The sequence below is a fragment of the Zingiber officinale genome, chromosome 7A, assembly GCF_018446385.1.
Source record: "Zingiber officinale cultivar Zhangliang chromosome 7A, Zo_v1.1, whole genome shotgun sequence".
In the NCBI taxonomy this organism is placed as follows: domain Eukaryota; kingdom Viridiplantae; phylum Streptophyta; class Magnoliopsida; order Zingiberales; family Zingiberaceae; genus Zingiber; species Zingiber officinale.
Genome location: NC_055998.1, coordinates 79,562,925 through 79,635,013, shown reverse-complemented (window position 1 = coordinate 79,635,013; position 72,089 = coordinate 79,562,925). Strand labels below are relative to the sequence as shown.

Sequence of the window (72,089 nt, the reverse complement as noted above, 5' to 3'; positions counted from 1 at the left end):
CCCAACTTATCAGTTCTATTGATTTATCGAACTAAATCGCACCCTTTAATAAGTCAAAGAAATAAATACTAGATATATGTACTTGTTATTATATCAGGATTAAGAGCATACACTTCCATAATAACAAAGGTTTTGTTCTTTTATGCAGTCAGTATAAAAAGAACTTACCTTTAAATGGTCCTGCTCAATATGCTCAGAGTGTACTAGTGTAATTTTATAGTTAAGATAAATTGATATTAAATTACACTACGAATATTCCAATGGTTTGTTCCTTTCCATCTTAGTCGTGAGCTACTATTTATAATTTATAAGGAATTGATAACATGATCTTCTGTGTGTGGCACCACACACCATGTTATCTACAATATAACTTAATTGAACAACTACACTTAGCATATAAATGTAGACATTTGACCAATGTGATTCTTATTTCTAAATAAATATTTACAAAAAGCTAGGCTTTTAGTATACACTCTAATAGAAGAGAATCAAACTAACGTCATTCGAGGGGAGATAGGTGATCCGGTGATAAGGACGGGGGACCCTCGTTGGCGGAAGGTCAACGACACGTGGAGGTCAAAGGTCAAGAGATTCAACCCTGAGACCCGACCGACCGGACTGAGAGGGTCGACCGGCCAGAAATCCCCCGAGCCGAATATAAGACAACCCAACTAGGGGTCGGGTTTCCGATGCTCAAGGTAAAAAGGTTTCAGGGCCGAACAGGCTGCTTGTTCTGCCGGGGCACAAGACAACAAAGACAGGCAGGAGCAGTCTCATCCGAGCATACGACCGAGGCAGAAGTGATATGCTCGCCGAGCAGCCGAACCGCTCGGCCCTAGAACAGACAAGAAGCGCAAGAGGACAAAGAAGACAGGGGATAACATCATCCTCGAGACACCTGCCGCCGACAAACAGTAGGGTTGGCGGCCGAGTCGTACACAGGATCATACGGTGGAAGCTTCCACCGTCACATCCGGGATATGCTCGGACGATTGCGGAATGGCGCCAGAGGTACTTTTCTGACAGGGGCTCGTTAAGGTATGTTTGGGGAAACGTGCACGCATAGAGAAGCGTGCCCACGCCTCCCTGGGGTCCTATATAAGGACCCCTAGACGTCGACGAAGGTATGCGCGATCCCTTACTGTAGCCATAGTTACGCTGCCTCTCTCATTCCTCGTTGCCTGACTTGAGCGTCGGAGGGCCGTCGCCGGGAAATCCCTCCCGGCTAGGCTTCTTTGCAGGTTCGCCGGAGATCTACACCAACAGAATCAAACTGGAACCCTCCGGCCAGAAGACCGTCGAGCAGCGACGTTAAATCTTAGAGTCGAACCAGCGACTATAAACCCTCCGACTGGAAGACCATCGAGCAGCGACGATAAATCTTAAAGTCTAACTGGCGACTATAAACCCTCCGGGCGGAAGACCGTCGAGCAGCGACGTTAAATCTTAGAGTCAAACCGACGACTATAAACCCTCCGGTCAGAAGACCGTCGAACACCGACGTTAAATCTTAGAGTCGAACCGGCGACTATAAACCCTCTGGCCGGAAGACCGTCGAGCAGCGACGTTAAATCTTAGAGTCGAACCGGCGACTATAAACCCTCCGGCCGGAAGACCGTCGAGCAGCGACGTTAAATCTTAGAGTCGAACCAGCGACTATAAACCCTCCGACTGGAAGACCATCGAGCAGCGACGATAAATCTTAAAGTCTAACTGGCGACTATAAACCCTCCGGGCGGAAGACCGTCGAGCAGCGACGTTAAATCTTAGAGTCAAACCGACGACTATAAACCCTCCGCTCAGAAGACCGTCGAACACCGACGTTAAATCTTAGAGTCGAACCGGCGACTATAAACCCTCCGGCCGGAAGACCGTCGAGCAGCGACGTTAAATCTTAGAGTCGAATCGGCGACTATAAACCCTCCGGCCGGAAGACCGTCGAGCAGCGACGTTAAATCTTAGAGTCGAACCGGCGACTATAAACCCTCCGGCCGGAAGACCGTCGAGCAGCGATGTTAAATCTTAGAGTCGAACCGGCGACTATAAACCCTCCGGTCGGAAGACCGTCGAGCAGCGACGTTAAATCTTAGGGTCAAACCGGCGACTATAAACCCTCCGGTCGGAAGACCGTCGAGCAGCGACGTTAAATCTTAGGGTCAAACCGGCGACTATAAACCCTCCGGCCGAAAGACCGTCGAGCAACAACGTTAAATCTTAGAGTCGAACCGGCGACTATAAACCCTCCGGCCGGAAGACCGTCGAGCAGCGACGTTAAATCTTAGAGTCGAACTGGCGACTATAAACCCTCCGGTCTTCTGGAAGACCGTCGAGCAGCGACGTTAAATCTTAGAGTCGAATCGGCGACTATAAACCCTCCAGCTGGAAGACCGTCGAGCAGCGATGTTACATCTTAGAGTCGAACCGGCAACTATAAACCCTCCGGCCTGAAGACCGTCAAGCAGCGACGTTAAATCTTAGAGTCGAACCGGCGACTATAAACCCTCCGGCCTGAAGACCATCGAGCAGCGACGTTAAATCTCAGAGTCGAACCGGCGACTATAAACCCTCCAGCCTGAAGACCGTCGAGCAGCGACGTTAAATCTTAGAGTCGAACCAGCGACTATAAACCCTCCGGCCTGAAAACCGTCGAGCAGCGACATTAAATCTTAGAGTCGAACCAGCGACTATAAACCCTCCGGCCTGAAGACCGTCGAGCAGCGACATTAAATCTTAGAGTCGAACCGGCGACTATAAACCCTCCGGCCGGAAGACCGTCGAGTAGCGACGTTAAATCTTAAAGTCGAACCGGCGACTATAAACCCTCTGGTCCGAAGATCGTCGAGCGGCGACGTTAAATTCTAGAGTCGGATCGGTGACTATAAACCCCCCGAACGGGACAGCGCCGCGCAAATATACTGAGGCCCAGCATCTAGGGCCGATGATCAACAAGCCTTGATTCTAAGGACAAGGGGAAAGCAATGGCGTACGTTTACCCGCGCCGATCAATGAACAACATTATGGAAATTCCATACGGAGGGAAAGTCGATGGACCGAGCGGCGCAGTTGTAAAGAACACGAACAAAGAACTAACAGAGGTCCCGTACGAGATAAAGGTCGTCTGACCAAGCGAGGAAGTTAAGAAATTACGTAGCGGAAGAAGGGTTGAGCGACTGGTCGATGTAGTTACAAAGAACACTCGAAACAAAAGGATAATAGAGCAAAAGTGGGCATTCCAAAATTACATTTAAAATCTCACCGACAAAGAGCAAAGTTACAGAGGCCATTCATTAAAGCGGGGCCGTTTAAGCCTGCCGGGAGAAGTACGGAAAAAAGCATGTCTTCATTACAGGTAAGGCTGTAGCAGCCGATCGGGAGAATTACAGGAAACACTTCACTCAAGAACGTCAAAAATGGGCTCGGAAATGTGCTCCAGCAGCCCGACCAGATCCTTGGGAGGGATAGAGGATAGTAGACGCCTCCGGAAGCAGGCTCTTAGCTTTCAAATACGTAGTGGTGGCTTGGATGGCTTCTTCAAAGGCAAGGACCAGCCGATCGCTGAACTTGTTACCAAAGTCATCCGACCGGAAGTAGTGGTGCCTCATCGTCGCGAAGCGCCCTGGTTCGCCGTCTTGATATTCTTTAAAAGCGGCTCAGGCGGCTTCTAAGGCATCTTGGAGATCTTTAATGTCTCCTCGAAGTTTAGCTTCAGTAGTCGATCGACCCTCTTGCTCAGCAGAAAGCAGATCGGCTAACTCCTGGACGCGCTGCTCCAGCGCTCAGGCCTACTGATTCTTGGCCTCTAAGTCAGAGATGGTTGTATTCTTCCTATTGGTAGCTAGCTTCATCTCCCGATCGTGCGACTTGACTTGGGCCTCAAGGTCGGCTACCCTGGTCTCTAAACCAGAGGACTTGTGCCGTTCGTCCTGCAGTAGTTTCTCCGACTTGCTCAGTTCGGCTCGGAGTGTGGCATATGATGGGCCTTGAGCTGGCGCCCCTCCAGAAATTTGAAGCTTTTTCAATTCTTCTTCCAGGGCAGCTAGGCAATTGCTGACCGCAATGTTCTCCACCTAGTACTGTTCAGACGGAATGATGTCAAGAATCAAGATTAAGCATAAAATAGGTTAAAGAGCATACCCTGGTTGCTTGTTGCATATGACTGTCGCCAAGCTGTCCGGGGGTCATCAGGGCAACGCGAGCCCTCACATCTTCCCATACTTTGGTGAGTGGTCCTCGGATGGTGATCTGATGCTCCGGAGTAGTTGGCTGATCAGCGACCAAAATAAACTCTTCAGTGGGAAGATGGAGGACGGCCTTGATCGTTCGGCGTCTGCTCGGATCGAATTGAGAAGAGGTGGATTGACCAGATAACTCGCCGAGCGGAGCAGAAACTATTCCTGATCGCCTAAGCCAGAGACGAACCCAGGGCAGGGAACTAACGGGTCTCGCTTCGAGGGAGGCCGATGGTTGGTCGAGCTGGGAAGGAGTGCGATCTGAAGAGATGGCCTCGGTTGAAGCAGGAACTGGGTTGACCGGTTCAGTGGGGGCGTCAACTGGCGCGGTCACTGGTTCCACAATTGTGATATCCGTTTGGGGTCTCTTGCGTGTTATCAAGGGGGAGTCGCCGGCCGATTGGCCCACGTCTTCGGAGGTAGGCTGACCAGCTGACGATATGGCATCACCGATCGCTCCGGTCGCAGGGATCCGACCGGTGGACTCGCGGGCCTCAGTTGGAGCTTCTTCGCTCTCGCCCTCACGCGAGCCGACCGGCACGATCCCCAGATTAGCCATCTCCTTAGCCGCTGCTACTTCTATTTCGGCAGCCTTCAATTTCATCCGCTCAGTGGCCTTGGCGCGCCACATGATTTCACCTGGATAAAAGAAGAATAAATCAGTTAGACCAAAAGGAGTGGGGACAAAGAAAGCACTTACCCATGCTGCTCAGAAGCTTCGTTTGGATCGGGCTCAATCCGAATATGTATAGCACCCCCTCGTTAAGTAGTAACTTATTGATGCTGAACCTCTGGCCGGCTAATAGATTGGCTGCATGAAGATAATCCGGCTGGCTCTTGTATTTACGAGGTTTGGCGGGCTCGGCATAGTGGTCTGCCATTGGGTGCGAAAGGATGACAGTTCGGGAAAGCGAAGGTAAAAATAACTTTCCTTCCAGTGCTTGTTTGAGGTCGGCATCTTATCGAAAAAGACAAGATCGATCCGCGATTGGAAGAGAAAAGTACCCCACTCGAACTGTTTGGGATAGTAGAAGTAATGGAAAATTCTGGGGACTAAGGGAATGCCGTGCAGCTTGAAAAGGATTGCTACGCATCACAGCAACCTAAAAGAGTTGGGGACAAGTTGGCCGAGCGGGATGCGGAAATAATTACAAACCTCACGGATAAAAGGATGTAGAGGGAAGCGCAGACCGACCACAAATTGGTCGCGAAAGAAGCAAACAGTGCCGGTCGGCGGATTGTGGGGCCGATCGGAAGATGTGGCCAAAGCTAGTCTATGGTCAGGAGGAAGTTCGAATTCGTTAAGGAAGCGCCTCGCGTCATTCTCGTCAAACCGGCTTACCATGGTCATATACCATAGGCCAGGAGAGGGATCAGAGGGCTGCGAGGTGCTAGCCATCGCCGGAACAGTACCAAGGAAGAAAGGACCGAGGAAAGAAGAATGAAAGGGTTGACGGAGGAGACCGAAACTATATTGAACGGATGCAAAGACCACCAAAAGGGAGAAAACGGAAGAAAGTAGAGATAAGAGAAGGCTTACTGGGAGCAAAGCATGAAGGAGGAGGTCGAAAGTTCATCGGAGCACCGAGACAAGCGAGTGTCGGGAAGCTAGACATGAGAGGAAGCACAAAAGGCACGAAGGCAGGAACGATGGAAGGGAAATCTGCGTCAGCGCTTCATAAACCCAAGACTCGGTCCACCACAACCGTCCGATCCAGGTCATCGAAACAAACGTTAGCATCGGACCATCAGATTTGAACCGACGCCTGTCCAATCGAAGCTGACGCCCTTGCCGTACGATGACGGCGGACTTGCCAAGTGGCGGTCAGCGATTGGGCGACATTTAATGAGCGCCATTACTGGCGCGTGGGCAACTTAACGAGGATTGACACGAGCTCCGAGGAGACCTGACGACTCCAACCGCCCCCAGAATAGTAGCGCAACAAGTAGCGAATGGAAATTAAAACTACAAGGCATAGCCATCAACTCGCCGGTCGGCCTAGCGGAGGTACACTTTCAAGAGTGGCCTAGTGGAGGTACACTTTCAGGAGTGGCAGAGTGGAGGTACACTTTCAGGAGTGGCAGAGCGGTGTTACTCCAACTGACCGGAAGTCCAGTCAGTCGGACTTAGCGCCTCCTTCGACTAGACTTGAAGGGGAGGCATGTGATCCGTTGATAAGGACGGGGGACCCTCATTAGCGGAAGGTCAACGACACGTGGGGGTCAAATGTCAAGAGATTCAACCCTGAGACCCGACCGACCGGACTGAGAGGGCCGACCGGCCACCTGACCGACTGGGATGAGATGGTCGACCGGCCGGGAATCCCCCGAGCAGAATAAAAGACAACCCGACTAGGGGTCGGGTTTCCGATGCTCAAAGTAAAAAAGGTTTCAGGGCCGAGCGGGCTGTCCGTTCAGCCGGGGCACAAGGCAACAAAGACAGGCAGGAGCAGTCTCATCCGAGCATACGACCGAGGCAGAAGTGATATGCTCGCCGAGCGGCCGAACCGCTCGGCCCTAGAACAGACAAGAAGCGCAAGAGGACAAATAAGACAGGGGATAATATCATCCTCGAGACACTTGCCGCCGACAAACAGCAGGGTTGGCGGCCGGGCCGTACACAGGATTATACGGTGGAAGCTTCCACCGTCACATCCGGGATATGCTCGGACGATTGCGGAATGACACCAGAGGTACTTTTCTGATAGGGGCTCGTTAAGGTATGTTTGGGGAAGCGTACACGCATAGAGAAGCGTGCCCGCGCCTCCCCGGGGTCTTATATAAGGACCCCCAGACGTCGACGAAGGTATGCGCGATCCCTTACTGTAGCCACAGTTACACTGCCTCTCTCATTCCTCGTTGCCTGACTTGAGCGTCGGAGGGCCGTCGCCGGGAAACCCCTCCCGGCTCGGCTTCTTTGCAGGTTCGCCGGAGATCTACACCAACAGTTGGAGACAGCGGAGCATGCCACGTCCCCAGCGTCCGTCGACTCAGCGCTCGGACAGGATCAATTGGAATGATCGCCGTTGGGCCGACCGACGGAGATTCTTACCGAGTAAGGGAGTTGCATGCACGACGACTCGAGATCCACGCTGTTGGCTGCAGTAAGGAGAAAGCTGAGGGACCCAAGATTAGCTTCAAGCCTAAGGATTTGGAGGGAGTGGAGGTCCCCCACGACGATGCATTAATCATCCAAGCGGTAATTGCCAATTATACAGTCCATCGCACTTTTATTGATACAGAGAGCTCGGTAAATATCATATATAGGAAGACATTTGATCAATTACAAATTGACCGGAGTGAACTGCTGCCCATGTCAACTCCTCTCTATGGCTTCACGGGCAATGAAGTGTTGTCGATCGGCCATATCAAGTTGGCCATCTCACTCGGAGAAGAACCCTTGAAGCGGACAAGGACCACAAATTTCATAGTGGTAGATGCGCCCTCGACCTACAACGTTATTTTGGGCCGATTGGCACTCAATGAGTTCTGAGCGGTGGTGTCGACCTATTGCCAGAAGATCAAATTCTCGGTGGACGGTAAAGTAGGAGAAGTCAAAGGAGATCAGTTGGTCGCTTGACGTTGTTACGTCGAGATGGTCAGAACGAAAGCACGAGCCGCTCTGAAGACACCTCGCTTGGAGGTGAACACCATCATTGAAAAACCCCCACGTTGGTCTACAAAGAAAAAAAAGAAGTTCGTATCCACGCTGATCACTTGAAAGCAACTACCTTCATCGCTGTCGATCTAGAGAGTGAGAAAAAGATGGAGTTGGTAGCCTACCTCAGATAGAATCACGATATGTTCGCTTGGTTGACACATGAGTTTTCTGGTATTTTGCCAAGTGTGGCTCAGCACGAACTACACGTCCGACCAAACGCTCGGCCAATAAAACAAAAGAAAAGGGGCTTCAGGACATAACAAAATTTGGTTATTAGAGCAGAGATAGAGAAATTGCTAGAGGTCGGCCATATACGGGAGGTACAATTTTCAAGATGGCTTGCTAACATCGTACTGGTTCCCATGCCAAACAACAAATGGAGGGTCTGCACAGACTTCCGTGACTTGAATAAAGCGTGCCTGAAGGATTTCTATTCACTACACCGGATAGACCAGATGGTGGACTCTACGGCAAGCTGCAAGTTAATCTGCATGCTCAATGCATATCAAGGTTATCACCAAGTGTCGCTCGCCCAATAAGAACAAGAGAAGGTCAGCTTTATCACGACTGACGGGACATTCTGCTACAATGTCATGTTGTTCGAACTAAAGAACGCCGGCACCACCTACTAGAGCCTCATGAACAAGGTGTTCCGGCGGCAGATCGACCGAAACATAGAGGTATATGTCAACAACATATTAATAAAATCTCCAAGAGTTGTTGATCTTTACATAGACATTAAGGAGACCTGCCAAACTCTGAGGGCTTATGAAATAAAGTTGAACTTGAACAAGTGCCTGTTCGGTTCCAAGTGCGGTGGATTCCTGGGATACATAGTCACCGAGTGGGGGATTGAGGCGAATTCGAGCAAGGTTAAGGCTCTGCAAGATATGACACCGCCACACAACTTGAAGGAAGCCCAACAGCTGACCGAGCGTATTACTACTCTGTCTAGATTCATATCGAAATCATCCGACCGGAGCCTACCATTCTTCAAAGTGTTGTGTCGGGCAATAAAATTCCAATGGGATGCGGAGTGCGACCGGACATTTGAAGAGCTCAAAGTTATCTCAACTCCTTGTCTATATTAGCTAAGCCGAGCGTAGGAGAGCCGCTCTGGATCTATCTGTCATCCATCGAAAATGCGGTCAGCTCAGCATTAGTTAAGAAGAATGGGCAAGAACAACAGTCCATGTATTTTTTAAGTCATATATTGAAAGTCACTGAATCCTGCTATACTGGTCTGGAAAAATTAGCTTACACTTTGGTACTAGCCGCTCGGAGACTCCGCCCGTACTTCCTCTCCCATCCAATTGTCGTGATGACCAATAGTACCTTGGGAAGAGCCCTCCTCAACCCAGAAGCATCTGGTCAGCTAATCAAGTGGACAACTGAACTAAGTGAGTTTGACATCCAATATCAACCCAAAGGGCGATAAAAGCTCAAGCCTTGGCTGATTTCATCACAGAGATCCAGAACGACGAGCTAGAAGCAACTTGGAGAATATATGTTGATGGCTTTTCCACTTGACAAGACAGCGGGATTAGCATCCTACTCATTTCCCCAAGGGAAGACCAAATGCAACTTTCTGTTCGGTTGGATTATCGCACCATCAAGAATGAGGCTGAATATGAAGCCTTGATAGCTGGCCTGCAAGCAGAACGGCACGTTAGAGCCACAAAGGTCCTCATTCACTCGGACACCCAGTTGGCCACTGAGCAACTGTCAGAGTGTTCGAGATTAGCAACCCCCGACTCAAGTTATATGCAGAAGCCTTCGAAAAACTAAAGAATAATTTTTAAGAAGTCATTGTATGGAAGATCCCTCGATCAGACAATCAAGCAGCAGACAAACTGGCTAAGTTAGCTAGTTTATTATCACCGGTTGTGATCAGCTAGCCGATTGAACAGGTTTCTTTGGTGGCGTACATTGACCAGATGGAGGGAGTTGTCTTTTTGAACGACTGGAGAACACCATTAATCGAATTTCTCCAATTAGGTAGTACCCTGGCTGACCAGGAAGCGACACGTCTATTAAAGAAGAGGGATGGATGGTTCACCATTGTCGGAAATCAACTGTATAAAAGATCCTTCTCTAGGCTCTTGCTCAAGTGTGTTGGACCAGAGGACGCAGCGTACATCTTACAAGAAGTACACCAAGGCTCCTGTGGAAGCCATCCAGATGACCATTCAATAGCTTGACTCCTGGCCGGATACTTCTGGCCAACTATCCAAGAGGATGTCGTTCAAATGTCAGCCACATGCCTGTCCTACCAAAAGTATCACAATATTTCACACTGATCGACCAAAGAGATGAAGTCATCCACTATATCTTGCCTGTTTGACCAATGGGGTATGGATATCGTGGGACCATTTCCCATGGCGACAGGTCAGCGAAGGTTCCTGCTCATTGTTGTGGACTACTTTTCAAAATGGGTGGGAGTTGAGCCCCTGGCAAAGATAAGTGAGCAGATGGTCATTAAGTTGATATGGCAGAACATCCTCTGTCGGTTCGGCATCCCCCGCCGACTCGTCTCGGATAACAGGAGGCAGTTCACAGGTCAGAAGCTCAAGGAGTGGTGTGAAGGCTATGACATCAAGCAGGCCTTCACCTAAGTCACCTACCCCAGAGCAATGGCTAGGTGGAGGTCACAAACTGGGAGATCCTCAGAGGCTTACGAACTCGACTCGACCACGTAGGAGGTAGCTGGGTCGACGAGCTCTCAAGTGTCTTGTGGGTGCTTCGCATGAATCCAAAGGAGGCGACCGGTGTAACACCATTCCAGTTGGTGTACGGAGGAGAAGCGGTGGTTCCTGTAGAGGTTGGAGTAGAATCCGACCAGGTGCAACTCTACGATGAAGGAAATGGCGAGCAAAGGTTAATGGAACTCGACTTGGTGGATGAAGTGCGGGATAAAGTGGTCATTTGGCTAATGGCTTACTAACAACGGATGAGGTAGAATTACAACAGGAGGATGATCTTGAGATCCTTCCAGGTCGGTGATCTGATGTGGAAGAAAATCAAGCCGGTTGACGACGTCACCAAACTCGAGGCACCATGGGTGGGACTTTACAAGGTCGTAAAGAAACTCTGCTCGGGGGCCTATTACTTGGAAGATGAAAACGAGAAATGACTAGAGCGGTCGTGGAGTGCAAATCATCTCTAATCCTACAAACTCGGGTGAGAGGAGCGTGAGCAAATATAAATGTATGTGTATATGCCTTCTGGATGCAGGGCCGATATGAATAAAAACTAAGCTTTCTAGACTCTTGGGTTGACCAGGCCAAGTTAAATGTCGAGCGGCGACCTTAAACCCCTGTCATTATTAACGGTCGAACGACGACCTTAAACCCCTATCGTCATCAACGATTGAGTGGCGACCTTAAACCCCTGTCTTTGTCAGCAATCGAGCAGCGTCCTTAAACCCCTGTCTTCGTCAGCGGTCGAGCAGCGACCTTAAACCTCTGTCTTCGTCAGCGGTCGAGCGACGACCTTAAACCCCTATCTATGCTATACCGATCAAGCAACAACCTTGAAAACAAAATGGATCGATTGGCTAAGTAGATAAGTTGTTGCCGATCGGAAAAATCACGAGACCACATGAGTTTACGTAAAGTTTGAAAAACGAGTCAAAAAATTAAAATACTAGAAGAAAATAAAGGTTAGCTGGATGGACAGACATTCATTGAAACTTCAAAAAATTTACAGGGGTGGAACTCTTAACGGGCTCACTCCAAATAATCTAAGGCATCATCAGACAGCGACTCAGTCAGCTTGTCCCGACTGATGACCTTACTTGTCAGAGTGGCGAGGAGGTAACCACCTTCCTTGAGTTGGTTGAGCATTCCGTCGATCACAAGGTCGAATAGACGAAGAGCCCGATCGACGACTTTGTCATTAAAAGAATCCGAGCGGATGTATGCTTACTTCATAAGATCAAACCTACTCGACTCAGCTCCCTGATAAGTCTTTAAGGCAACTCGGGAGGCCTCCAACTCTTCCTTCAACTTGGTCAACTCTTCATCTTTGGCATCGAGCTAGGCCTTCGCTGTAGTCTACTCGGTCGATTGTCCATCTCGCTCGACCTTCAGTGTAGCTTCAGGTTCCTTCGAGTTCTGGGCCAACACCCGAAACTCTTTGTTTTTTATCTCCAGATCTTCAATAGTCCAGAGTTTCCTAGTGTTGGTCGAAAGAATTTTTGCTTCAAAGGTGTTGGCTTGTTTATTAAGCCGAGCTAATTGGGTGGCTTGCTCGACATTTTTTCCCTTCTCTGCTTCCAGTTGCTCGGCGCTCTTTGTAAAATACCGGAAAAATAGGGAATATTAATAAGGGATTTTTCCGGAATTTTTGGAAATTTTCCGGGTATTTTTCGGAGCTCGTACGGACGAGTTAACGGGGACAAAAACGGGGCCCGGAAAAGCCTGTTTAGGTTACCCCGTTTTAGCGAGGAAATGTTTATATTTACATTTCCTTTTCTTTATTTTCTTTATTTTCTTTTATTTTCTTTTTCTTCCCTCAACGCCGAAACCACCCGACTTCTTCCCCTGCCCTAACCGGCGCCGCACGAGAGGAAACCTAGACGCCGATCCCTTCTCTTCGTTCTCATCTCCTCTCGGCACCTTCTCTACCCGACGCTGCCGCCGGCCGAGTTCCTTCTTTCCGCACGAAGTAGTGCAGCGATAGCCGCTTCTCCACCGCCGCACATCCATTTCCTTCTCTTCTCTACTGAGCCGAACCTCACTTCTCCGCCCAGCCGTGCCCTAGAGCGAACGCCGGCCACTGTGCGGTGGATCTGAGCCACACCGCCGACGCCTCTTCCTTTGCAGAGTGTCGTCGCCACACCGGACAGAGCCGACGCCACTGCCGGTCACCCCGTGCCCTAGCTCCGGCCAATCCTTCTTTGTGGAGGATCAACAAACACAGCTACGAGATAGGTAAGGAAATTTAGGTATTGTTGGTTTGAGGCTCAGATTTTACAGAGTTATGGGTGCTGCCTAATTGATAGTATAGGGTATTTAATTGTTGTTGTGGATTTTATTTTGATCCTGGTAGTGTGGAGGATTTTTCAGCAGCAAGCAACCTTTCACTGCAGTCATTTGGATTGTGAACTGAGGTAAGGTTTAGGGTTTTACTTTGATTATGTTGTTGATGATTGATTGATAGGATTAGGTAGTTTGGAATTGATCTAATGGTGGATTGGGGATTAGGTAACTAACCCTAATTTATCGTTAGACTTTATTTAGATAAGTTGATGATTATTAATTAGGGTTTTGCCCTAAATGGTTTTAAGGATTTATTTAGCAATTCATTCGAATTTTAGCTAAATAAAAATGTATTTATTGGATACAGGATTTTGACGCGAGACGAGTATCTCGATGTCGGATTTGGACATTCCTATTGGAGGCGGGTACTTTTGACTTATGTCATTTGATATGCTTAGTAATTAAATTAACATGTTGCATTAATTGTGTTTCTTATCTGTTTCGGTTAATCACTACCCAAATCTTACATGCTTGATTGATTGATTGGTTTTGCATCTCGGGTATATTTTACCTGTCTATACATGCTTATAGAGGTAGTGATATGCAATGCTTGACCATGTTCAGGACCTAGGTTTTATACCTTCTGTATACCTTTGGATTGTTTTGGATTCGTTGACCTTTGATGCATTTTTATATATATGTGGATTAGGTCAGGATATTCTTGTGGTTAGTGCCATGCACCATTTGCATGATTGCAGGCTGTGCGATAGTCCGCTCCATTATTGTTGAGCACATCGCCAGTTACATGGATCTGCACACACCACCACTCATGGGTTAGTGGTCGATTCAGGCTGAGTGTGTTGCAGCAGGGACTCTGTTAGGCACCGTTGGTCCGCTCATGGGTAGTGTGACACAACGTGTTATCCGGCAGGGATTCCTCCCCGTCATCGTGTACCGGGAGATGAGAGCATTGCGCTCCCCCATTTATGATTTGGGGTAGGAGGATAGGTGTACTCCGACAGCATCCCGTCCACTCGGTCACTCATCAGGAGTAGTGACGACAGAGTGCACGGTTGTCACAGCCCTACCCACTCGGCCTCACTTTTGTATGAGATGATCGACTGGCGTCAGGGGTGACCAGGACGCATCATTGGCATCATATGCATGATGCATTTATTGCTTGTGTTTGTGTTTGCTGCATTTATATGCTGCATATTGTTTGGATACCTATGTTTGACATGCATACAGGAATTCCTTATCCCTCGGACTGTTTGACCTTATACTCAGGACCTGGTTAGTACAGTATTCTCCTGTTTATTTCAGATGCATTCTTATCTTTCTTATCAGGAGACTGTATGCATGATTAGTGCTAGGTGTTGTTTCTTTACTTTGCATATCAACTGTACCTGCTGAGTGTTGGACTCACCCCGCCTCCATTGTTGTTATTTTCAGGTTGATGCTGTCAGGAGGGAGTTCCAGTCGCTAGTCCCCACTGCTGGTTTTTGAGCTGTTGTTTCATTTTATCTTTTCGCTATCAGACTTTGTTTTAGTTTTGTTTTGGACTTACGTATGGATATTGTATGGAATCTTTCCGTTGGATGGACTTTTAGTATGATTTGGATTTACTCTACTACATGCCTGCCTGGACGGCAGAAGAGGTAAGAAAAATCGGATTTGGGCTTTACGAGTGTAGTTGAGTAGGGTTGATTTCGAGTCAGAGTATTACTATGTTGTTTATTTTATTAACTGGTTGTCAGAGGCTGAATACATATATAAACTGCGTGGTGATTGATTTTTATTCTTGTTATTATTCCGACCTTTGTGGTGAGGTATTTGTGAGATGTAGAAAGTTTCGATTGTCCATCGTGGGGAGATGTCAAATTTTCTCGGACAGGACTCCTCAGGGCGTGACAATTTAGTGGTATCGAGCACGTTTTGATCTTTGTTTGGATTTTGGATTTTGGATTTATCCGATACCAATTTATTTGGTATCGAGCGGTTATAATACACCTTTTGGTGTTCGGAGATTTATCGGATACATTGTTGGTATTCGGATATTTGGGTTAGCCGGTTTGTGAGTCAAACTGGGCATTATCGTATTTTATATGGTTATATTTGGATTCGTTTGGTTATTTGGATTTCCGCGATATGTACGTTCGAATTTTGAGGTCAAATTGGGACCTGGACAGCGACATCTTCAGATGACAAATAGGTATGTTGTTATTTTATGTTGGTTATATTGGTATTGATTTCTGTAATTTAATTTAATAGATATGAGACGATCTACTCGTATTGCTGCGAGACGTGGTGCTGGACGACCACGTGCGAGGACCACGGGATCTCTGGATATGCCAGAGATGCCCACTGTTAGTGAGCCTGTTAGTCAGGGACAGACTCAGGATGCAGCGGGAGCATCGGGCTCTCAAATCCCGATAGCTCCTGTAGAGATACCTATTTTGGCCACACCGACGGTATCCACGCCTACCCTATTTACAGTACCATCAGGAGTACCATTGGTGTACCCGACATCTGCTCCAGCGCAGCCTACTGCGTATTCAGTGCTACCACCACTTGGACCTACAGTGTACCCGACACCAGTGACACCTGTACCCCCAGTGCCTACAGTAGCAGCAGCTGCTCCACATCCGGTACCTTTTCCTACCGTACCTCCAGCTGCCACCACTTTTATTCCCCAGTCAATACCACCGACGGCTTATGCTCCGGTATATACAGCAGCACCGGGAGTTCCTCCTCCGGTTTATTCCGCGGTACCACCTGTAGTATCAGCTCCAGTGTTTCCGCCAGTTCCTGCAGCCGTCCCGACACAGCTCACTGATATGGTCGCTGCACAAGGCCGAGTCGATGAAGACTCGTTTCACTCTTTTTCGCGGAGATCTCGATCCGAGTATGGCTCTGTCATGGATAGAGACTATGGAGCAGACTTTCTTCTATATGGCTTGCTCCGAGTGGGAGAAAGCAGAGCTGGCTGCTTACCATTTACGGGATGAAGCTAATGCCTGGTGGGTTACTCAGCGTTCTATTATTGGTGAGCGCAACGTCACATGGACCAGGTTCAGAGAGGCTTTTGAGAGCCGTTTCTTTCCACTGTCCTATCAGATGGCTCGCCGACAGGATTTTATGAGTCTGAGGCAGAATAATCGCTCAGTGACCGAGTATAATACTGAATTCCTCCGGTTGGCTCAGTTTTGTCCAGAGTTAGTTGCGGAGGACAGAACTCGCATGATGCAGTTTATACAGGGATTGGATGGTTATCTGCATGTACAGCTTGCCGGATTAGGGATTACATCTTACTCTGATGCATTGAATCGAGCTTTGATGATAGAGTTAGCTCGACAGACAGCATATCCGGACAGGAAAAGAAAGCATACGGGTCAGACATCTGGGCAGGTCCAGCAGACTCAGGCGACAGGACAGCCTCAGAGTAGTCGCAGACAGTCAGGTCAGAGTTCTTCTGGGGCGTCTCGTAGGCCTCAGAAATCAGGGCGGTCTTCTTCAGGACGTTCCCGGTTTTCTCAGCAGAACCGGCAACCACCTTCCGGTGATACACATTGTTTCAGATGTGGATCCAGAGATCACCTCACCCCAGCTTGCTCTCTGGGACAGTCAGTTTGCTTTTATTGCAAACTGCCGGGGCACCAGAGCCGAGATTGTCAGCTGAAGGCTCAGCACACGGCTTCCGGAGGGTCAGGTCAGAGGGGACAGTCTAGTCAGTCAGGGGCATATCGAGGAGGGCAGAAAGCCCAATCTTCACAGCGTCAGCAGGGAGCAGCTCCCTCCGCAGCAGCATTTGGCATGCTTGGACAGGAGTACTCCAGTGCTTCTGTAGCACCCCAGAGTTTTGCTCCAGGACCTTATTATCCGACTCAGGGGCAGTATCAGACTCAGTCCCAGCCAGCTGCACAGTATCAGTCACCATCCTCTCAGTCTTATCTGGCACATAGTCCAGCAGCGCCTCAGTGGCAGGCTTCTGCCCAGCCGCAGCAGCCGCTGGCAGCATTACCACCTCCTCCTCCGCCAGAGACTGGTCGTGTTCATGCTATTACCAGAGAGGATGCTCAGCGGGCCGACGGATCCGTTTTCCGCGGTACGATTTCCATTTATGCATTTACTGCTGATATTTTGATTGATACTGGTAGTTCGCACTCTTTTATATCCCGTACCTTTATGCGGGAGATTGGTAGATTACCTACTGTTAGGTTGCGGCGATTGACTGTCTCCCTACCGTCTGGTGATACTTTAGACGTCACCCAGGAGATCAGAGGTTGCCCGTTAGACTTTGGCAACATGATACTTACGGTAGATCTTCTAGTATTGGAGATGGTCGAGTTTGATATCATTCTTGGTATGGATTGGCTATCAGTATATCATGCTACCGTTGATTGCCAGACGAGGGTGGTCACCTTTCGGCCTCCGAACCAACCCTCGTGGAGTTTCACTGGCATTAGAGACGATGACATCTCGATTATTTCGGCAGTTCAGGCGCAGAAGCTGCTGTCTCACGGCTGTTATGGTTTTCTGTTGTTGTTGATCAGTACTGAGGACAGTAGTAGTTCACAGCTCTCCAACGTTCCTGTTGTCCGGGAATACCCAGATGTATTTCCAGAGGAGCTGCCAGGTTTGCCTCCTAGAAGGCCAGTGGAGTTCGCTATTGAGCTGATTCCGGGAACCTCACCGACATCGAAAGCTCCGTATTGTATGGCACCAAAAGAGTTGAACGAGCTGAAGGTTCAACTCCAGGAGCTTTTAGACAGGGGATTCATTCGCCCTAGTATTTCACCATGGGGTTCTCCAGTTCTATTTGTCAAGAAGAAAGACGGCACTATGAGGTTATGTATTGACTACAGGCAGCTGAATTCAGTGACCGTCAGAAATAAATATCCATTACCACGGATTGAGGATTTGTTTGATCAGCTCAGAGGTACTTCAGTGTATTCTAAGATTGATCTGCGATCCGGATATCATCGATTGAGTCGAGATTACGATATCCGAAGATGACTTTCCGTACGGATCGGTCATTATGAGTTTTGGTAATGCCATTTGGGCTTACCAATGCTCCCGCGTGTTTATGGACTTGATAAACCGCATCTTTCGGAGTATCCGGATCAGTTTGTTATCGCTTTCATTGATGACATATTGGTCTACTCTCGTTCCGAGGAGGAGCATGCAACATCTTCGCATAGTCTTGGAGATTCTTCGACGACATCAGCTAAGTTCAAGTGTGCATTCTGGTTATCCTCGCTTGGTTTTCGGGACACGTGGTTTCTAGAGGTATTTCATTGATCCTCGGAAGATCGAGGTCACCGGTTGGGAGCACCAAGTCGATTCAGAGATCCAGGATTGGCCGGATATTACCGACGTTTTGTCGAGGGCTTCTCGCATAATGCTATGCCACTGACACGTCTTACACGGAAAGGCGTGAAGTTCATATGGTCCGAGGATTGCGAGACCAGCTTTCAGGAGCTGAAGCGGAGATTAGTGTCAGCTCCAGTTTTGGTTTTACCTTCTGGAGAGGATGGATTTGTACTTTACACCGATGCTTGGGCGCTGTTCTGATGCAGCACGGCAGAGTAGTCTCTTATGCTTCTCGTCAGCTGAAGGAGCATGAGAAGAACTACCCAGTTCATGACTTGGAGTTAGCTGCCATCATCTTTGCTTTGAAGCTTTGGCGTCATCATTTATACGGTGTCACATTTGAGATTCTCACTGATCATAAGAGTCTCAAATATATTTTTACTCAGAAGGAGCTTAATCTCCGATAGAGGAGATGGATGGAGTTCCTGAAGGACTACGATTGTACCATTAGCTATCACCCGGGGAAAGCTAATGTGGTTGCAGATGCACTCAGCAGGAAGTCCAGAGGGACTTTAGCTTGCCACCGGATTTCAGTCACGGACTTGATTCAGAGTTTCTCGGAGTTAGATCTTGAGGAGCAGGGACCGACAGAGCAGGGTATTATTGTTACCATGGTTGCTCAGTCGTCGATCAGGACGAGGATCCGAGAGGCACAGGCTGGTGATCAGCATTTGCAGTTCATCTTCTAGGCAGCAGACCGAGTTCACACGAGACGAGGAGGGTGTTATATACTTTCGAGGCAGATTATGCGTACCTCAGTCTCATCCGGTCTTACAGGAGCTATTACAGGAGGCACACCGTTCTCGGTTTGCGATCCATCCAGGCGGAACCCGTATGTATCGAGACTTGAGGCGTTCCTACTGGTGGAACGGCATGAAGAAAGACATCGCGGATTTCGTAGCTAGATGTCTTGTCTGTCAGCAGGTGAAGGCTGAACACCAGAGACCTGCAGGATTACTTCAGCGGATTCCTATTCCTGAGTGGAAGTGGGATCACATTACCATGGACTTTGTGGTAGGGTTGCCGAGGACACGACGAGGCCATGACGCGATTTGGGTAATCGTTGATCGATTAACCAAATCAGCGCACTTCTTAGCGATTCGGAGGACTGATCCCCTGGATCGATTAGCAGATTTGTATTGTCGAGAGATTATCAGGCTACATGGTGTTCCGTTGAGTATCATTTCGGATAGAGATCCACGGTTTACGTCTCGTTTCTGGCAGAGTCTGCAGCAGGCCTTGGGTACACAGCTCCGTTTCAGTACAGCCTTCCATCCACAGACAGATGGACAGTCAGAGCGGACTATTCAGACTTTAGAGGACCTGCTGAGGTCATGTGTTATGGATTTCGGAGGCAGTTGGGAGGACCATCTGCCGTTAGTAGAGTTTGCCTACAACAGCTTCCATTCGGCTATCCAGATGGCACCGTTTGAGGCGTTGTATGGTAGACCTTGTCGGACACCCATCCTTTGGGATGAGGTTGGAGAGGCTCAGTTGTTGGGACCTCATAGAGTTCAGCAGGATGCAGAGTTGGTCCGTACTATCAGACGGAGGATGTCAGAGGCGCAGGATCGCCAGAAGAGTTATGCTGATCGGAGACGCAGACCACTAGAGTTCTCTGTTGGCGACCATGTATTTCTACGAGTTTCACCCACGAAAGGGGTGAAGAGATTTGGCCTCAGAGGTAAGCTAGCTCCGCGGTACATTGGTCCCTTCGAGATCTTGGAGAGGATCGGAGCAGTAGCTTACCGACTGGCACTACCACCGTCCCTGTCAGGCGTGCACGATGTATTTCATGTATCCATGCTGAGGAGATATGTACCCGATCCGACGCATGTGCTGGCAGATATCCCAGTTCCAGTTCAGCCTGACATTACCTATGAGGAGGTTCCGGTACGGATTCTCGACCGGAAGGAGCGTCAGTTGCGGAACAAGACCATCCGGCTGGTTAAAGTCGGATGGCAGCATCATTCGGACGAGGAGGCTACTTGGGAGCTCGAGGACACTATCCGAGCTCGATATCCCCATCTTTTCACTTGAGGTATGTGATTTATTTACCGTTCAGCATTTATACTCAATATCTGTTGTTAGTACTTGCTGATGGTAGATAACGAAATTTGGGGACCAAATTTTTATAAGTGGGGGAGAATGTAAAATACCGGAAAAATAGGGAATATTAATAAGGGATTTTTCCGGAATTTTTGGAAATTTTCCGGGTATTTTTTGGAGCTCGTACGGACGAGTTAACGGGGACAAAAACGGGGCCCGGAAAAGCCTGTTTAGGTTACCCCGTTTTAGCGAGGAAATGTTTATATTTACATTTCCTTTTCTTTATTTTCTTTATTTTCTTTTATTTTCTTTTTCTTCCCTCAACGCCGAAACCACCCGACTTCTTCCCCCTGCCCTAACCGGCGCCGCACGAGAGGAAACCTAGACGCCGATCCCTTCTCTTCGTTCTCATCTCCTCTCGGCACCTTCTCTACCCGACGCTGCCGCCGGCCGAGTTCCTTCTTTCCGCACGAAGTAGTGCAGCGATAGCCGCTTCTCCACCGCCGCACATCCATTTCCTTCTCTTCTCTACTGAGCCGAACCTCACTTCTCCGCCCAGCCGTGCCCTAGAGCGAACGCCGGCCACTGTGCGGTGGATCTGAGCCACACCGCCGACGCCTCTTCCTTTGCAGAGTGTCGTCGCCGCACCGGACAGAGCCGACGCCACTGCCGGTCACCCCGTGCCCTAGCTCCGGCCAATCCTTCTTTGTGGAGGATCAACAAACACAGCTACGAGATAGGTAAGGAAATTTAGGTATTGTTGGTTTGAGGCTCAGATTTTACAGAGTTATGGGTGCTGCCTAATTGATAGTATAGGGTATTTAATTGTTGTTGTGGATTTTATTTTGATCCTGGTAGTGTGGAGGATTTTTCAGCAGCAAGCAACCTTTCACTGCAGTCATTTGGATTGTGAACTGAGGTAAGGTTTAGGGTTTTACTTTGATTATGTTGTTGATGATTGATTGATAGGATTAGGTAGTTTGGAATTGATCTAATGGTGGATTGGGGATTAGGTAACTAACCCTAATTTATCGTTAGACTTTATTTAGATAAGTTGATGATTATTAATTAGGGTTTTTCCCTAAATGGTTTTAAGGATTTATTTAGCAATTCATTCGAATTTTAGCTAAATAAAAATGTATTTATTGGATACAGGATTTTGACGCGAGACGAGTATCTCGACGTCGGATTTGGACATTCCTATTGGAGGCGGGTACTTTTGACTTATGTCATTTGATATGCTTAGTAATTAAATTAACATGTTGCATTAATTGTGTTTCTTAACTGTTTCGGTTAATCACTACCCAAATCTTACATGCTTGATTGATTGATTGGTTTTACATCTCGGGTATATTTTACCTGTTTATACATGCTTATAGGGGTAGTGATATTCCATGCTTGACCATGTTCAGGACCTAGGTTTTATACCTCCTGTATACCTTTGGATTGTTTTGGATTCGTTGACCTTTGATGCATTTTTATATATATGTGGATTAGGTCAGGATATTCTTGTGGTTAGTGCCATGCACCATTTGCATGATTGCATGCTGTGCGATAGTCCGCTCCATTATTGTTGAGCACATCGCCAGTTACATGGATCTGCACACACCACCACTCATGGGTTAGTGGTCGATTCAGGCTGAGTGTGTTGCAGCAGGGACTCTGTTAGGCACCGTTGGTCCGCTCATGGGTAGTGTGACACAACGTGTTATCCGGCAGGGATTCCTCCCCGTCTTTGAGTACTGGGAGATGAGAGCATTGCGCTCCCCCATTTATGATTTGGGGTAGGAGGATAGGTGTACTCCGACAACATCCCGTCCACTCGGTCACTCATCAGGAGTAGTGACGACCGAGTGCACGGTTGTCACAGCCCTACCCACTCGGCCTCACTTTTGTATGAGATGATCGACTGGCGTCAGGGGTGACCAGGACGCATCATTGGCATCATATGCATGATGCATTTATTGCTTGTGTTTGTGTTTGCTGCATTTATGTGCTGCATATTGTTTGGATACCTATGTTTGACATGCATACAGGATTTCCTTATCCCTCGGACTGTTTGACCTTATACTCAGGACCTGGTTAGTACAGTATTCTCCTGTTTATTTCAGATGCATTCTTATCTTTCTTATCAGGAGACTGTACGCATGATTAGTGCTAGGTGTTGTTTCTTTACTTTGCATATCAACTGTACCTGCTGAGTGTTGGACTCACCCCGCCTCCATTGTTGTTATTTTCAGGTTGATGCTGTCAGGAGGGAGTTCCAGTCGCTAGTCCCCACTGCTGGTTTTTGAGCTGTTGTTTCATTTTATCTTTTCGCTATCAGACTTTGTTTTAGTTTTGTTTTGGACTTACGTATGGATATTGTATGGAATCTTTCCGTTGGATGGACTTTTAGTATGATTTGGATTTACTCTACTACATGCCTGCCTGGACGGCAGAAGAGGTAAGAAAAATCGGATTTGGGCTTTACGAGTGTAGTTGAGTAGGGTTGATTTCGAGTCAGAGTATTACTATGTTGTTTATTTTATTAACTGCGTGGTTGTGACAGCCAGAGGCTGAATACATATATAAACTGCGTGGTGATTGATTTTTATTTACTGTTATTATTCCAGCTGCCTGTGGCTGAGGTATTTGTGAGATGTAGAAAAGTTTCAGATTGTCCACCGTACAGGGGAGATGCTGCCGAAATTTTCTCGGACAGGGACTCCTCTGGGGCGTGACACTCTTAGCCAGATCGGATCTTAGTTGAGCCATCTCAACACTCATCTGCTCTAGTTGTGCATGGGAAGCAGATGATTGGTCACTCGGCGCACGCAACTGCTTGACTTCTTACTCCAAAAATGTCAGCCTTTAACACATGGTCAGGCTCTCCACCTAATACTACGAGGAACCATGAAATTATAAGCGTCGATCAGAGATACATTATGAACATACAAAACACTTACCCCAGTGGACATCTGGGTATGGCTGTCTGCGAGCGCCCTCGGAGGCATGACCGCCGCACGGGCTCGTGCGCCCGCCTATATTTGTGCGAGCGACTCTTGGATGATTATCTAGTGCTCGGGGGGCTCGGGATTCAACGTCGTCCGACTCATTCCATTTCTCAGTTGAAAGATGGATAACCGTCATTATGTGGCATCGGTCGCTCGACATTGATTGGGCCGAAGTGGCTCTACCAAATGGTCGAGATGTTGACACCGGCCGAATACCAGACTTTTGAATCTTCGGCGGCGACGACATAAAAGCAACTGGTGGCACACAAATAGTTCCCCGAGGCTGACTCGACAAGGATGGTGTCCGATCCGATGACGTAGGGGGAACGGTCGCCGTGGCGGGGGATGGCGTCGAGGTTTCAACCCGTTCGGCGGAAGGAAGGTGCGGGCTAGTCCTGGTGGGGGTCCGCACCACGGAAGAAGCAGATCGTAATGTTGCCTCATCCCAGCGCCTCTTGCGACTTATCAGTGGTTCCCCGGAAGAGGCCGAGTCAGACATCCTCTCAACCAGAATCACCGGTAGCCGTGCGGAGGTAGGATTCGATGCACCAACCGTTCCACCGATAGGCGTCCGGCTGGCTATCCTTACGCTCACTAAGGCTGGCACTCCCTCGCTCTCCCCAAGCGGGTCTTCTTGTGAGCTGATCGACTGTACACCTCGGCTCTCCAACTCGGCACGACCTCCACATTGATCTCAACGTCCGCGAGCTTGGCTTTGCCGGCCAGATGTGCACGCAACATGACTTGGCCTACAAAAGAAAAGGAAAAAAATCAATTAGATTCAAAAGTTATAACCAAGAAGGAGTGTATTTAGGTTGGATGGAAGCTTCGTGCGGATCGGGCTCAAGCCGAACACGTAGAGAACCCCCTCGTGTATCAATTTGTGAATATGGTACTTTTGCCCAGCTAATTGTGAGGTTGCATGGAGGTAGTCCGATTGACTCTTGTATTTCCTAAGCTTTGGAGGATTCGACACCTCTAATTACCATCCGGTCGAGAAATCGGGACGATCGGGGAATTTGACAAAAAAGTAGTAGTCCCTCTAATGTTTATTGGAAGACGACATTTTATCAAAAAAAGACCAAGCCCACTCGGGCTTGGAATAACAAGATCCCCAGCTCGGACAATTTGGGATGATAAAAATAATGGAAGAGCCGAGGAGTAAGGGGGATGTCGTGCAGGTGGAATAGAACGACGACCCCGCACAGCAGCCGAAAGGAGTTTGACACTAGTTGGTGGAGAGAAATACGAAAATATCTATAACAGTAGAAATAAAAGGGTGGATCGGAAACCGCAGCCGGCGGTAAATTGGTCCCTGAAAAATGTTATGAAATCGGATGGCGGTTTGGCTAGACGGTTAAAGATAGAGGGAAGACCAATTTGATAGTTAGGTGGAATTTCATATGTGGCCCTCAAACTCTCTGCATCGCCTGCGTCAAACCTATAATCAATGGAAGTGTATCAGAGTCCAGGGACGACGATGGGAGGTTGAGATGAGTTTGCCATCGAAAGAACAAAGGAACAAGATCGAAGATGAATGATAAAAGAACAATAGACCGAATCGATCGAAGACCTTACAAGGAAGATCACACAAAATCGATCAAAGAAGCGGGAGATTACCAGAGTACAAGGAGATCACCGACGAAGAAGCAGAATGCCACAGCGGCGAAGCTCGAAGACGAAGGTACGAAGTGGAGAAGATGACGACACACATGAGGCTTATAAACCTCACGGCCGGTCGCTCTCAACCGTCCGATCCAAGGTTTCGAAAACCTAGACGAAGATCTGACCGTGAAATTCAAAAGGGCCCTAGTCATGTCAGCAGAGGATATCCACCTAACTTGTCAAGTGTGCGACGGAAGAAAGCGGGCCACGTGGCAGGCGGTTACCAGACAACATTTAATGAACTTAATTAGAAGGAATAATCGTGTGCTCAACCATAATTGTTAAGGATTTGCATAGGTTTCGAGAAATATGGATGACGTCCGGATGACTACGCTCGCTCGAAAAAGCGTATTTGGAAAATTCTCGAAAGTATTGCCACTCATCGTCCCAATCTGCATAAGGTTACCGGACAGATCGTCCATGTGCCATGGTTAAACAACGACCGAGCGGTGTTGGTTGATGTGCTGATCAGATATTAGGGGCCGAACACTCCGATCGGACGCAGAACTCACCAAGGAAACCAGTGGTCCAGTCAGTCGAACATGCAACCTCCTTCAACTAGACTTGAGCGGGAGGCTTGTAATGCGGTGATAAATGAGAGCTCACTTGTCAGGGGTCAATTAACACAGTGTCGGTCAGAGTCAAGGCGATCAACGTCAGGGCTTACGGAAAGAGCCTTGGCCAAAGGTGGCTGTTTGGTTATCCTGGTCGGCAAATGAGTGACCGAGTGGATCACCCGGCCGGTCAAACAAATGGACATCATAGGCCGGTCAGATGAATGGACAACCCATAGTTGGTTGTTTTGGTCAGCAGGAAAACGAGCCGCTCGGATCGCCCGTCCGGCACAAGAATGACACTACACAGGAGGAGAAGAGAAAACAAAAGAGAACACTCTATCTATCATCATTAAATACGAAGAAGCCAAGACCAAGAAGAACACTTCATTTATCATTAATGCATAGAAGTCAAGACAAGAAACATTCCTCTGACAATTAATATCATTAAATAAGGACAGATGAACAATCACAAAGAAATGTATAAAAGAGTACATCAAATACGAGGGAAGGTAAGATTCATCTATTTCTCAAATACTCATTCTCTTCCTGATTCTAACTTGAGTGTCGGAGGGCTAACGCCAATGACCTCTTCCTGGTTTGATTTTATTTTACAAGATTGAAATCTTCATCCTGTCAGTAGTCATCTCATCCCGACTTTCAAACTTCCTTCATTTGTACATAATCACATATATTAAAAATTGACCAATAGAATATTCATCTTTATTAAACTTTAAATTTTAATCTTAGTAATTATTATTTTTTTTATTTTTTATTTTTATTTTTTTGATAATTTATATATTCTGGCTTTTGGTTCAATTAATTTTTGAGGGGGATGATCTGACCCACATACCGACTATCAAATAAATCAAAAAGTACATTGCATTGTAATTGATATTTAAATCATGAGTATATGATAAACTATTTGAGCATTATAATGTTGCACCATGACCCATGAGCTTGTAGTTATTCCTTAAAAAAAATGATCAAGTAATTCTGAACTTGAGGTGAAAATTGATGAATCAAATAATACTAAATCTAACATAAAAATATTAAACCAAATAATACTAAACCTGAACTGATAATTATTCTTTAAGTACTTTACAAATGATAATTTATTGATAGTTACTTGAGAGAAATGACATTGATGATATGTTCTAGCGTCACGCCGTCACCTGGACTATATCATTCGCCCGAGGCCTGATTCAATTGGTTAGTATGAGATAGCGTTACTATCATAGAGCAATAGTTTGAATTTTGATAAAATCAAGAACTGATGAATTATAATTTTTTGATTTATCTTTTCACATATGGTCATAGTATCCTATCTGTGTGAAACCATTAGATGGCAGATTTCACTTTAACTACGGACTATATGCATGCAATGGTCAATAAGTATGTATACATCACCTACACAATTAAATATGATGAAATCGCAAATGGAATTCAACTAACTCTATAAAAATTAATTAATTCATCTAACTCCATAAAAACCCAAGATCCAATCGATTAATTAAATAAGATATATTGACATTACCTCGAGAACGCTCCCAGATAAATTACAAGGGCTCCAGTTCCAACTTAGATATTTTATGATCTCTGATGATAAAAACATGGAGTCATTGTTATCTCCAATCATTAAAATTTTGAATGAGATTTTATTAGAATTTTAACATGTCATATTAATATTATAAAAATTCATTAAAACATTCTCAATCATTAATATTTTGAGAGAGTTTTTTTATAATTCTCTCCATGCATACTACATCAATTTCAATACAAATATACTATTCTTTCCATAATTTTAAAAAACTTACATATAATTTTTTTATTTAATATTTTTATATAGTTTTCATTTGATATTTTAATTAATTATAATCTTTAATTTAATTTATTTATAATTAACAATTAATAAATTAATTAATTTATAATTTTTAATTTAATATAATATAATTTATCATTTTTTTAAATATTTAATTATTTTATAAATTTAATTTAATTATAGTCAATTGTATATTTTTTTAACTTATCTCAAATATATTTATTTTTAAAATAAAAAAAATATAATTCTAATTATTACTAATTATTTATAAAATAAAACATTATAATTAGCTCATCAAATAATTTATTTTAAAATTATTTAAAAAGGATCAATCATGTACATTAATTATTGACTCCCCTTCAAAGAAAAAAAAGATTTGAAAACTCAAACCTGCTCTTAAATTAAAAACCCCAAACCTTACCTACACAATCATAAAAACTTTTTTAATAAGATTTTTAAATTTTACAAACCTTTGACAAAGTTTACATTAGAGATGCTCTTAGATTTCTCTGACCGACCTCACTCATCTTAGAGTTTAAATTTATGAGCGTCTTCTTAGACAAGACAAGAGATAATCCGAACTATGCCGATAAGTTCTGCATTACTTTCAACTCGACTACGCCAAGTAGGTGATATTGAATGACCTCGTAATGTAAAAAAAAAAAAAAATTAATTATTTTTAATGATTATTTCTAAGATAATTGATCTGATTTTATGAAAATTTTTCATCGATTATTAAAATTAAAAAGAAAACGTATGTATATATATATATATATGTCTCAATAATTTTTAAGGCCCTAAACTAAAAAAGAATTTAAGATTATAATATTTTTTAAATAAATATTACTTTTTAAAAATAATTTTTTTATATAAAATAATATTAAAATATTAATTTTATTAATAAAAATTAAACGAACAATTTATAGATTATTTTCACAATTAAGATTATGACCAATTATGTCACCTAGTAATAACTTTATATTGTGTTCATTTTTTTTATTAGTAAAAATTTAAATAAAAAATTCTTATCGGTTAAACTTTTCAAAAATAATTTATTAAAAATAATATATTTATCTAATGAATATTTTTTATTAAATAAATAAAGTTAAAATTTATCCATACATTATTAAAAGTACTAACTAATTAACTGATAATAAATTATTATAATACCATTTTTATATACATTTTAATGGCTATTTTAAAAAAATTATCGATCAATTTAATTTTGATGAAGGAAAATCTTGATGCAATAGTAAAGTCTTGTAACAATAGACCTTTCTCGAATAACAGATATATTCATTATATACAATAGACCTTTTTCTAAGATTCCGTATAGATAGGAGTTTTATGTAATTTTTTTTTATCAATTTTAATTTTGATAAATTATTAATTAAATTTATTTAATAAAAAATATTTAATTAGTAAATATAGAAATAATAATGCAATATAAAATATACTTTGACTCTTAAAAATATTTTTAAAAAAAATCAATTATTAATAAGTATGAGTAATGAATATTTTTTAATTATTAACCAAACTTAATTTTTATAATAAATTAAATTTTATCAATAAAAATTAAAAAAATTAAAAATTACGGATCAAATTTTAAGAGAAATAAAAATAAATTAACCATAAAATCCAACTCTAATAATAAAAAAATAAAACTATCAATCAAATTTAATTTTAAAGAGTAGAAATTAAAAATAATTTCAAATTTAACTTTAATTTGATAAATTTAAAATTTTAAATTATTAATCAAATTTAATTTAGCTAATTAAAAGTTTCAATGAAAATAAATCTGGTCTAAAATTTAATTTAGCCATAGTTTTTCAAACTCTCATAAATTTCTTCAATGTAAAAGGGACCCAAGGCAGGCTTTTGAGTCGGCTGCGGGTGGTGATTAACCCAGAAGTGCAGCATCTTTTCGCTGCACATTCTATCTGGAGAAAAAATTTAGATGCTCATAATTAGGATCGAATTATCTTATCATGGCATCATAATTCAGATGATAATTTGAATATCGGGACTGAAAATCTGCCAACATTTAAAATTGCTTCTTTCAAAGGGCAATTTCATGGATCGAGCCCAGTTAACAACACCAGTAAGCTTGAGTTCTAAGCGTGCATGCATGTAATTAGAGATAGAAGATGAATTAATCTTCATCCTGGAAGTCAGAATCCTCAGTCGCATCATCATCATCATCTTCCACCTCGTTGGTTTCCCCTTCCGAATCACTCTCCACGTACACAGCAGCTTTGGTTCTGCTTTCTCTCTTCGGCCGAGTCCTTGCTGCTGCCGCTGTCGCGTCGTTGGACGAGGAGCTGCTGCTCGAGTCTTCATTCCTTGGTTTACTCAACACGGATCCACTTTTCTTGTTGAAAGGAGAGGCCCTCATTTTCCTGACCTTCTGACTAGTAGTAGTCGCCTTGCTGGCCTGAGCGGGACCTCTCTTCCTGGTGGCCTTGGCAGTTTCATTCTTAGGCTTTCGCCCTTTAACTGCTTTCACTGATGCCTCCTCGACGACGTCGTCGACTTCCTCGATTGTCGGCATGAGGAGTTGTTGCTGCTCAGGTTCATCGTCCTCATCAGACGAGAGGGCGTAAGTTGCCTTCTTTGCAGCAGCATTTCTGCTGGGCTGTTTCTTTGCCTTTCCTTGGTCTGATACCACTGTGTCAGTTTCCATGGCTCCATTATCAGGGGAAGAATCAAGATTGTAGGCAGCAAGTCGGTCTTTCAGCGCAAGTATTTCTTCATCTTCGTCACTTTCTTCAACCGTTTGCTGCTAATAGAATAGATGATCCAATGACCGAAGTTACTACTAAGCTGGAGTGGACGTGCAAGAATGGGGAGGCATAAGGTGAACTGAACTGACCTTTTTAGCGGGAGCTTTCTTGGATTTCTTCTGACCTCCTGCATCAGTAGTGGTAGCACTAACAGATAATTTGTTTGCGGTATTTTTTCTTGGCTTCTTAGCTCCTTGTTTAGAAGGTGCAACCCCGGCGATGTGATTCATTCTCATTTCCTTCCTCGCTCCCTCTGCCTCAGCCTCCTTCTGATCGAGTTTCTGATTCAGGTGTAGATAGATTATTCTTCAGTAAGACAATTGTGCTGGTTAAGAAAAAAAAGGAGTGGAAACAGCAGTACTCACATCGAGTTCCTCTTCTAATGCATCGAGTTCCCTCAACCATAGAGTTTGAGGAGATGTTCTTCTTAACTCATCTACCTCGGCTTCTAGTTTTTCTTTTTGCGCACAAAGCTCTTGCACTTTTTCTTCAGTCAATGAATCGATTCTCATAGACATCAGATAGTCATAGTCACTGGCTAGGGCCCCGCCCTTTCCTGGCTGTGGGCTTTCTTCTTGTTCTCCATCTTCTTCGCTGGCTCCCGCAACAGCAGCGTCGATGCCTTTTGTTTTCTTTGGGAAGGGAGTGAAGCCCTTCTGCTGCAGCTCGAGGAATAAATCTGCTCTCTTTCGCTTGTTGACTACTATCTCGTCTCGAACTACGCCCAGGATGAACCTCGCTTTGTTATCCAACTTCAGCAGATCCAACTCAAGATTGTTCAGCAGCGCTTTCTGTATGGCATATGGCAACGGTGGAGAGGTCGTTAGCATAAGACGATCTGAGATAAACCAGAATTAGTTTTATTTATTTATTTACTTATTTGTTTTTTCAGATTACTCACCTTTCTCTTCTCATAATATACGAATCTCAGTGCAAAGAACTCCTCAAGAACTGCAAATAAAGTTCTTTTAGTTATACGAATTGCTTAAATGACAAGAATCCCATCATGCAAATAAAAAGAACTCACTCTGCTCGGGACTATCATATTTCTTAATGACGGATTTTGAATCGAACAGGTGCATGTTGGTGGTGCTAATGGTAGTTGTCAGCTTAAACTTTTTCTCAAGCCCTTCTTGCCGCGCAATGTTCATATTTTCCTCAGTCACAGAAACCTCGAAGTGTACTGTTTTGTCGTCATTGTGTTCCCGGTAGTCCTGTGAACAATCGATATTGAAATGCATTAGTTTAATTCTGTTTGTAGACTTCAAAAATTGAAAAAAAAACAAACCTTGATGAAGGGTTCCTTGATCTTGTCGTTCCCAGTCATCGAAGATTCGAGAAATTCCTTGTAATCCTGGGTCCATCTACGAACGGGCAACTCCGTTACCCTGAGTGTTGTGCTATCAATTTCCTCTATGAGACCGGTTATTGTGTAGGTCAAACCACCTTCCTTCGTTGCGGATTTCTCTATACGACCCTGATTGAGCAATTCCAACAAGAAACTGGTTCATTATACTGCATAAATATAATGAGGCAAATGCTTTATATCACTGACCTTAAATCCTCGGTACCAGGGGTCCATAGGCTGCATTGGTTCATTGTTCAACAATCGCTTAACATTGGCAACAATGTCTTTTGGATTGTAGTTAGGAATGTAAGAACTCCATCCAGTTCCAATCCCTTCGCTTCCGTTGACCAGAACCAAAGGGATGATTGGCATGTACCTGAGATTAACATGTATAAGTGCTAAGGAAACTCCTCATTCAAGATAAAGTCAGAGCCTTTTAGATGTGTACCAAGAGGGTTCGATTGATTGCCCATCCTCATTTAAGTAGTCCAGAAGAATATCATCATCCTTTGGGAACAAAAACCTAGTGATGGGAGCCAAGCAAGTGAAAATGTATCTTGCACTTGCATGGTCTTTGCCGCCCTATGATTAGATTATAAAGTAACTGGTTATACACCAAGACATATTGCAAATGCAAGGTCATTTACTTTTCTCAAAACACACCTGGTGTCTGGTGCCAAATTGCCCTTCAGGTTGCAAAAGATTTATGTTGTTACTCCCCACAAAATCTTGGGCCATGGCAATTATGGTAGTAGCAAGGCTCTGTTCGCCATGATGATAGGCGGAGTTCTCGGAGACATAGCCAATGAACTGGGCAACCTGTATTACAAAGATAAAAGGCAAAGCATAATTAATCGAACACCTATATTTCCAATCAAAAGCACTTGCTATACCTTGGCTTGCTTGACAAAATTTCTCTTGAATGCACAGAACAAAATTTTCCTTTGGCCTGGTTTCAAGCCGTCAACCATTGAAGGTATTGATCTTTGTAGATCAGCTCTGGAGAATAGAATCAGTTCCTTGTTGATGAAATCACTGTATTTAATGAGCGTTTCTGATTGATCGAGATAATTCTCAGGCTGGTGCAACAAATGAAATGCATTTGTTAGCGTTGAAGAAGGAAATTTAAGAGTGTTAAAAGAGTGAGTGACTAGTCACCTCAAATTGGCGAAGCCAATTTTTTCTAGCCTCAATCTTTTTCTTACTAAATGCTAACTCAATCGATTCACCATCCTGCGCATCCATCCATACGAATTCCTTTTTATGCATGCCTATGTTTCTAAAGTACTCTTTTCCTTCTTCTGATTTACTCGTGCCTAACCCCTGAGAAGTAAATAAAATGAAGACAACAACAGTGTGAGGATGAAAATTCTCTACACCAGCAGTACACTGACAGAAGCTTCGTAGAATCAATGGCAAACCTTATAGTACTTGATTGACCAACCATTTGAATTTCCTCCCAGACTTTCTTTCCACGCTTCAAATTCGGGCATGGAATAGAATGAGAGGACAGTTTTGGTTCTATTATTAGTAGCCTGTGTAAACAAATATAATTTTTTTTATCAACTCAATCATAATCATTTCTTGTGATCCATGATTCTTATAGATTAAAAAACATACCTTCAAAAGTGGAGTTATGAATTCAACCATAAAAGAGGGCACTTTTAGCAATGAAGGCCAAAATGTATGGATAAAGTTAATGAGCAGTCCCTTGATGTGGGAACCATCATGATCCTGCGGAGAAGAGAGACCATTTGCGGATGTACTAACAAAAAGCTTTCACATTTGTTAGGAACTGGGTTAACATTTCTGATCACAAACCTGATCTGTCATTATCATTAGATGGCCATATCTCAACCCTTTAGCGCTATCATACTCCTTTCCGTGCTGCAAACCAAGAATTTGCTTTATGTTCTGGATTTCAGCATTGTCCATGATTTGCTTGTGGTTCGCTTCTCTGACATTCAGCAGTTTCCCCCTTAGTGGAAACACACCATAATAGTTCCTGCCTACCACCGAGATGCCAGACATCTGGACGTGAAACAGGGAAGTCAATTAAACCCTGAAAACTTTGGAACGGAAGAAACTGAGATAAATGTCCTTCTAAAGCTAAAGCAAACTCACAGCAAGAGCCTTGGCTGAATCTCCTTCAGTCAATATCAGTGTGCACTTGTCTGAGTTCCTTCCTCCAGCATCATTAGCATCCTCAAGCTTAGGGATGCCTGTAATTCGCTGCCTCTTGGCACCGTCTGTCTTCTTCAATTCTTTGCTTTGCTTAAAATCAGCCCATGTGAGCAGCGTGTTTACAACTCCGGACTTAGCAACTGTCAGCAAAAATCAAACAAACACATTATTTATTATAGTGGATGTGAAAATTTTCGAAGCAACAGCAGCTGTCAGGACTTAAGCTAACCTTTTTTAAGGAAATCCTGTGAAAGCTCACATTTCGACCCAAGGCTTCCTTGTCGAGTGGTCAAGGTTTCTTTGGTTTGAGAATCGAAGGCAGGGTTGTCAATGAGTGCATTGACGAAAACCCACAAATGACTTTTCACATTATGTGCTTTAAGGTTAGCATTCTTGTTTTTCTTGTTCACTATGCTGATTATGTGATTTGTGATTTGAGTAGTGACATACTCAACGTGAGTTCCACCTTTGATTGTGGCTATACCATTTACAAAGCTGACCTGTTTGAACAAAACAGACACACACACACACACACACAAAATCAATTGAAATATAGTAGCTTACACCATAATGATCAAAAGGGACTTTGTATACCTGCTGGAATTGCCCTTCACTTAGACTGACGCAAATTTCCCATCTGTCATTTACCTTCTCTGCAATCCTGGTAGAGTTTGCCACGAAAATGTCACCTTAATATTTCTTAAAAATTCTGAAATTAAGGTAAGAACTCAGGTTTCTCTTATCCAACCTTGGAAGTGGTTCAGATTTATTTTTTGATGCGGACTTAAGGTACAGGTTGACATAATCGGAGAAACTTTTCACGGGTACTCGTTGTCCATTCAACTCCACCTTGACAGATTTACCGAGAGTTCCAGCTACATCAACTACTCTCTTCTTCATGAGAGCAACCACATCTTCTTCAAGGTGCGCCATGTTGAATTTGGCCAAATCTGGCCTAAAAGTGACCTTAGTCCAGTTTTCCCCTTCCTTGCACTTCGTAATTGAGGGCTCAGATTTCTCACTCATGTTATCGTTAAACACCTTAAAGCAAAGGCCAGAGAAAAATTTTAACCCTAAAAACCATCCCAGAAGGAAATCATATATAAAAATATAGAAAAGAAAACCCTAGTTCCCATTTTCGTATATCCATGTTAGATGTATAGAGTGAACAGTAGATTCATCTAAGAGTTCAAGGAAACTCCAATCCAACGCGACAAACAGAATCGAAGGCATTTTGGAGCACGAAATCAAGACGAACACGTTGAGACCAAGGGAAATCGCCAGTACCTGCTTGTACTTCTTCAGCCTCCGCCCGTCAGCGGTCTCGATGACAAACTGGGTGGAGAATATGTTGGCGAGCTTGGCACCGTACCCGTTTCGCCCGCCGGTAGTCTTCTTGACGTTGTCGTCGTAGTTGCTGCTGGTAAGAAGGTGGCCGAAAATCAACTCCGGCACGTAGACCTTCTCCTCATGATGGATCTCGATTGGCACACCATCTCCGTTGTTGTAGATGCTGATTAGGTTGGCCTCGACGTCGATCACGACCTTCACGGCGTCCATGGAGGGGTCGCGCTGCTTGTTGTCAGCGGCGTTGACGAGGATCTCGTCGAAGATCTTGTAGAGGCCGGGGACGTAGGTGACGGGACGGTAGACCATCTCGCCATTCTCGAAGACCCAGAGGCTCTGGGTGTGCTTCTCGACGGATCCAATGTAGGTGTCAGGGCGGAGGAGGATGTGCTCCAGCTGCGTCTTCTTCTGGTAGATCTGCTCGATGGTCTTCTTTCCTACAGCGGCAGCGGCTCCCAGGGCGGCGTTGTGAGCGGTGCTCGACTGGAGGGGAATCTTCATGGCGGCGGCCATGGTGGACACAGAGATCGTGTCTGCGGGAGAACGAAATGGGAAGAGTCGAAAATGGGAATGGAAATGAGGGGCAGATTCATTAATAAAAAAGGTTCAGGAAAGGGGACGATTGCAACGGTCCAGTGATTTTGAAATTTGAATTCGCACTGTGATGACGTGGCCGAGGCGGATCGGACTGGCGTATCTGTAGTATTTGAATCCGAAAAGGAAGGATCAACCCGATCCGATCCGCATCTTATTCGATTGCAACTTAATATAGTAAGCCTTTTTATTATATGAAAGTGCATTTTAATTTTCTTCTTCTATTTTTATTATAAGAAAATGAAATATTGAACGATAAATAAATGAAAACTTAAGCCAGAGACTTAAATAATATATTTGAAATGGGATTGATCATCTTTGAAGGCGCAAAGCTAAAAAGTCAGAAAGGTGGTAGTTTTGTTGATGGGATAAAGACCTCATTCTTTTTTATAAAACAAAAATCAAAATCATGGAAGGAGTTTCTGGTATTGGTCCTCCGACGCTCAAGTTAGAAGTAGGAGAGGAAAAAAATGAGTACTAAGGATAAAAATTTTTCTTACTTTTCATCATACCTGACATCCCTCTTTTATATCTTTTCTGATGACTCTCCATCTTCCCTTGTTTAATGATATTGATGGCCGACAGAGGATATCTTTATTTTGTCTTCTCATTTAATGATAGATGGAGTGTTCCATTTGATTTTCTCTTTCCTTTATTAATTATCTGTCTTTTACTCTTTTATTATTTTATTGATTCATTATGTCTATAATGCCAACGTCATTCTCTGAGCCAGACGGGTGGCCCGCTCGGCTCGGGCTCCCGATCCGCTTAGCTTGTTCTTCTATAGACCGAGTTAACTATATTTATTTACTCAGATGCTCGATTGGACAAGGATCCCTTTGATCGACCGATAAACCACTTCCCACTCGGGTGTAGGTCACTGCTCGACCGCTGATGAAGACAAGGGTTTAAGGTCGCCGTTCGACCGCTGATGACGACAAGGGTTTAAGGTCGCCGCTCGACCGCTAATGACGACAAGGGTTTAAGGTCGCGCACTCGACCGCTGATAAAGACAAGGGTTTAAGGTCGCCGCTCGATCGCTGATGATGATAAGGGTTTAAGGTTACCGCTCGACCGTTGATGACGACAAAGGTTTAAGGCTGCCTCTCGACCACTAATGAAGACAAGGGTTTAAGGTCGCTACTCGACCGCTGATGAAGATAAGGGTTTAAGGTCGCCGCTCGACCGCTGATGACGACAAGGGTTTAAGGTCGCCACTCGACCGTCGGTATAGGCTGAGGTTTATAGTCGTTGCTCGACTTACTATGTCCGACTGACTCATGAGTCTGGAATGCTTGTGATTTTATTCATATTTGTCCTGCATTTGGAAGACATGTACGCATATACAGGTAAATACAATTATTCATACACCTCTTAACCGACCCTATAGGGTTAGAAATGGTTCGCACTCCACGGTCGTTCCAGCCGTCTTTTGTCTTCATCTTCTAAATAATATGCTCCCGAGCGAAGTTTTTGCACGACCTTATAGGGTCCCACTAATGGAGCTTCGAGTTTGGTGACGTCACCGACCGACTTTATCCTCTTCCATACTAGATCGCCAACCTAGAAGGACTGCGGGATAACCCTCCGGTTGTAGCTCTACTTTATTCGCTGCCGGTATGCCATTAGTTGAACGATAGCCTTGTCCCGTGCTTCATTGACTAAGTCTAACTCCATCAATCTCCGCTTGCCATTCTCCTCGTCGTAGCGCTGCACCTGATCAGACTCCACTCCGACTTCCACCAAGACTAGTGCTTCACCTTCGTACACCAGATGGAATGACATCATGTCAGTCGTCTCCTTCGGGGTCGTGTGCAGGGCCCATAGGATGTTAGGAAGTTTGTCGACTCAGCTGCCTCCTGCATAGTCGAGCCGAGCTCACAATCCTCTGAGAATCTCCCGATTGGTGACTTCCGCTTGGCCGTTGCTTTAGGGGTAAGCTACCCAGGTGAAGGTCTGCTGGATACCATAGCTTTCATACCATTCTTTGAGCATTTGATCGACAAATTGCTTCTCGTTGTCTGAGATGAGCCGTCGGGGGATGCCGAACCGACACGAGATATTTTGTCAGACAAACTTGATGACCATCTATTCACTTATCTTTGCTAATGGTTCGGTTTCCACCCATTTTGAGAAGTAGTCCACAGCGATGGGCAGGAACCACTACTGACCGGTTGCCTAGTCGCACTCTGCGTCCCATTGGAATCTTGTAGCTCGACGTAGTACTTTGAAGAATGATAGACTTCGATCAGACGTCTTAGAAATGAACCTTGAAAGCGCGGTGATCCGTCCGGTCATTCGTTGGGCTTCCTTCAAATTGCGAGGTGGAGGCGTGTGTTGCAGAGCCTTCACCTTACTTGGATTTGCCTCGATCCCTCGCTTGGTCACGATATATCCGAGAAAACGACTGCTCCTTGCACCGAACATGCACTTGCTAGGGTTTAGCTTTATTCCATAGGTTCTTAAAGTTTGGCACGTCTCCTTGATGTCTGTACAGAGGTCAGTCGGTCAGAGGGATTTTATTAGTATGTCATAGACATAGACCTCCATGTTTCGGCCGATCTACTTTCGGAACACTTTATTCATTAGTCTTTGGTAGGTGGCTCCGACGTTCTTCAGTCCAAACGACATGACGTTGTAACAATAGGTTCCATCGACCGTGATGAAACTGACCTTTTCTTGATCTTCTCTGGCGAGTGGTACTTTGTGGTAGTCCTAGTATCCGTCGAGCATGCATATTAATTCGCAGCCTGCTATAAAGCCCACTATTTGATCTATCCGAGGCAACAGATAGAAGTCCTTTGGGCATGCCTTGCTTAAGTCGCGGAAGTCGATGCAGACCCACCATTTATTGCCTAGCTTGGAGACCAATACCATGTTAGCGAGCTAGCTTAGGAATTAGACTTCCCGTATATGGCCGGTTTCTAGTAATTTTTCTATCTCTGCCCGGATGATCATATTTTGCTTCAGGCTAAAGTCTTTCTTCTTCTGTTTAACCGGCAGGGAGTCCGATTGGACATGTAGCTCGTGATGAGCCACATTCAGAGAAATGCAAGACAATTCCTGCATCGACCAGGCAAATATGTCATAATTCTGTCTAAGGTAGTCGACCAACTCTGCTTTTTTCTCGCTTTCTAGATCAGCGACGATAAAGGTTGTCGGCTCCAATCGGTTTGGATGGATCTGGACCTCCTCCTTCTCATCGTAGGCTAAAGTAGGAGGCTTCTCCATGATAGTGCTCACCTCCAAGCGCGGCGTCTTCCGGGCGGCTCGTGTTTTTGTTTTGACCATCTCGACGTAGCAACACGGGGGCGTCAAACTGATCGCCTCTGACCTCGGCCATCTTGTCCCCCACCGAGAACTTGATCTTTCGGCAGAAAGTGGATACCACTGCTCGGAACTCATTCAGCGCCGGTCGGCCCAGAATGACATTGTAGGCTGATAGCGCATCCACCACAATGAAATTGGTCGTCCGTGTCCTTTTCAGTGGCTCTCCCCTGAGTGAGACAACCAAACGCAGTTGGCCGATCGACAACACTTCATTGCCAGTGAGCCCATAGACTGGAGTCGTCATGGGCAGTAGATCGCCTCAGTCAATTTGCAGCTGATCGAACGTTTTCTTGAATATGATGTTCACTGAGCTTCCTGTGTCAATAAAGGTATGGTGAATAACATAATTAGCCATTACCGCTTGGATAATCAGGGAGTTGTCATGGGGGATCTCTACCCCTCCAAATCCTTCGGGCCAAAGCTGATCTTAGGTCCCTCAACCTTCTCCTTGCTACAACTGACCGTGTGAATTTCAAGCCACCGAGCGTGCAACATTCTCGCTCAATTAGAATCACTGTCGGTCGGCCCCCCGGCGATCATTCCTATCTCACCCAGTGTAGCATTGCTCCTATTTTCTTCCTCTCGAGTTGAGGGTCGTCTTCATTCGGACTGCTCCCAAAAAAGACTTGGATTATTCCGTTGAGATTGATTGTGGCGTGGTTCGACCGTTATCCTTTCGTCTTCCCTTCGCCTAGCTGATCGGTGCCTATGTCTCCGATCGGGCGACGGTGATTGATGATACTGTCTTCTTGGGGTCGATTTGCTAGCCAGGTAGCAGTCCCGGATATTATGAGTCATCGACTGATGGAAGGAGCAAAACATCAGCGTCCATATTTTGCCCATGGAGGCTTTTGGGCGTCCGGTCCCAACGTGTTGCATGACATGCACCCTAGGCTCGTGTTGTGGTTGAGTTCCTCCCGATCGTGGCCCCTTAGGAGGCTGATGGCTGTTTAGTTGACGCCACTCGGACGCTATCGCTGGTTCGGCTGGTGCCTCTTTTTTCTTTGCCCCTGAGCTTCTTCTACATTGATGTATTCATTGCCCCTTTTTTGTAAATGGCCAAAGTCCTTTGGTGGCTTCCGAATGAGTGACCGGAAGAATTCTCCTTCAATTAGCCCCTGAGTGAAAGCGTTTACCAATACATTCAAGGATATTATCGGGATGTACATCGCCACCTGATTGAAGCATTGGATATATGCCCTTAAGGCCTCTCGCGACCCCTGCTTCAGCGAGAATAGATTCATGCTCATCTTTTGGTGGTGACGACTACTAGCAAAGTGATGCAGGAAGGCAACTCGAAAGTCTTTGAAGCTGTGGATCGAGCCGCTCGGCAAACGTTTGAACAAGTGTTGCACCAATCTAGATAATGTGGTAAGGAAGACTAGGCATTTTACTCCGTCTGTGTATTTGTGCAGTGTGGCCGCGTTGTCAAACTTGGCCAGGTGGTCGTCGGGGTCGGTCGTCTCGTTATATTCCCTAATCGTCAGGGGGATATAGTGCTTTGGCAGAGGGTCATTTATAATTCCCTCTGAAAATTGTTGATTGAACTGTTCGGGCGAGTCGTAATCCCTGGGTTTTCTTTTTCTTGTACTTCGAACGGGTGCCTCATTAGAGGATGATCCCTGATCTTTATCCATGCATCCCCTCTCTGCTGGAGCCCATAATAGGGCCTATACATTAGGGGCTTCCCTATAGGTATCGATCGACATCTTGTTCAATTCTCGAGCGAATTGTTGTTCAGCCTGCCACCCCATTATTGAGGCTGCAGGTTCTTGCACTTGACGATGGACAAAGCCTTGTTGTTGTTGCTCCACTATCTTTGTCACTCGAGCTTGTATCAGTGCGTCAAGCTCCTCTTGCATCAGCGTTACTGTCGTGAATTGTCCAATGTCTTCCATCTTCTCGTTCGAATGCAGGTTACGATTCTCACAGATAACACCAAAATTATCTTGTCCGAATGTGCGAAGCTGGAAAGCCGGGGAGGTGGCAGTTTCACTGACGGGATGAAGACCTCACTCCTTTCTACAAAACAAAAACTAAAACCAGGGAAGGGGCCCCTGGTGTTGGCCCTCCGACGCTCAAGTTAGAAGTAGGAGAGGAAAAAAGTGAGTACTAAGGATAAAGATCGTTCTTGCCTTTCTTCATACCTGACATCCCCCTTTTATACCTTTTCTGGTGACCCTCTATCTTCCCCTGTTTAATGAATCATCTATTTTTAATGATGTCTTGAAAGGAAAATCATCAAAGGTTAATTTTATTGTGGATAGTACATGATCTAAAGAATAATTAGTAGACATCATGTGGGTAAAAGAGAATTGGTAAAAACTACTGAGGTGGTTCTAATAGAGGAAAATTTAGGGCATCTCGACTCCTTGGTCTCCTGGCCTCTCAAGCCTCCCGGCTCCTCATCCTCTCGAGCCTCCCAGTTCCTTAGTCTCTCAGCCTTTCATGCCTTCTGGATCCTTAGTCTCCTGTCCTCTCAAGCCTCCCTACTACCTAGCCTCTCGAGACTCCCGACTCCTCAATCTCCTAGATTTTCAGGACTCCTGACATCTCAACCTCTCGTCTCCTTAGTCTCACCTCGACTCCTCGACTTCCTGTCTCTTTGGTTTCTTCTCCTTGGCATCGACTCGGTGTAGGATCCTTTCAAGAAACGAATAAATCATCGCATAAATATCAGATTATTTCAGGAAAAGAACAAATCATTGCACAAATCTCAGGTTATTTTTGGAAAAAGGTAACATGAACAAGTTTCACATTATTTCAAGAATTAAATAATGATAATATAAAAAGAGGAATAGAAGAAAAAAGTTGGTGGTCTTTCTATAAAAGGTAGCCCTTTTTGACATACAAGGTACATACACACCCTACGTACATCAAAACCATAATAGTCATCTTCTTCACCCTCTAACTTGAGCGTCTGAATGCCCACACTGGAAAATCCCCTAATCGTCATTGTACCCTCTTCTTCTAGTTTATCTTCGTCTAGGTTCCTAACCATACCATCATCCTCGTTGTTTTACTCTGCGATGAATAGTTAAGTCGGCAATATAGCCAAGTCACTAGTGAATCACACATCGATGTTCATGAGCAGGATTAAATTGTCGTTGTCTATGGGAATATGAGTTAAGACCTAAATTGAAACATGAAGATGGATGATGTCGGAAGACCTAATGTCATTACTTTGGTAACAAAAGATTTTGACAAGTTGGTAATGATGATGGTGCAGGCGATGTTAACGGAACAACCCTTAGAATTCCCATGGTACCAAATTGCTACCCTAGTCGCTTGAAGTGACACCAATACATCAGAACATACTTTGGCCTATGGAATGCCACAAACTGCTTCTTTTATATCGATTGGTAAGTTCTTCGTTAGAGAACCTTATGTAGAATCTTAGGATGCAACCCCTCATCGAAGTTTTCCAAGGGGCATATGCCCTAAATTTAACGGATCGAAAGCCCCTTGAGGTCCTCCGTTCTCAAAAGACATCTTCCAGGATGAATTACCCAAGCACTTTTGGGTATTACAGATCGAGAAATATGATGGTGCTATAGATCTAGAAAATCACATATGTAAGTTTGAGAACATTTCTTTATTACACCAAGTGTTGAGTTTTCTTAGCCACTCTCTTAGGTTCCGTGCAGAGATAATTTAGTCGACTCCCTACCTCTTCTATTTGGACCTTTCAGGAATTTAAAATGTCTTCATGCAACACTTTGCGACCAGTCGAAGGTATCAGAAAACTCCACATGATTTGTTTGCTCTCAGATAGAAATTCAAAGAACTTCTGAAAGAATACTTGTAGTAGTTTAATAGAGTAGTCATGGATGCTCCCTCGGTTACCCCAGAGGTGCAGCTGAGTGCTTTCTCTCGAGTCTTGGTTAATTGATATTTTTTCAGATCTTTAGTAAAAAAGTCTCCAACTAATTTCGAAGGGTTATAAGTCCATTCCCTTAAATATATTCAAATTAAAGAAGCCCAGTTAGCAAAGAGAAAAGAAACATCGACTCCAGCTCCTGTCCCCACTCATCAAGATCGGAGAGCTCCTCCCCCACCCTTGTGAAATCGGGAATTCACAAATTGGAGGAGAGAAAAAGTGGTTAACCCATGGAAGTAGCCTCGATTCTTGCTCTCAAATCGAGTTGATAATCCCCAAGGTGACTCAGTACTATGCCTATCATCAATCAAGCACTCACTCCATTCTATATTGTCAATAGTATGTAAAGGAGTTGAAACGAATAGCTAACTAGCGAAATGGAAAGAGGAAGTCTCCTGAACCCTACAAGCATCGTCGCCACCATACCGATTGACCTGCAAGTCGATGATCCTATTCTCCATCAAATGAACCTCGAGGCTTTTCTCGGTCTCGACAGAAGCCAAAGAGAAAGATACAAGCGAGGACAAGATTAGTGCTCGAGGAACTGTAAACATAATCTTGGACGGATCCACGAATGGGGACTCCACTCAAGCCCGAATGGCTCATGGAAGAAAGCTAGAAAGTTACACTATTAGAACCAGTTAAGGAAGATGACAAGGTCCTTCCATAAATTTTAGACCCAAGGGTTTACAGGAGTCAAGGCCCCCATGATGATGATTTAGTAATTGAAGCCTTAATCATTAATTATTAACTAAAGAGAGTATTCAATGACACTGGTAGTTCTGTCAATATCATCTTTAAAAGTGCCTTTGATTAGATGCGGCTAGATGGCAAGGTGCTTTATCCCATAGATACTCCCCTGTATGGTTTCACAGGACATAAGATATAGCATATCGGTCAAATTAACCTCTTCCTTTTCTTAGGAGAGGAGCCATTAGTATGAACTCGACAAACATCCTTTGTCATCGTAAATACTACCTCAACCTATAATGTTATATTGGGAAGATCGACATTAAGTACCTTTCAAGTGGTAGTCTCTACTTTTCATCAAAAAATCATATATGCGATAGGAAACCAAGTAGAGGAGGTAAAAGGTAATCAACTCATGGTGAGAAAATGTTATGTGGATATAATCCGAATTGACTCATGCAAACCAACCGAACTCAAGATAGTACTGTCCAAATCATCCAAAAGACACCAATGTCCTTACTAGAAGAGAATCACAAAAATATGTGGATACATCTCGACCGACTAGATGAGGTCACTTGAATAGCTGTTAACTTCTATTCAGAGCTAAAACAAAAACTAATTGCAAGCCTCTTACGCAATTATGATGTCTTCGCCAGGTTCTCCAAGGACGTTACAGGCATCTCACCCATTATCTTGGTTCATTGGCTGAATACATTGCCAGAAGTTAGACCCATTCGATAAAAGAAGCGTAACTCCTCGTCAGAGTAGGATCAAGTAATTTAGATAGAGATCACCAAGTAAATGAAATTTGGACACATACGAGAAGTTTAATTCCCCACTTGGCTCGCTAATGTGGTGTTAGTGCCCAAACCATGAGGAAAATGGAGAGTTTGTATCGACTTTTGTGACATCAATAAAGTTTGTCCAAAAGACTGCTATCCTTTACCCTGTATTGATCAATTGGTAGACTCTACTTGCGGTTGTGAACTTATATGCATGTTAGATGTTTATCAAGGATATCATTAGATTTCCTTAGCTTCTAAAGATCAAGAAAAGGTTAATTTCATAATTGTGAATGGAACCTTTTGTTATACTATCATGTCATTCGAATTAAAGAATGCAGGAGCAACCTATTAACAACTCATTGATCTAGTTTTTAAATTTCAAATTAGGATAAACATTGAGGTGTATGTTGACGATATTTTAATTAAGTTTACACAATCTGATACCGTGATCTCATATATTAAGGAGATGTGCTCTACACTCAAACAATATGAGCTTAAATTTAACCCTAATAAGTTCCTATTTGGGGTTAAAAGAGGAAACCTTCTTGGATACATTGTGACTGAATGAGGAATCAAGGTAAATTCTGAAAAGATCCAGATGCTCTAGAACATGCCTCCCTCATGTAATCTCAAGAAAGCACAACGATTAGTCGGGTGTATTACAACACTTTCTTGATTCATCTCCTATTTAGCTGATCAAAGTTTACCTTTTTTTTTTAAAAAAATATTGAGAAAAGCTTCTAAGTTTGAGTGGGACCAAAGTGTGATGAAGCTTTCACAGAATTGAAGGAATATTTGTCCCGATTACCTTTACTCTCCAAGCCAATAATGAGAGAGATATTTGGGTATATTTATCAACATCCGAAGGAGTGGTCGCTATAGTCCTATTCCAACAGGAAGATGGAATACAACACCTGATTTATTTCTTAGGATATTTATTAAAAAAAAATTCTAAAAGCAGATACTTTAACTTAGAAAAAATTAGCTCTTGGACTGACCCTCGGTGCCCATCGATTAAGGCTGTACTTCCATGCTCATCTGATCACAGTCCTTACAAATACTAATTTTGTACGAGTGTTAACTAATCTGAAGGCTCAGGAAGGTCGATTAAGTGGATTACTGAGTTGAGTAAAGCTTAGGCCTTAGCGGATTTTTTAACAAAAGTTCTTGACCAAGAAGCAGACAGAATTTGGAAGATTTATGTGGATGACTCTTTTACCAGGCAAGATAACGAAGTCTGGAGAATACTAATATCCCCTAAAGAAGATGTGCTTGAACTTTTTGTTTGGCTCAAATTCCTAACATTTAACAATGAAGTCGAATATGAGGCCTTACACATAGGACTTCAAGTAGCAAAGCAAGTCGGAGCCTCTAGAATAATCATCTACTCAAATTTGCAGTTAGTGGCTCAATAGTTAGAATGAAGTTTTGAGATCAGAAACGACTGATTGTGATTATATGTTGACGCTTTTGAAAAGTTAAATGGTGATTTTCAAAAATTCACTCTATAAAAGATTCCCTGAGCCAATAATCAAAAGGCAAATGAATTGGTCAAACTAGCAAGCGCACTAACAAGTTGGAGAACGGACAACTGTGTGTCTCAGATTTTATTGGTTTCTTAAATTGAGCAAGCTTCAAGTTATGATGAGTTCGCCAATTGGAAAATACCCATCATTACTTATCTCAAACAAGGAATTATGCCTGCTGATTCTAAATCAGCTTGACCGCTCAAAAGAAGAGTTTCTTGCTTCACTTTAGTTAGGGATATGATGTATCGATGATCCTTCTTGTACCTCCTCCTCAAGTGTCTTAATCCCAAAGATTCCAATTACGTAATGAGGGAAGTTCATGAGGGTATTTGGAAAATCATATTAGAGGACGAACACTTGCTCAGAAGATATTATTAGCTAGGTACTTTTAGCCGACATTGCAAGTCGATGCTTCTTGATTTGTCACAGCTTGTATTCATCGCTAAAAGCACCAAAATCTCTCTCACATTTCAACAGAGTGTTTGAAGACTTTCACTGTGTTAATCCCCTTTGATTAGTGGGTCATAGATATTGTGGGACTTTTTCCAGTTGGACCTCAAAAGAAAAAATTCCTCTTGGTAACTGTTAATTATTTTTATAAGTAGGTTGAGGCTGAAGAGTTAGCCTGAATAACTAAAGATGTAGTTGAGAAATTCCCATAGAAGAATATCATCTACTAATATGACATCTTCCACAAGCTTGTCTTCGATAATGGTCAACAATTTTAGAGTCGACGACTAAGAAAATAGTGTGAAGGATTTAGAATTCAACAAGCCTTCACTTTGGTAGTTTACCCATAAAACAATGGTCAAACCAAGGTGGTCAACCAAGAAATAGTTAGAGGGCTCAAAATTAAATTTGATCATGTTAAAAGTGTTATATATGAGAGATGCCCTAAAAAAATTTTCTTATGATTTGTATTATTTATTGGATAAATAAAGATTTACCATTTGAGTGTACATATTTAATGTATGTGGTTGGATCTTAAACTCACTTACCGAATGTCTGCAATATGATTCATAGCATGATAGGACTTGTGATTGAATCATAACTAGTAAACATCTCTACATGTGTAATTATAAATATATTTAATCTTTCCTAGTCAACGAATTGATGTATTCAAACATCATTGATTCTATGAGACTATCACGGTTTACACTCCTTAGTCTAATCAAGTAGTTGTTCCTCACTGGCTGGAGACATTGAGATGTTGAGACTTAAATGTGGATGCTAGTTATGGTAACTAATTCATTGAAGTGACATGCAATAAGACTTTATATGATTTTCTACATATATGGATATGTCAATGAAGCTCTTACTATAACTTAAGTGCAAGTTTCATTCGACTTGAGGTATTCAAGTCACCTTACTCATGGAGACTTATACTTTGACATCCTAAGTAAAAATTTCCTTGGAGGTGTGATTTTGGTATGATTGGGTATAGGTTAAAGTGTCTGAAGGTGTTTAGATAGCCTACAGATGATTCACTACTCTTTACGAGGAGACGTATACTCTATAACCACTTGTTAGGATTGTAACTCAAAGTCTTTGGCCAAAACATCAGATGTTAAGAGTATTATACTCTTGGACACATGTAAAAGTAATTTAAATTCACAAGATGAGAAAGTATTACATGGGCTAGGTGTGACGTAGTCAGCCTAGTGGGGACATGCATATAGACCATGTCCTAAACTAAGTGGGTATAACATGAGTGAAAGGAACAAGACACGACTCATTGTAGGTGCTGAAAAGTTTAGGGAGTGGTTCTGTAATCAATCATATAATTTTATAGCTAATTGAGAGTCATGATATACTACTAGATATTATTCATGATCGATCCATTATTAATGGTTAATTATGGATGACCAATATAACCAGAAACTTATTGGGTCACATGCACTGCGAATTTATCTGATAGATTTAAAATTAGTTTGAGAATTGAATTTTCAAATCAAAGAAACTAAGTCTGATTGGATCAAACAAAGGGCAAGTATGGAAAGATATTTATTAGAATAGAAGCATGGATGGACCACATCTTTTGAAGACAAGTTAGACCCTCTTAGGTTTAATTATAAACTAAATTTGTTTAGTTTTAATTAAAAGATTTTTGATTTTAAATTGAACCAAGAGCTTAATAGGTTGTGTTTTGGTTAAGGCTTATTGGGTTGGGTTTGGATTTTCTCATCAAACCCATCTAGGAAATCTATGTATTGATGTAGAGTTTAGAGAAATTAATTAATTTTAATTTTGGATCAAAACCTAATTTGATTAGGTTTAATCCCCTCTTCCTCTTCTCCCTCTCTAACCACTGACCACAAGAGGGAGATCCTTCTTGTAACCAACCCCTGCTAGCCAACCTCCCACCGACCAACAACCCCTTACCAGCCAACAGGACCTGGAGGTTCTCCCTCCAGTCGACCATTGCCGCTCCAAGGCAAGAAGAACTGTAGATAGATTTTGTCCACTAGTGTTGCAACCCCCCTTTCCGGACTCCCTTCACATTATTTTGGAGAGCAAACATTGCTATTGAAATATGAAAGCCTCGGGGTACCTCATACCTTAATGGCAGCAAATTACGGATGTCAGACAATGAAGAAAAAAGAGTGGGCAACCCCTTTTTCAGCTGGATAGTAGCTTTTTGTTTAGTTGCTCTCTCCGTTTGGTGTCGTCTAGTTACATACGCCGCTGGTTACTACACTCCATCTTCATACAAAAAGCTAGTAGCTTTCACGAGGATAAAACTCATGACTTCAAAAGTCATCTCGATGATCGCTTAACCTAGATACGGATAGAGGCGAGGCTTCGAGAGCATCACTTGGTTGATGTTCTTGTTGGAGGATCGGTGGCCGGCTTGAAGGGGGGTTGGATAGATGGCACCCCCAAATCGTTAGCTTCCTACACTATTGTTAGCTTGCGCAGTGGAAATACAAATACTAAAGCAATGAATACGAAAGCTAAAGAAAGAAAAGAACTAGCAAACCAATACACGTTCGTTTAACGTGGTTCGGAGATGATGCTCCTACTCCACGGCTATCCGTAAGGTGGACGATCCCGATCCTTCGGTGGATTAGCCCCCCGAAACTCCGGCTATCTCAAGTCGCTCCTTGTGGGTGGAGAAACCTCACCACAACACACCAAGACCTCTTGGATTCCACAAACACTTGAGCACTTGTAGACTACTAATTAGACCTTAACCAAGTCTAATTTCGTCGCCTTGGCCGGCCATACCAAGCTCCTTCTTATAGAGCTTGGAACAAATCAGAACCTGATTTGCCCATTACCAGTCGACTGGTCCTTGCACCAGTCGACTGATGCCAGCCCAACGGCTATCTCAACGGCACTCTGTTACAGTGCATCAGTCGACTGGTCCATACACCAGTCGACTGCTACAGTACGCTACAGTAGCTGCTACAGTGCCGCTACAGTAAAACCCTAAAACTAGGATTTTACTCCGAGTACAATCTCTCATGCACTCGTACCCTCACAACTCATTTGACTCTTCTTTGCAGCTTGACCTCTTGCCTTCAAGCCTACTTTCTTTGGCTCTCGTCCCTCGGATGCATCCAAGCCCGCGGCTCGTCCCCAATGCCATCCTTCGCGTATGCATCGAAGTCGCTTCCCTCGGCCCTTGTCCTCGCTGCCTTGTCCATGGTCCCTCAGATGCTCCATCCTTCACCGGACCCGAAGCCGTCAACCTGAGTCATATGTGTCACCTGTAGTCCTGCACAACTCAAGTACACATATCAAATAACAAGGGTAAACCTAACTTAAACCCTTTGCCCAAACACCAAAACACATGGTCCCGCAGACCATTGGGATTACTCCAACAGTTCTTTCCACTTCGCATCATCCATCAGGTATACCTAGCGTATATTTATTTTATTATAATTTTATATTGCAATCATGTCTGTATGATATGTATCCTTGTATGCGTGTAATGTATGTGATATAATAATTAAAAGTTATTATTATTTTTATCTTATACTGTGCATGTTTACGAAATGTGTTTTCGCACACATTCGTGTTGAACTCCCGAACAAAAGGCAGTTGGGTGGATGAATTATCAAGCATCCTATGGGTTTACCAACCACATCATAAGAGAGCACCAGAATGAATCCTTTTCATCTTGTTTATGAAGGAGAGACAATTATCCCGATAGAAATTGGAGAAGAGTTAATTCAAAGGGGTTCTTGATTTGATTTCTAAGACTCAAGAATGGGTAGCTGTTCAACTCAAAGTATACCGACAGTGGATATGTATCAGGTATAATGAATGAGTTATTCCTACTACTTTTCAAGTCAGTCATTTAGTTTGGAAGAAGGTTAATACAAGTGGGATATGTAAGCAAATTGGAGCTACAATGGGGAGGACCCTTTTGGGTAATTAACAAGCAGAGTTTAGGATCCTATTATCTAGAAGATATATATTGTAAAAAGCTTAATCAACCATGAAGTGCCTGTTGGAGTGTATACTGAAAGCCTAAGCTTTTGTAAACATTTATGAATCACATTTGGTCAATTTATCTACATTTGTTTGTAGTTGTTCAATTAATTTATATTGTAGATAACATAGTATGTGGTGTCACATATAGAAGATGATGTTATCAGTACCTTATAAATTATAAACAGTAGCTCATGACCAAAATGGAAAGGAACAAACCATTGGAAGGTCGTAGTGTAATTAGGAATTAGTTTATCTTGACTATATAATTACACTAGTACACTTAGAGTGTATTGAGTAGGACCATTTGAGGTTGTTTCTTTTATACTGACTTTATAAAGGAACAAATACCTCAGTTATTATGGAAGTGTGCGCTCTTAATCCTAATATAATAACAAGCACATATATTTGATATTTATTTCTTTAATTTATCAATGGGTGAGATTTAGTTCGATGAATCAATAAACCCGATAAGTTAGGAAATGATATCACTTATAGTATGTGTTGTTGATTATAGAAGGAAACTGTGTCCTAGAGATACTAGGTTGATAATGTCCCCAAGAGGAGCTCATAAGGATTGTCATGTTAAACCCTGCAGGTGGACTTAGTCCGACATGACGATAAGGTTGAGTGGTACTACTCTTAGACTAAGATATTAATTAAATGAGTTGTCAGCAACTCACTTAATTAGTGGACATTCGATATCTTAAACACAGGGAGACTAACACACTCATAATAAGAAGGAGCCCAAAAATGTAATTTGAGATTGGTGCGGTAGTTCAATAATAGTTCTCTAGTGGAATGAATTATTATTGATAAAATTAAGTTGTGTGTTCGGGGCGAACACGGGATGCTTAATTTTATCGGGAGACCAAAACCAATTCCTCCTCTCGGTCCCTATCGTAGCCTCTTATTTATAGAGTACTATACCCACCTATACCCACCTTCTATACCCACCTAAAAGGGGGCCGGCCAAGCTAGCTTGGAATCAAGCTAGGACCGGCCTAAGCATGGTTTAGGGTGGCCGGCCCTAGCTTGAACCCAAGCTAGAGGGGCCGGCCATAATTAAATTAAAAGAATGTTAATTTTAATTTTTATTATGTGGAAGATATAATTTATTAAAGAGAATTAAAATTAAAATATCTCTCTTGAAAAGGATCTACAAAAGATTAAAGAAAGAGATTAAATCTCTTTCCTTATTTGTAGATTGGAGAAATATTTTATTTTCTCTTTAAAAATTATTCACATGTTGAAAAATTAAAATTATAGAAATTTCTTTTTATCAACCATGAAGGGATTATAAAGGGAAATTTTATTTTTTAAAATTTCCAAAGACAAATAAGGAAGTTTTAATTGTTGATTGAAACTCTCCTAATTTTTCTATTTGAGGTGGCCGACCATGATTAGTTGATTAAGAAATTTTATTAAATTTTTCTTAATTAATTATTGTCAAAGAAAGTTAAGGAAATTTTATTATAAATAAATTTCCTTATTTGCTAAAGCCAAGGAATATAAAAGAAGGGGTAGGGGTGCCTTCATGGGATATAACTTCTATTGTTCTCTCCCTCTTTTCCTTGGTGTTGTGGCCGGCCATCCTCTCTTTATTTCTTCCTCTTTGTGGTGGCCGAATTCTTCATCTCCCTTGGAGCTCTTGTGGTGGCCGGATACTACTTGGAGAAGAAGAAGAAGAAGGAGAGATAGCTTGCATCCCTTGGAGCTTGGTTGGTGATTTGTTCTTCATCCTTGGTAACGCTTCCTTGTTGTGGCCGAACCTAGCTAGGAGGAGAAAAAGGTGGTTGGTGGTTTCTCATCTCGGAAGATCGTTGCCCACACAACGTCCGAGGTTAGAAGAGGAATACAGTAGAAGATTAAGAGGTCTTTCTAAAATGTATAACTAGTAATTTTTCTTTCCGCATCATACTAGTTATTTTTGGAAATAATACCAAATACAAGAGGCTTACGATTCTAGTATTTCGAATATGTTTTTCGATGTTGTGTTCTTTTGTTTTATTTTTCCTTGTGATTTGATTGTTCCTTTCGGTTAACCTAAAGTTATTTTAGGAAATTAAATATTAGCTTTCCATAAAAGGTTTTGTCTAGTCGGTGGTGGTTGCTCCCATATCCAAGAAGGCCATGTGCCTCGCCACGTCAGTACTGGGAACCAATTATGGAAATTAATATTTAATGGAATTAATAACTTAAGGTGATTTGGATCGAACGTGTTAAGTTCCGCAGGAGATCCAAGTCTAAACCTAAAAGAACAAATAGATTAAGTTTTGGATCAAACGTGTTAAGTTCCGCAGGCGATCCAAAATTTAATTTAAAAGAACACATGGTAGCTAGGAAAAGGTTCAGACCTTTGTACAAAATTTTTGTACAGTGGAACCTCTAGGTTTTTCGAGTAGCAACCAACAGTGCCAACCACCTTAAACCTTACTTAAGAAATGTTTTACAACTTTATGAATTATCTCTCCCAAACTTATTTATGTTTAATACTTTTCTTATCAAATAAATGGCTATTTCTCTTTTAGACTCAAATCTCTCTCCAAACTCCCCTGAACTTGGATGTAGTTGGGGTCGAGATCCTCCATACTACGGTAGCGGACTCCCCTTCATGCAAGGGTCGAGTGAATACCGTATCACCTTGTCCTTTTCAAGGCCCAAACTCCCCCAGACTTAGACGTAGTTAGGGTTGAAGTCGTACAGGCTGTGTTAGCGGACTCCCCTTCTTACAAGGGTTGAATGATTACCATATTACCTTGCCCTTTTCAGAGCTTAAACTTCCCCAGATTTGAATATAGTTGGGTCAAGATCCTCTAGGTTGCGATAGAAGACTCCCTTTTGTACAAGGGTCGAATGAGTACCATATCATATTATCTTTTTCAGGGCCCAAACTCCCCGGATTTAGACATAGTCAGGGTCATTGATGTAGGAGAGAATCCAAAATTGAGGTTTTTTAAGTAGTTATTCGTTAATTAAGTTTAGTTTATTTTTTATATTTAATTTTATCCTAAATCTTAGGAACCGAGTTTTGATAGTTAATTTATCCTAAATCTTAGGGAATAAGTGTAGTTGGTTATTTTTCTATTTAGATTTTTTTTTTGAAGGTTTTGAGAGCTATATAAATTATGCTTAGATGATGTTTAGGGACAAGATATTTTGATATTGAATCAATTGGTTTCACTTAAGCCACGTTACGGCTACATCTCATTTGTTCTTTATTTCCCGCTCTTATTTTCTCAAGAAGATTTTTTTTTAAAAAAAAACCTAGCTCGAGCTACTTCTTATTTAATTATTTCTCTCTTGTTTCTTCTTAATCCCTCTATAACTTCATGCTCCAGAATAATCTATATTCTGCTCGACGTTAGTTGGTATAAGAGCTCATCAAAATCTAATGGAGGGTCATCATGGACGTGGTCATGATCGTGAAAGGCAGGTTCCGATTGAGGAAGCCTCACATTGTGGTCGTAGCACTCAAGACAAGATTCAGTATCTATAGAGATAAGTCACAAAGTTATCTCAATGTCTAGCGACACGAGAATGTAAATATCGCAAGTTCATTTATTCCCCTTTTGAAAAATCTCCTTCCAATCGAAAAGAGTTGTCCAAGCACAAGTTTAGTTTCGAGAAATACGAGTTCAACCACCCCACCACCTACAACTTCGAGAGAACACCAACTAGTGCCTCTACATCCCCCTTCCTCTCACAGTGGTGGAGACAACCATGAGGATGCAGACCTTGACAACATCAAGTATGACTAGTCCTATTCTCTCGATCATCCAATTGCAGGAGGTAGCGAAGACGATGACAAGATCGAATTATTCGGTGATCCAATTTATGACGAAGATGAGATCGAAGCACTAGGTGAATCGATATTTGATGATGAAGTTGACGAGGCACTCTATGGTGATGACCATGAGATTTTGGTCTTATTTGAGGATGCAATTTATGCCGTATCGGAAGATAATGCGAAGAAAAGGGAGACTATGGATGTTGAAGACATTATTTTGAACTCGAGGACGAGTTCTTTTCAACCTGGGGCGTCTGATGTAGGAGCATCCAGTGACGCAATCATCTCGTACCATCCAACATGGCTATGTTCCCCTTGGAGTTGTTAGGAGAAGAAAATAAAGCTACCAACTTTCCCTTTGAATCTAAAAGAAGGGCGATCAAGGCTACTTACAAGGAAGATGATGAGTTTGTGGTCTTCTGACGTGGTTGCACTCTATTCTGAGTCTGGACGAGATGGAATCCCTTCAGATTTGGTAGCCAATAACTCTACACTACTTTCTATGTCCAGATTTTTGAACAAGATGAAGCACGAAGACATGGTCTATACTTTGCTTCCTTACAAAAGCAATAAAATAGACCTAGACTTGGATCTATCAGTTGAGGTGCAACAACTCCTATCCGACTTTGCTAATTTGATGGCTGAAGACCTTCCTCCGGGGCTTTCCTCTAGGAGAGACATTCAACACCAGATTGACCTCATTCTGGGGTCAATTTTACCTAACTGGCCGACATACCATGTTAGCCCTAAGGATGCTGAAAAACTATAACAACAAGTTGTGGAGCTATTGAGACAAGGTTATATTCATGAGAGTATGAGCCCTTGTGCAGTCTCTTCCCTACTTACTACCATGAGTATTAAGGTTACCAGCTTTGGATCTTTCTCAGATATGTATGTTGATGATCCCTCCTTTGGCAAGATATGTCAGGAGGTAAGTAATGGACTTCGCAACGACTTTATTTTGCACAATGGTTATCTATTTCATGGACTACAATTGTACATTCCAGACTATTCCTTAAGGCAACACATTATCAGTGAATTGCATAACGAAAGACACTTTGGCCAAGACAAGACATTAACCCTCATCTCTTCTGACTTCTATTGGACAAGCTAACCAGTGATGTACGTAGCTCATTTCGTGGACCGTTGCTTTGTTTGTCAGTAATATAAGGGAACCCTCACCAATGTTGATTCTATTCTAGTTGTGGTGACCCGATTCTCCAAGATGGCTCACTTTGTGGCGTGGAGAAAAACCATAGATGCTGTTCAGATTGCCACCCTCTTCTTTAAAGAGATTGTGCGTTTACACGGTATTTCTTGAATTATTACTTTGGATCGTGATACTAAATTTATCAGTTAATTTTAGAAGACTTTATGGGAAAAGCTAGGGATGAAGCAAAACTTCAGCAGTGCCTATCACCCTCAGACGGATGGTCAGACCGAGGTAGTGAATTAGAGCTTAGGAAATCTTCTGAGATGTCTCACAGGAACCAAACCGAAGAAATGGGATCTGGTTTTACCACAAGCAGAATTTACATACAACAAATCAAAGAACATGACCACTGGTTTGAGTCCTTTCGAAGTTGTTTATGGACAAAACCCATCTGGGGTATTGGATTTAGTCCCTATTTTACGTCCCGGACAAACAAACCCCAAGGCTGAGGAGATGACCGAGCATCTTCGAGTTATTCATGAGCAGGTTAAGCAAGCTATTCAAGAAAGCAACATCGAATACAAGATCAAGGCAGATCAGCATCGACGCCAGGTTCTTTTTGACATTGGTGATATGGTTTGGGTTGTATTAACTTGTGACCATTTCCTTGTTGGTGAATACAACAAGCTTAAAGATCGAAAGATTGGACCTTACGAGATACTAGAAAAGATTAATGACAATGCAGGTTGCGACTTTCTAGCCATTTAAAACTTCTAATATTTTTAATGTAAAACACCCAAGTCATTGAGCTCTGGAGTCGGATACACCCACCCTAAACTCGAGGATGAGTTCTCTTCAACTCCAGGCGATTGATGTTGGAGAGAATCCAAAATTGGGTTTTTTAAGTAGTTATCCATTAATTAAGTTTAGTTTATTTTTTATATTTAATTTTGTCCTAAATCTTAGGAACCGAGTCTTGATAGTTAATTTATCCTAAATCTTAGGGAATAGGTCTAGTTGGTTATTTTTTTATTAAGATTTTTTTGAGGGTTTTGAGAGTTATATAAACCTATGCTTAGATGATGTTTAGGGACAAGTTATTTTGATATTGAATCAATTGGTTTCGCTTAAGCCATGTTACAGCTACATCTCTTTTGTTCTTTATTTCCCCCTCTTATTTTCTCAAGAAGGTTTTTTTTTTAAACCCTATCTTGAGATACTTCTTATTTTGTTATTTCTCTCTTGTTTCTTCTTAATCCCTCTGTAACTTCATGCCCCAAAATAATTTATATTCTGTTCGGCGTTAGTCATCCTCTAGGCTGCGGTAGCGGACTCCTCTTTATACAAGGGTCAAGCACTATTGTATTGCCTTGTCCTTTTTAGGAACTAAAGTCCCCTAGAGTTGGACGTAATCGGAGTCGAGATCCTCCAAGCTATGATAGCGGACTCCCTTTATATAAAAGTCAAATGAGTACTATATCACCTTGTCCTTTTTATTGCCCAAACTCACCCAAATTTAGACATAGTCAGGGTTGAGTTTCACCATGCTGTGATAGCGGGCTCCCCTTTATACAAGTTTCAAGCGAGTACCATATTGCCTTATCATTTTCAGGAGCTAAACTCCCCTATGCTTGGATGCAGTCAAGGTCAAGATCCTTTAGACTGTGGTAGCAGACTCCCCTTCATATAAGGGTTAAGTGAATATCATATTGCCTTGTCCTTTTCATGGCCCAAATTCCTTTAGACTTAGACGTAATCCAGGTTAAGATCCTCACCTCTACAATCACAGCAGAGAACAATACATCTCCTAAACTTCCATCATATGGAAAAAAAATTATTACAAAGAGATAGGTACATATTAAAAATCACTAGCATCCTCGTTAAGGATGCTCCCATTAATTTTTAAAATATCAATAATTGGGAGTTGAGAGTCGGCTGGAAGCTTTTTAATTTCTATCAACAGCTTCAAGGGGCGATCAATTTCATGCTGCACTATTTGAAGGAAGTGGATGTTGACTGTATCATAAAATTCCTCTAATTAAAGGAATTCATTTTTCTGATGATCCAACGCCCGTGTTCTCCTACTTGGTGCATTTTAAACTCTGACACCTGGCCCTTTAATTAATCCTTTTGGGCCTCTAGTTCCTCCATAGAGGCTTGTAGCTTCATTAGGGAGACTTCCTGGCCCCTCACCTTAGCTCAGGAATCTTTAATTGCGATAAGGGAAGCCTTCAGGTCGCAGTGATGGGCTTCCATTAAAGCCTTAGCCGACTCATCCTCCCCTATAGTAACTCCCAGCTCCACCTTTAGAATCCTTATCTCTTACCAACTGGCATCTAGACCAACTTAAATAGCCGACTCCATAGTTGTAGTAGCTTTTAATTTCATTTGATGGTCAACTGCAATAGTGGTTAGCGTGTCTATCTCCACCTGCAATTAACTCATGCTATGTGTTAGGATAATTCTTTCTATCCTCCACTTCGCTATCCCCCTCCTTAGTAGAGTGATCATCGCATGGTTAGAAGCGGGATCTACTTGTTGTTGCTTCAAGCGATCAATTTCTAATAATGCGGTGATTATTTTCTATTGAGTTGTAGCCAAAATTTCTTGGGAAGGAGCTATAACTAATTGAGTCTCCAGTTCAGTTATGCGGGCCTTTAGATCTTGACAACCCTAGTTGATCTCGGGGCATCACTAGCTAAATACCATCAATTAAGACATGTGCTTAGCCTCATCCTGCAAAAGTTCCTCTGCTAAAGCTCGGATGGGAATGTCTTTGGCCGTTGCTTTCCCATTCATCCAAGAAAGGGTTGTTGGACATCAAATGGAGAGGTCTATCATGTGCTCTGCTTGGATTGAGTCTTGGGTAAGCACCACAGGAAGAGGTACAACTTCATTTGGCAAATTCTAAAGAACATGTGAGGAACTCACTCCTTCCTCAGGAGTCACCTCAGTGAGGTCTACTATTTCCACGTGGCATGCTTCCAATTCAACGGTTGTAAGCTTCACCACCTTGTTAAGAGATGTTCTAATTGTTGGTTGGTCCTAGGAAGATCGTACCGGTTCCACTGTACAAAAATTTTATACAAGTGTCGAACCTTTCCTAAACAACCTATTGCGTTCTTTAGAAGTTAAATTAGGAATCGCTAACGGAACTTAACATTATTGATTCCAAATTTAACTTATCTGTCCTTAATGGTTTAGATTTGGATTGTAAGCAAAACTTAACACTATTGATCCAAATCAACCTATGTTATAAAGTTAATTAAATATTTATTTCTAAAATCGGCTCCCAGGTCAAACATGACGAGGCACTAGGCCTTTTTGGGTATGAGATCATCCACCACTACCTCGATAAAACCTTTAAAAGAAATTTAATATTTAATTCCCTAAAATAACATTAGGTTTAACCGAAAAGAACAATCGAATCACAAATTTGAAAAATAAAAAAAACACAACTCGAATTACAAATTCGAAAAACTAGAATCTAATAAATCTTGTGTTTAGAATTCTTACAAAGAAAAATAACTAGCATGATGCAGAAAATAATTACTAGTTATACCTTTTCTTTGTATGCTAATAACCTCGAGATCTTCTGTCATATTCCTCGCCTCCTCTTGAACGTCATGTGGGCGACGATCATCTAAGATGAACACCACCCAAAAGCTTCTCCTCCTTCTCTAGTATTCGACCACCACCACCACCAAGGAACCAAAGAGAGCAAGGGGAAAGGAAAGGGGAGAGATCCGGCCACACAAGCAATAGAATAAGAATAGACGCTATCCCTACTTCTCTTCTTCTTTTCCTTCTCTTTGAATCCGGCCACACAAAGTATCCACAAGAGGTGGCCGACCCTAGCATGAAGAGAAGCAAGGGTCGACCCTTAGGAGAAGACTAAAGAGAAGAGAAAAAATAATAGAATTCATTCATGAGGTCTCTCCTCCCCTTCTTTTATATTACTTGCCCAAGGCAAATAAGGAAAGACTTTTTACAAAAATTAAAATCTTCCTCTTGTTTTTCCTTTTCCCCTTTTATTTTTTCCTTTTCTTTCCTCTTGATTGATTCAATCATTAATCTTTGATTGGTTAATTGATTGGCCGACCCCTTGCTTGGGCACCAAGCAAGGGTGGCCGACCACTTAAAGAGGAATACAAACTTTGTAAAAATTTTATAAGCAAAGAAGGAAAGCTCTTATAAAATTTTACAAGCTCTCTTTTAATTTCTTAATGTGGATGTTAAAAAACCCTCCCAAAACATGAATCTTTTAGGTTGCCTAACAACCCTCCCATTATGACGAGGCACTATCTATAATTGTGTATTATTTGTGATACGTGTTGCAGTTTCTTGTGATATTTCTTCTTGTACAGTTGGTACTAGATTAGACGTGTCTTTATTATTTCTTTAAGAGAAAAATTTACTAATGGGCTTGTGGTTCATTTCATAGTCCTCTTCTAGAAAAATCGGACATTGGTGCTAACCATGACCTTCTGATTTTTAGGAGTACAAACTTTCTTTCGTTTCTCTAGGATAACCCACAAACAAGTGAACTCCTATCCATCTTATCAGTGTCTCCCTTCAGCACATGTACTGGACTACCCTGAATCTGAATATGCTTCAAATTAGGCTTACACCTATTATGCAATTTTATGTGAGTAGAGAGTTCTGACTTAGGAGGTACTATGTTCACTTCCATTTCCAGAATATATCCTTAAAACGAATTTGGTAATTTTCTGAATAACTCATCGATCTAATTATTTTCATAAGAGTCCTATACCTTCTTACTACACCATTCTGTTGGGGTGTACCAGGTGTAGTTAGTTGGGATTGAATCCCGACTTCTGATAAGTGACTCCTAAACTCTCCCAAGAGATACTTGCCACTACGATCTCAGCATAGTGTCTTGATATTTTTACCTTGACGTTACTCCACATCAGCCTAATACTCTTTGAACTTATCAAAGCACTTAGACTTATGGCGCATCAAGTAAATGTACCCATATTTTGAATAGTTGTCTATTCGAAACCACCTCTTTCCTGGATAGTAATAGATCCACACAAATCAGAATGAACCAATTCCAACACATCTTTGGCTCTATACCCCTTAGACTTAAAAGCTTCTTGGTTATTCTTCCTTCTAAGTAATACTTGCAGGTTGGAAAGGTTTCCACTACCAATGAACCCAAAAGTTCATCGGCTATTATCCTTTGAATCCTACTTAAGTTAATATAACCTAGCCTTAGATGCCAAAGATATGATTGGTTTATTTTCGAAGGTTGTTTTCTCTTTATTAGAGTTAGAAGATGTGTTATTAATTTCTAATTTGTTGCATCGTGGAAGTTATAAATTGCCAACCAATGTACCAGAACAGATAACTTCCCTCTTTTTCTTGATAACAACTTTGTTATCAAAAGAGACAGTATATCAATCCTTAAATAGTTTTAGAAACTGAAACTTAGTAGGTCAAGACAATCAATGTTTTATTCCTTTCAAAGGATAAACATCTCCCACTGCAACAGTTGTTACTTTTGCAGTGGTGCCCATGTAGACTGTATTTTCCCTTTCATATAGTTGTCAGGTTTCATAGAACCCCTGCAATGAATTACAGACATAATCAGTGGCTCCCATATCTACACACCAGGAACCGATAGATAACACCACTAAATGTTAGCTAGAGCCCTAGAGCCAATCATTTGATGATTGTATTTTGGACTTATTGTATCATATTCTATATAAATAAAGGCATTTGGTTTTTGGTTATTATACTTACTTGTATTGGTACCAAATAAACTAAGTATAATAATGTCCTTGAGTAGACGGTTCTCACCTATATCAATCGGTTAGTTGAACCGATAGTGAGATGATATAGGGAACACTACTCTTAATCATTCCTAGTCGAGTATTAACATTCAGGGACAATGTTAATGCAATAAGACTAGCATGTAGGTCAACTCGATGACTTGATCTCACAAGTCATGGATATAGAGATATCAAGTTGACACATGGGTATGCATTGGAGAATGTATACTGAATGACCCGCCATGAGAAAGTATCATGGATCGTTATATGAGTGTCATATACTTTCTCATGTGGCTATTAGTATGACTACTAGTCCTTAGACCTGAAGTCACCATGGATCCCTACATAAGGAGTTATGTACTTTGGTTTCGTCAAACGTCACCCGTAACTGGGTGGACTATAAATGCGATTACTGGGTATGTAACGAATTATGCAGAGGGATGTGAGTGATGTAGATGAGATCTATCCCTCCTATATGACGGGAGCGACATCGATATTCTTGATAGAGTGAGACTACGAAGTGCATGACCATGCCCAAATGAGTCAATATAGGATATTGAGCTCATTTGATTGAGTGAGTCTACTTGGAGTTCAAGATTTAGATTGATTAGAGGATGACACGGTCTATGCCTCACATTGATCAAGCTAGATGTCTAGGATAGAAGGACACTTGTCATATTTTGTGAGAAGTCACAATTAGTAGTCACAAGGTGATGTTGGATCTTAACATTCTTGTAACTTGGGTAGTAATGATGTGTTGCTAGATACCGCTCATTACTTATGCTCCTAAATGGGTTTAGGGGCATTGCCAACGTTATAAGAACCTATAGGGTCACATACTAAGGGCAATTAGATGGAGATTAGGTTCATTAGATGAACCTAAATGATTACGTTCATATGATGAACCAAATTGGATTAAGAGTAATCCAAAGTAGGCTAATTGAGTTGGACTCAATTTGGTTCATGTGTTAAGTGAGTCTAATTTGGACTTAGACTCATTTAATTAATTTAATTCAATGAATAGAGATTCATTAAATTAAAATTAACTTGAACCAATGGTTAGATTAGATCAACCAAGGGAGAGAAGTGGTCAAGTTTGACTTGACTTAAGTAGGAAGATGAAGAGTCAAGTTTTGACTTGACTTTGACTTGACCAATGCCACATCATCAAGGCTTCTTCATTTGGTCAAGTTTGACTTGACCAAATGCCACCTCATGGAGGAGATCAAGAGACTTGACTCTTGATATTCCATGGGGGTTACATGCCTTGAAGTGGCCGGCCACTTTTAGGTGGAATGAAATATTGATTTTTCATTCAAGTGGTTGTAACTCCATCTTCTTCTTCCTCTTGAGTTTTCTTCTTGCTCTCCCTCTCCTCCCTACTGATCTCTAAGGTTGCTAGCACATCCTTAGAGATTTTTCTCCATCTCTTGCTTGTGTGGATACACATAGAGAAGTGTCTACTTTGACACTTTCGAGATCCGGCGAACCGAGGACAAGTGGGATTGCGAAGGGCTTCGCATCAAGGGTATATTCTTTCTTCATGTAGATCTAGGAGTAGATCTAAGTTGTAAACTCGTACTCGTAAATTTTGTTCTATACTCTTCGCACGGATCCGTTGGCTAGGGTGATTCGGGGTTTCCGCGACGCGAAAAAGCGGTTTTCGCGGCTCAAAAAACCCAACACTAAACATGATTCAACAACTAATCAATAAAATAAACTTTTATTGTTCTCATTTCTGAGAGGAAAGTCCACCTTAGAGTCCAAGTTTTGTTTCCAATCCTAATTGGGACTACTACGTCTATTCTATAGTATAACAACTAGGGGATTGACAAACATTTGAAATACTAAGAATTATAAAAATATTTGATCAAGACTAACACTTTAAAATCCCCATGAATTTTATATGTCACGATAGTGTGGACGTATACAAAATCAAAGAGGAGATTTTATCCATTAATTTTATTATCTTGTCAACCTAACTTTATGACAAATAAAATTAATAGTTGGTTTATCTCTGATTAAATATTTGGTCAAAACTTTGAATTTAAAATAATATTGATTCCTCAAAACAATATCATTTAAATTCACCAACACCTCAAATACCTTGAATTTTGCATGACACGATAGTGTGGACGTATACAAAATTAAACATTTGTGAGAGGAGGGTTATACCCATTAATAACTTTGTCAACCTTAAATTACCTCAAACACCATGAATTTTGTATACCACATTAGTGTGGACGTTTACAAATTCAATTGTTTATAAGATGAGCTATTACCCATTTTATTTTGTCAACCTAACTTTATGACAAATAAAATTACCTCAAACACCGTGAATTTTGTATGCCTCGTTAGTGTGGACGTATACAAATTCAAACATTTATAAGAGGGGGGTTTACCTAACTTTATGACAAATTAATAGTTGGTATTCTTTTGGTCACGCAAAATAATAGCAGTGACTCCGTTGGGGAGGATACTATTGAATGCGTCTAAGTGTATACCATTACTTGATACTTAGTCCATTAAATAGGATTGTGCCCCTTCAGTTGGAGAAGATCACACACTCCTAAATAATTTCCTATAACCATCCATAAAAGAAGTTTGGTCTAGTGATCCACAACAAACACATTCGTTGTGGAGGGAGGCACTTAGAGCCAACACGCATGCTTGTTGCAGTGACTCCGTTGGGGAGGATACTATTGAATGCGTCTAAGTGTATACCATTACTTGATACTTAGTCCATTAAATAGGATTGTGCCCCTTCAGTTGGAGAAGATCACACACTCCTAAATAATTTCCTATAACCATCCATAAAAGAAGTTTGGTCTAGTGATCCACAACAAACACATTCGTTGTGGAGGGAGGCACTTAGAGCCAACACGCATGCTTGTTGCATCACTTATAAACCAGTAATGGAGACCGTGGAATTTATTTAAAAATTCCTCTCCCACTTAGTTATTTAAGGTGAGGAATTTTAACTATAACAAGCACATATCATATGCACACACACATCATAGTAAATAAAGCAATAAATATGGAAATTAATTTTTCAACTATTATGGCCTTTTTCATCACTGTCCTTCGCGTGCTGCCAGCCCTAGGGTTCATGCCGTCGGGTCCATCGAGCTTCCTTTTCCGCTGCGCCTCTGGTCCTCCAATAGCACCATGCCTCGTAAGGATATAATCCACGACAAAAATAAAATCAAATTTTGCATACATCGATCCTATATTCCACAAGGGAATGTACATCAAGTCTAGATCGAACATAAATGTAAAATCCTAGGGCTAATACAGCTCCTGTTGTATTTAATATTACAATCATGCACACACAAAATTAATGTTCTTGACATGTCCAAGGGTCCAATCACACACAATATCTATATGTTATAATAGTTGGAACCTGCAACCACAAAGTTAACACATCCTACTATTATCCTGCCTAAATTATGTATGACATGTGCATAATCTATTTGAAAACCAAAACACACAGAGGCAAACCCTAGCTCTGATACCAATTGTTGGTTGGTCCTAGGAAGATTGTACCGGTTCCATTGTACAAACATTTTATACAAGTGTCGAACATTTCCTAAACAACCTATTGTGTTCTTTAGAAGTTAAATTAGGAATCGCTAACGGAACTTAACATTATTGATTTCAAATTTAACTTATCTGTTCTTAATGGTTTAGATTTGGATCGCAAGCAAAACTTAACACTATTGATCCAAATCAACCTATGTTATAAAGTTAATTAAATATTTATTTCTAAAATTGGCTCTGAGGTCAAACATGGTGAGGTACTAGGCCTTCTTGGGTATGAGATCATCCACCACTGCCTCGATAAAGCCTTTAATATAAATTCAATATTTAATTTCCTAAAATAACATTAGGTTTAACCGAAAAGAACAATCGAATCACAAATTTCGAAAAACAAAAAAAAACACAACTCGAATTACAAATTCGAAAAACTAGAATCTAATGCCTCCTGTGTTTGGAATTCTTACAAAGAAAAATAACTAGCATGATGCGGAAAACAATTACTAGTTATACATTTTCTTTGTATGCTAATAACCTCAAGATCTTCTGCCATATTCCTCGCCTCCTCTTGAACGTCGTGTGGGCGACGATCCTCCAAGATGAACACCACCCAAAAGCTTCTCCTCATTCTCTAGTATTCGACCACCACCACCACCAAGGAACCGAAGAGAGCAAGGGGAAAGGAAAGGGGAGAGATCCGACCACACAAGCAATAGAATAAGAATAGATGCTATCCCTACTTCTCTTCTTCTTTTCCTTCTCTTTGAATCCGGCCACACAAAGTATCCACAAGAGGTGGCCGACCCAAGCATGAAGAGAAGCAAGGGCCGACCCTTAGGAGAAGACTAAAGAGAAGAGAGAAAATAAGAGAATTCATTCATGAGGCCTCTCCTCCCCTTCTTTTATACTACTTGCCCAAGGTAAATAAGGAAAGACTTTTTACAAAAATTAAAATCTTCATCGTGTTTTTCCTTTTCCCTTTTTATTTTTCCTTTTCTTTCCTCTTGATTGATTCAATCATCAATCTTTGATTGGTTAATTGATTGGCCGACCCCTTGCTTGGGCACCAAGCAAGGGTGGTCGGCCACTTATAGAGGAATAAAAACTTTGTAAAAATTTTATAAGCAAAGAAGGAAAGCTCTTATAAAATTTTACAAGATATCTTTTAATTTCTTAATGTGGATGTTAAAAAAGGAAAGTTTTAAAAATTAAAACCAAGTTTTAAAATTTAAAACTCCTCTTCTAAAATTTCCTTTTTTAACATGGTTACAAAAATAGAAAGTTTCAAATTTAAAACTCCCTTCCTTTTTTTTCAACAACCATGAGGATGGTTAAAAAAGGAAAGCTTTAAAACTTTTAAACTTTCTTTTAAACCATGTGACCTAATTCAAATAAGGAAATTTTGTAAATTTAAAATCCTTCTTTTAAACTTGTAGTTATCTACAAAGAGAAGATTTTAAAAATTCAAAACACCCCTCCTAATTTGAAATATAGTGGTTGGCCCCTCCCTTTGCTTGGGCACCAACCCGTCGACCCTCTTGAGGAGATGGTGGCCGGCCCTTGGCTTGGTCACCAAGCCTTGGGCCGGCCCTTGGCTTGGTCACCAAGCCTTGGGCCGGCCCCCTTCTTGGATATCAAGATGGACTTTTATTTGGATGGACTTGAGGCTTTAATGAGGCTACGACAGAGACCTAGAGGAGAAATTGGTTTTGGCCTTCCGACGAGCTTGAGTATCCCATGTTCGCCCCGAACAAACAACTCAAGTTCATCAATAATAACTTATTCCACTAGAGAGTTATTATTGCACTACCGCACCAATCCCAAATTACATTATGGGCTCCTTCTTATCATGAGTGTGTTAGTCTCCTTGTGTTTAAGATATCGAATGCCCACTAATTAATTGAGTTACTGACAACTCATTTTAATTAATGTCTTAGTCCAAGAGTAGTACCACTTAATCTTATTGTCATGTCGGACTAAGTCCACCTGCAGGGTTTAACATGACAATTCTTATGAGCTTCTCTTGGGGACATTCTCAACCTAGATGACTAGGATACAATTTCCTTCTATAATCAACAACACACACTATAAGTAATATCATTTCCCAACTTATCGGGCCTATTGATTTATCGAGCTAAATATCACCCCTTGATAAGTTAAAGAAATAAATATTAAATATATATGCTTGTTATTAGATTAGGATTAAGAGTATACACTTCCAAAATAACTAAGGTCTAGTTCTTTTATTAAGTTAGTATAAAAAGAACTTACCTAAATGGTCCTACTCAATACACTCAGAGTGTACTAGTGTAATTTATTAGTCAAAATAAACTAATTTCTAATTACACTACGACTATTCCAATGGTTTGTTCCTTTCCATCTTAGTCGTGAGCTACTGTTTATAATTTATAAGGAATTGATAACATGATTTTTTGTGTGTGACACCACACACCATGTTATCTACAATATAAATCAATTGAATAACTACACTTAGCATATAAATGTAGATTTGACCAATGTGATTCTTTTTATTTCAAATATAAATATTTATAAAAAGCTAGGCTTTTATTATACACTCTAACAATCTCCCACTTATATTAAAAGACTAAGCTGGCATATCTGCTGTCATACATCTGATTCCCAACCCTTCAACATACCCATCAAAAGCTCTTGCCTTAAGGGCCTTAGTGAAAGGATCTCTCAAGCTATTATCTGATGCAATCTAGGCGGTAACAACTTCTCCTCGTTATACGATGTCTCGTATTTAGTGATGCTTGCGCTCTATTGTGTTTACTTACCTTATGGACTTATGGTTCCTTCGAGTTTGCTACTGTACCACTATTATTACAAAACTTGTAATAATTTTGGACAAACCAGAAATCATGTCTAAGTCCATCATGAAGTTTCTGAGCCATATAACTTTTGTGGCTGCCTCAGAGGCTGACACATACTTAGCTTCTATGGTGGAGTCTGAAAAGCACCTATGCTTAACACTCCTCCATTGATATGGCTTCACCTCCTAAAGTAAACACAAAAACCCCGATGTCGTCTTACTATTGCCCCTATCTGATTAGAAGTCAAAATCCCTGTAACTCACAGGGATCAAATCATCTGCCTAGTAAATTAGCATATAATCTCTAGTCCCTCTAAGGTACTTTAATATATGCTTTACGACAGTCTAGTGTCCCAGTCTTGGGTTACTTCGATATCTGCTAACTATTCCCTAGGCAAAACAGATATCCAGACTCGTGCACAACATAACATACATTAGGCTTCCGGTAGCCGAAGCATAAGGAACTACCTTCATGTCCTTTTATCTCCTTTGATGTCTTTGGAGACATCTCTTTAGATAAAGCTACTCCATGTTGAAAAGGTAAGAAAACTTTCTTAGAGTTTTGCATGCTAAAACGAGCTAGAATTGAATGAAGCTCAGGATAAGCACAACATTCTTTTCTTGTGATCACTTTGATCCCGAGAATATGTGTGCATTCTCCCAAGTCTTTCATATCGAATTGTTTGGACAACCATACCCTTACTTCCGACAACACTTTGATATTGTTTCCAACTACCAAAAATGTCATCTACGTATAGTACAAGAAATACCACCACGTTTCCATCACACTTCTTGTATACACAAAATTCATCTGGTCACTGAATAAATCCATAGGTCTGGATTAATTCATTAGACCAGATGTCCAAGACCTTAAAGCTTTGCTTCAGTCCATAGACTGATTGAGCTTTCACACAAGATGTTCTTTGCCCTTTGCAATGAACCCTTCTGGTTGCTTTATATGGATGTTTTCTTCAAGACTTCTATTAAGGAAAGCTGTCTTGACATCCACTTGCCAAATCTCATAGTCCATATGAGCAGCAATAGATAAAAGAATTTGGATAAACTTAAGCATGACTACCGGTGAAAAAGTTTCCTTTTTCAACAAGCCTTGCTTTGAAAGTTTTCACCTTCCCGTCTATCCCTCTTTTCCTATTGTAGACCTTTTAACACCCAATGAATTTTACACCATCTGGTGGTTCTACAAGCTCCCAGACTTTATTAGAATACATATATACTAATTCTGTATTCATTTCTCTTTGCCAAGATGTTACATCCTTATCTTGGAGTGCTTCGTCATATGTCCGGGGATCAGGTTCATGTTCACTTGGGATCTAGTTCAAAAACTCTCCCAAAACATGAATCTTTTAGGTTGCCTAACAACCCTCCCACTATGACGAGGCACTATCTGAAATTGTGTGTTATTTGTGATACGTGTTATAGTTTCTTGTGATATTTCTTCTTGTACAGTTGGTACTAGATTAGACGTGTCTTTATTATTTCTTTAAGAGCAAAATTTACTTATGGGCTTGTGGTTCATTTCATAGTCCTATTCTGGAAATATCGGGCATTGGTGCTAATCATGACCTTCTGATTTTTAGGACTATAAACTTTCTTTCGTTTCTCTAGGATAACCCACAAACAAGTGAACTCCTGTCCATCTTATCAGTGTCTCCCTTTAGCACATGTGTTGGACTATCCTGAATCCGAATATGCTTCAAATTAGGCTTATGCCTATTATGCAATTCTATGTGAGCGGAGAGTTCTGACTTAGGAGGTACTATGTTCACTTCCATTTCCAGAATATATCCTTAAAATGAATTTGGTAATTTTCTGAATAACTCATCGATCTAATCATTTCCATAAGAGTCCTATACCTTCTTACTACACCATTCTGTTGGGGTGTACCAGGTGTAGTTAGTTGAGATTGAATCTCGACTTCTGATACGTGACTCCAAAACTCTTCCAAGAGGTACTTGCCACTACGATCTCAGCGTAGTATCTTGATACTTTTACCTTGATGTTACTCCATATCAGCCTAATACTCTTTGAACTTATCAAAGCACTTAGACTTGCGACGCATTAAGTAAATGTACCCGTATTTTGAATAGTTGTCTATTCGAAATCACCTCTTTCCTGGATAGTCATAGATCCACACAAATCAAAATGCACCAATTCCAACACATCTTTAGTTGTATACCCCTTAGACTTAAAAGCTTCTTAGTTATTCTTCCTTCCAAGTAAGACTCGCAGGTTGGAAAGGTTTCCACTACCAATGAACCCAAAAGTTCATCGACTATTATCCTTTGAATCCTACTTAAGTTAATATAACCTAGCCTTAGATGCCAAAGATATGATTGGTTTATTTCCAAAGGTTGCTTTCTCTTTATTAGAGTTAGAAATGTATTATTAATTTCCAATTTGTCGCATCGTGGAAGTTATAAATTGGCAACCAACATACCAGAATAGATAACTTCCCTCTTTTTCTTGATAACAACTTTGTTATCAAAAGAGACAGTATATCAATCCTTAAATAGTTTTAGAAACTGAAACTTAGTACGTCAAGATAATCAATGTTTTATTCCTTTTAAAGGATAAACATCTCCCACAGCAACAGCAGCTACTTTTGCAGCGGTGCCCATGTAGACGGTATTTTCCCTTTCATATAGTTGTCAGGTTTCCTAGAACCCCTGTAATGAATTGCAGACATGATCAGTGGCTCCCATATCTACACACCAGGTACCGGTAGATAATACCACTAAATATGTTTCAACAACTAATGAATAAAATACACTTTTATTGTTCTCATTTTTGAGAGGACAGTCCACCTTAGAGTCCAAGTTTTGTTTCCAATCCTAATTGGGGCTACTACATCTATTCTATAGTATAACAACTAGGGGATCGACAAACATTTGAAATCCTAAGAATAACAAAAATATTTGATCAAGACTAACACCTTAAAATACCCATGAATTTTATATGCCACGATAGTGTGGACGTATACAAAATCAAAGAGAAGATTTTATCCATTAATATTATTATCTTGTCAACCTAACTTTATGACAAATAAAATTAATAGTTAGTTATCTCTGATCAAATATTTGGTCAAAACTTTGAATTTAAAATAATATTGATTCCTCAAAACAATATCATTTAAATTCACCAACACCTCAAACACTGTGAATTTTACATGCCACGATAGTGTGGACGTATACAAAATTGAACATTTGTGAGAGGCAGGTTATACCCATTAATAACCTTGTCAACCTTAAATTACCTCAAACACCATGAATTTTGTATGCCACATTAGTGTGGACGTATACAAATTCAATTGTTTGTAAGAGTAGGTATTACCCATTTTATTTTGTCAACCTAACTTTATGACAAATAAAATTACCTCAAACACCGTGAATTTTGTATGCCACGTTAGTGTGGACGTATACAAATTCAAACATTTGTAAGAGGGGAGTTTACCTAACTTTATGAAAAATTAGTAGTTGGTATTCTTTTGGTCACACAAAACAATAGTAGTGACTCCGTTGGAGAGGATACTATTGAATCGTCTAAGTGTATACCATTACTTGATACTTAGTCTATTAAATAGGATTGTGCCCCTTCAGTTGGAAAAGATCACACACTCCTAAATAATTTCCTATAACCATCCATAAAGGAAGTTTGGTCTAGTGATCCGCAACAAACGCATCCGTTGTGGAGGGAGGCACTCAGAGCCAACACGCAAGCTTATTGCATCACTTATAAACCAGTAATGGAGATCGTGGAATTTATTTAAAAATCCCTCTCCCACTTAGTTATTTAAGGTGAGGAATTTTAACTATAACAAGCACATATCATATGCACACACACATCACAGTAAATAAAGCAATAAATATGGAAATTAATTTTTCAACTATTATGACCTTTTCCATCACTGTCCTTCGCGTGCTGCCAGCCCTAGGGTTCATGCCGTCGGGTCCATCGAGCTTCCTTTTCCGCTGCGCCTCTGGTCCTCTAATAACACCATGCCTCGTAAGGATACGATCCGCGACAAAAATAAAATCAAATTTTACATACATCGATCCTATATTCCACAAGAGAATGTACATTAAGTCTAGATCGAACATAAATGTAAAATCCTAGGGCTAATACAGCTCCTGCTGTATTTAATATTACAATCATGCACACACAAAAATGATGCTCTTGACATGTCCAAGGGTCCAATCACACACAATATCTATATGCCATAATAGTTGGAGCCTGCAACCACAAAGTTAGCACATCCTACTATTATCCTGCCTAAATTATGTATGACATGTGCATAATCTATTTGAAAACTAAAACACACAGAGGCAAACCCTAATTTTGATACCAATTGTTGGTTGGTCCTAGGAAGATCGTACCAGTTCTACTGTACAAAAATTTTGTACAAGTGTCGAACCTTTTCTAAACAACCTATTGTGTTCTTTAGAAGTTAAATTAGGAATTGCGAATGGAATTTAACATTATTTATTCCAAATTTAACTTATTTGTTCTTAATGGTTTAGATTTGGATCGCAAGCAAAACTTAACACTATTGATACAAATCAACCTATGTTATAAAGTTAATTAAATATTTATTTCTAAAATTGGCTCCCAGGTCAAACATGACGAGGCACTAGGCCTTCTTGGGTATGGGATCATCCAGCACTGCCTTGATAAAGCCTTTAATAGAAATTCAATATTTAATTTCCTAAAATAATATTAGGT

At 41.8% G+C, this 72,089-nt stretch overlaps 1 protein-coding gene across 2 annotated transcripts; it reads right to left on the bottom strand.

The window, feature by feature from the left end:
* Positions 1-29,340: 29,340 nt before the first annotated feature.
* Positions 29,341-35,559, bottom strand: LOC122001612 (DNA topoisomerase 2-like). 2 transcript variants are annotated; one of them, XM_042556444.1, is made up of 19 exons: positions 34,934-35,559; positions 34,395-34,687; positions 34,241-34,307; positions 33,876-34,146; positions 33,587-33,786; positions 33,284-33,493; positions 33,083-33,196; positions 32,884-32,997; positions 32,621-32,785; positions 32,356-32,541; positions 32,126-32,281; positions 31,911-32,044; positions 31,670-31,838; positions 31,403-31,591; positions 31,142-31,328; positions 31,016-31,065; positions 30,480-30,905; positions 30,204-30,395; positions 29,341-30,113 (listed from the first exon to the last, which is right to left on the bottom strand). In XM_042556444.1, exons 1-19 carry the CDS (start codon positions 35,504-35,506, stop codon positions 29,484-29,486), a joined length of 4,326 nt encoding a protein of 1,441 aa, XP_042412378.1. In that variant the 5' UTR covers positions 35,507-35,559; the 3' UTR covers positions 29,341-29,483. The 2 variants fall into 2 exon arrangements, with proteins under 2 accessions (XP_042412378.1, XP_042412379.1); XM_042556445.1 differs by having other exon boundaries at positions 29,341-30,110; positions 34,934-35,558.
* Between the last annotated feature and the right edge of the window lie 36,530 nt (positions 35,560-72,089).

Bases quoted from the DNA above. Each gene is read 5' to 3' on its own strand.
- LOC122001612 (XM_042556444.1), bottom strand. From the start codon at position 35,506: ATGGCCGCCGCCATGAAGATTCCCCTCCAGTCGAGCACCGCTCACAAC. The intron at 34,308-34,394 runs GTTGGATAAGAG...AAACTCTACCAG, and splicing joins AAATCTGAACCACTTCCAAG to GATTGCAGAGAAGGTAAATG. The intron at 32,542-32,620 runs GTGACTAGTCAC...TTGTTGCACCAG, and splicing joins ATTGGCTTCGCCAATTTGAG to CCTGAGAATTATCTCGATCA.